A 72089-nucleotide genomic window follows, 5' to 3' on the forward strand; every position below is an offset into this window, starting at 1 on the left:
GTAATATTGGACAAAAAGCCGTAATAACGTGGCAGTACCACTAATAAAACTCCATGTGCGAACACAGCCTTACTGCAATGCTCCTCAATTTACATTGATTTGCATAATAAGCTGTGTTAAAGGGGTACTTCACCCCTAGACATCTTATCCCCTATCCAAAGGATAGGGGATAAGATGTTAGATCGCCGCGGTCCCGCTGCTGGGGACCCCGGGGATCTCCGCTGTGGCACCCTGCCATCATTACTGCGCAGAGCGAGATCGCTCTGCACGTAATGACGGGCGATACAGGGGCCGGAGCAGTGTGACGTCATGGCTCCGCCCCTCATGACATCACAGCCCGTCCCCTTAATGCAAGGCTATGGCAGGGGGCGTGATGACCGCCACGCCCCCTCCCATAGACTTGTATTGACGGGGGCGGACCGAGATGTCATGAGGGGCGGAGCTGTGACGTAACGAAGCTCCGGCCCCTGTATCGCCCGTCATTACGTGCAGAGCGATCTCGCTATGCGCAGTAATGATGACAGGGTGCCACAGCGGAGATCCCCGGGGTCCCCAGCAGCGGGACCGCGGCGATCTAACATCTTATCCCCTATCCTTTGGATAGGGGATAAGATGTCTAGGGGCGGAGTACCCCTTTAAGAGTAATGTGAACACAGCCTCAGCAATTTTTCTAGTCTGGCTGATAACAGAGAACAATGGACAACAGTTAAAACTATAAATGGAGATAAGATGTATAGACTTTAGGGTTAGTGAATTTTGAACAAGTTGATTTATGACCATGGCAAACATCTCGCCTCTCAGTGAAGATTACATATTGATATGGCAGACGATAGCAATGGCCGACACAATGATTCATGCTGCTCAATCGGCTCGGGCCTGTAGTGTATTTCCCAGAATAGCTGCTTAGTTTCTTACATAATGCTGACTTTTTTTTTTTTTGTTCTACAACAGTTCTTTAAAGGGGTACTCCAAAGGAAAAAAAAAATTCACATCAACCGGTGGCAAAAAGTTACACAGATTTGTAAATTACTTCTATGTAAAAAAAATCTTAGTCCTTCCAATACTTATCAGCTGCTGTGTACTACAGAGGAAGTTGTGTAGCTCTTTCTACAGTAAAAGCACAGTAAGGGTGTGTTCACACGTAGTAATTCAAGAGGAATTTACTCGAGTAATTCCTCTTGAATTCTCCGCTCCAAATTACTGTATTTATCGGGGTATACCACGCACCGGCCTATAACACGCACCCTCATTTTACCAAGGATATTTGGGTAAAATTTTTTTTTTACCCAAATATCCATGGTAAAATGAGGGTGCGTGTGTGCGCGTGTATACCCCGATACACCCCCAGGAAAGGCAGGGGGAGAGAGGCCGTCGCTGCCGGCTTCTCTCCCCCTGCCTTTCCTGGGGTCTAGAGCGCTGCTGCCGGCCCTTCTCTCCCCCTGGCTATCGGCGCCGCTGCCCGTTCTGTCCCCCTGACTATCGGTGCCGGCGCCCCATTGCCGGTGCAGATAGCCAGGGGGAGAGAAGCGGCGCCGACAGCCAGGTGGAGAGAAGGGGCAGCAGCACCCATTGCCGGCGCCGCTGCCCCGTTGCCTCCCCCCATCCCCGGTTGCATAATTACCTGTTGCCGGGGTAGGGTCCGCGCTGGTCAGGCCTCCGGTGTGCGTCCCCTGCATCGTTGCTATGCACGGCGCGGCGCACTGACGTCATGCGTCGCGCCGTGCAGCGCATAGCAACGTTTTTCGGCACTGGACTACCCCTTTAATATAACTTTTATTAAAGTGTCTCTTGCCGTTACTGTAAAATGTAAAAGAATCCGATGCCAGTTTGTGGGAGCAAGTAATGCGCTGTCTGTGGCCTCACCGCCATGTTCCTGGGGAATGTAACCATGATTAATTTGTGATTTGTCAACTCCCTGTAGGGCCGTATCATTCTCCAAAATAGGGAAGTATTTTTGAACTATGTGTTTGATAGCATAAAATTGTTTACTGTAACTGGTTACAAAAACTAGTGAAAGAGAAAAAGGGGGTGTAGCTCACTTAGCCAACCGACCCGAGGTTAACTGATTGGCCTTAATCCCCAAAAAAGGCCTGATTCTGGAATGTATGAATGTTTATTTGTATGTAGTAATGGAGGTTACCACATACAAAAATCAGTCCTCAAGGGACAGTGGGAGACAAAGAAATATAGAAATATAGAAAAGGAAGGAAATGAGTTGATGAATCAGTATGGTTATAACATTCATGTCCGCAATCATGTCACTGTTAACGGAGTAGTAGAACAGTAGAAGAATGTTCGTAGTACCTGCAGTCCGCAAAGTATATTCGTTACTCGCGGTCTGTAGCCGGCTTCCTCGTAGCTGATGGTCTCGGCAGTGAGGACAGCATTCGGCACTGGCACGGAGTTGCGTCCGGCCTTTGGTAGAAGCAGGTGACTAAACTTGATTGTGGTGCGGTCTTAAAGGTGCTGGTGCAGGTTGGCATGGATAGGCGTCCGGCCGAGCTGGTTCTGGATGGCGGGCAAAAGTAGATGATGCGGCTTTTGTCATCCTCGTGCTAGATCGCGCGCGATCCTAAAGTGGTCTGTGAGATAAGGTGCTGCAGCGCTGCCGAGTGCTGATAGGACAGTTTTTAAAGTGCATAAAAGTTCATAAAGTTGGTGATATTAAAAGTATAAGCAGGCTTTACGCATTTCACGACCATAGTGGCATTCCTCATTAGCCAGGAAATTTATGGTCATTTAAGGTCATAAATTTCCTGGCTACTGAAGAATGCGACTATGGTCGTGAAACGCGTAAAGCCTGCTTATACTTTTAAGTACTGGAAGGATTAAGATTTTTTTATAGAAGTAATTTACAAATATGTTTAACTTTCTTCCACCAGTTGATTTAAAAGAAAAAAGGTTTTCACCAGAGTACCCCTTTAAGGTTGAGATCATTGTTGTTAATGTTGGTGACAAAATAAAAAAAAAAACGGCTTTCAAAAAAGGATTGCTGTCAGTAAAAATAAAATTCTCTTCCCAATAAATCATAAAAATATTAGCGAATGATGGTGAATATTTAGCACCCATTGAGGCTCCCCTGATCTGAAGGAAAAAATTGCCGTTGAACATAAAGTAATTATTCAGTGGCCATAATGATACATTCCTTCAGATCCGGGGAGTAATTGCTGTGGGCATTGAGATGATGGGTAAGTGCTAGCAATCCTTGTTGTCTTGGCATGGAGGGATACAAAGCAGTAACATCACAAGTAGCCCAGGAATAATTTTCTGACCATTCCATTCTGTCAATTATTTCCAATACTTTAGTATCTTTCAGAAAAGAGGGGGTTATTAAAGTCAATGGTTGTAAGTGAGAATCTACCCAGTCTCCCAATCTTTCCCCAAGATACCCTATGCCGGCCACAATGGGTCGGAGAAGAGGTGGAAATATCCCTTTGTGTAACTCGGGGAGAGAGTGGAAGACTGGTATGATAGGATACTCCACATATAAATACTCCTTTAATTTAGCATCCAATACCCCCATGGCAAATCCTTTGAGGGCAGACTGGCATGACTTGGTGGGATTAGATGAAAGTTTTTTTTATAAGTGGAGGTAGTGCTGGGTGGTGTACCGGTTAATACCGAATCCTGGTATGTTTTTCTGTACGATGTGAATTTTTCCTATACTGCAATACTGGTTGCCCCCCCTCGAATTAATGAATTATCAGCTGCAGATGAGTTGCAGCGGCGGCGCTTTAAATTAATGAGATGCGGGGCACGGTGCTTTAAATTTATTAGATGCGGGCCGCCGATGCTTTAAATGAATGAGATGTGGGCCGTTGGCGCTTTAAATGAATGAGATGCGGGCCGCCACCGCTTTAAAGAAATGAGATGTGAGCCTAAGGCTGGGTTCACACCACGTTTTTCGCCTAGAAAACGTATACAACCGTATGACACCAAATTAAAACGTATACGGTTTTTCCCCGTATACGGTTCCAAAACGTATGTACGGTTCTATTCGTTTGCATCCGTTTTTGCCAACGGTTTTGGTACTTTGTTGGAATTAGTTTTCCAGCAAATTAATAAAGTTACTATTGTTCTATTGAAATTCCAAAGGATGTGGGAGTGGGATGTCTGGGATGAATTCTACAAAGATCTGCGCATGTGTCAACTCCAAAAACGTTTTAGAAAAACCGTGTACAACCGTATTCTGAAATCCTGTGTACGATTCTCATAGACAACAATGTTAAAAGAACCGCATACGGTTCGCATACGGTTTTCCAACCGGAGGCAAAAACGTGGTCGACAGCGTTTTTGCCTACGGTTGAAAAATCGGCAAAACCGTATCCAAGGCAAAACGGATGCAGCCGTACACAACATTTGGAATATGGTTTACAATGTATTCTCTATGCATAAGGTTTTGGATACAGTTGTATACGTTTTTTTGCGGAAAACCGTATACGGTTATCGTATTTGAAAAACGTGGTATGAACCCAGCCTAAGGCAGGTGTTCTGGAAACCAGTGGATAGAATCCTGGATTAGGAATACGGAAAGGCAGATTTTCTACCTGAAATTCAGTAGACTCAAAACTGAGTGTATGCAGTAATAAAGGCCCAGATTTATCACAGAATGTCTACGGTAGAGATATTTCCCCACGTTTATTTGGGTGGTGGGTTTGACCTGCGTCCATCTTATTTATCAAGAAGGTGCAGCAGGATGATGTATTTTGCGCAGCTCTGCTGTGGTGGGAAACGCTCTACCACATACACTTTATCTAGACGCTTGTCAGGGAGGGAAGTAGACACTTTCCCGGGTCCTGAATTCGGCAGGTTTGGTGTTTTTACTTTCACAGAGCTGCCGGAACATTTTTACTTGCATTTTAGATGCTACAATCAAATTTGATTGTGGTGTCTAAGGGGTTAAAGCCGGGAATCACTGTGATCGGTAATGTCTGGTATTAGAGATGGGTCCTGGTGGCAGATAGCAGCCAGGACCACCCAGCTATGACCCGCGCTCAGATCCTGAACACGTGCCATAGAAGGGGATTGGGACGCTGTCATCCACAAGGGGTTAAAGGTTGAATTGTGGAAGGTAGACATTGTTCTCACGCCTACTGGTAGGTAGTCCCGCTTTGCGCCTAAAAAAGTTACCTTTGCACACAAAATAGCGACTTTTGACAAAAGTCGCAAATGATAAATACGGGACCACTGCAGGGTCAAAAAGAAAAAGTTCTACGGGTAGGAAAAAAGAGTAAAACTGTCTATATCAAAAGACGCATAAAAGTCGCTAAATCTTCTGCTTGCATCTGTACTGCGCCAAAACATAGACAAAATAAATGCTCTAACAGCAATGATAAATCTCCTCCATAGTGTTGTATAGGTCAAAGAAGTCCGTACACATAGCATGTTCAGAAATACAATCAGTGCTCCTATTAAAGGGGTACTCCGCTTCTCAGCGTTTGGAAGAAACTGTTCCGAACACTGGAGCCAACGCCGGGAGCTCGTGATGTTATAGCCCCACCCCCTCAATGCAAGTCTATGGGAGGGGGCATGACAGCCGTCACGCCCCCTCCCATAGACTTGCATTGAGAGGGCGGGCTATGACATCACCAGCTCCCGGCATCGGCTCAGCGTTCGGAACAGTTTGTTCCAAACGCTGAGCAGCGGAGTACCCCTTTAATCCCATCACCTCTAGGAATATCACACAAGATGAAGTGTCTCTGTACATTGAGGCTTCTAGCCCAGCGATTGACGTCCAAAATGGTAGAGAACAGATCAAAATTGCATGATGGTAAGAAATTAAGTCCTCGACTAAGTAACGACTGCTGTGCAGATGAAATGATGTCACTTGACAAGTTGATAACGCAGAGACTTACTTGGCCGGTGGGAGAGATCTCCGGTTGTAACGTTTGTCTTCGATGCTTTCGGCCAGTTCTCCTGCCCCGTCCTTTGGGTGATGAGTAGTGCTGGGATTCCTTCTAATTACTTGAGCAGGTGTGGACGTAGCTTGATTTAATTCAGCATCTGCTCTCGTTGCTTGTTACATCGGAAAAACTCGTTCTGTGTTTTTCTGATTTGCGTTTGTGGGATTTGCGCTTCTTCTGTTGCGATTTCTGTTTCGTTTTGAGAATTGAACGAGGAGTAGCAGGTGAATGATTTAGTGTTGTCCGAGTATAAATAATGTCCTTTTGAGGGTACGTTCAGATGAGCGGATTTGCAGCGTATTTTACGCTGTGGATCCGCCGCTGAAGGACCTCTACATGCTGGCTTTACATGTGCCTGCTCGGAGCTGCAATACTCCGCTACGAGCAGACACACTGAAACGATGTGCGAGTCGCGTTGTACTCCCACACATCGCGGCCGCTCCCCCTGCTCAATGAGCTGCCGCGATGTGCGAGTATACTGCACATGCACGCGGCGACTCGCACATCGCAGTGTATCTGCTCGTAGCCACGTGTTGCCGCTCCAAGAAGGTACATGTAAAGAGAGCATATATTAGATCCTTCAGCGGCAGATCCGCAACGAAATACGCTGCGAAATTCCGCTCGTCTGAATGTACCCTCATAGAAGAGTCATGTTTGAATTTGCCTTTTTTTATAATCCATAATGGCATTTTCAAGTCCAATTATTTTTTATTTTATTTTTAATTTTTAAGAGTTGTATACTCCGGTTTAAATTCTAACGGTTTTAACTGATTCTCAATTTCCTTTATTTTTGTGTCTAGTGTAGAAAGTTCCAATTCCTCTTCCTCTACAATATATCCGATTAATTTTTTTTTGGAACATTCAGACAAAGCTTTGTCCAACTTTTCCTCAAATCGTGCTGAGAAAACTCTAACAGGACGTTTCTTTAGGCGAAGACATCTAGGCACCATTTCTTTCGATAGAAAGGTGGAAAGAGTGGTGTAGTCCCACCACAAAGGCATCTCCTGTGTCTGAATGGTTTCCAATCGTCTCATGAATGTGATGAGTTCTTGTGAAGGTGCAGGATTCTCATGGACTACACAGCTTTCAAACACCATACGTGCCTGGTCTTTCCTGTCCAGGTCTTGCGGTAATTGTGTCACCATCCCCCGTCGCACCTTCATAGTCCAATACATTTGTATCCATTTTTTAACGATCCTTACTGTATATTCCTGGTATCGAGATGGAGTCTGTCTCTCGCTGTAGACGTAGAAGTAAACACAATCTGTAGACAGCTCTCTTTCTCGTACCGCCACCACACACGCTCGGACTGGTCGGCAGCGCCTATGGACTGGATACAGCAAAGCAAATATGGATGTCCAGCACTCGGTGCAGTAAAACCAGGTACTTTATTGGAGGATCATCAGATATCCTCGTCTAGAAACTACTTTAATTTGTGATTTGACAACTCCCTGTAGGGCCGTATCATTCTCCGAAATAGGTAAGTATTTTTGAACTATGTGTTCGATAGCATAAAATTGTTTCCTGTAACTGGTCATTTAGATCTATCAACGGTGGAATCAGATTGTAATCGTTTTTTATTGCGATCAGTGATTAAAGTCTCCCTTTTTAGACTTTTGACTCTACTATAAGCTGAATTAAAGGGGTACTCCGGTGAAAACCTTTTTTCTTTTAAATCAACTGGTGGTAGAAAGCTAAACATTTTTGTAAATTACTTCTATTAAAAAATCTTAATCCTTCCAGTACTTATTAGCTGCTGAATGCTACAGAGGAAATTCCTTTCTTTTTGGAACACTGATGACATCACGAGCACAGTGCTCTCTGCTGACATCTCTGTCCATTTTATCAACCATGCATAGCAGATGTATGCTAAGGGCAGCATGGTGGCTCAGTGGTTAGCACTGCTGCCTTGCTGGGGACTTGGGTTCAAATCTCACTAAGGACAACAATAAATAAAGCATTGTTATTATTATAATAACATAAGCAGAGAGAACTGTGCTCGTGATGTCATCAGAGAGCATTCCAAAAAGAAAAGAATTTCCTCTGTAGTATTCAGCAGCTAATAAGTACAGGAAGGATTAAGATTTTTTAATAGAAGTAATTTACAAATATGTTTACCTTTCTGCCACCAGTTGATTTAAAAGAAAAAAGTTTTTCACCGGAGTACCCCTTTAAGACTATGTCCATTATAGCCCCTTGGTCTCAACCTACCATAAAGGATTTTAGACCCTTTTTTTCAAAAATGTCATCACTAGAACAATTTCTCCTCAAGCGAACCCACTGTCCATAAGGAATGTTTTGCATAACATGTTTAGGATGACATGAGCGCTTGTAGGATGGTATTGCCGGCTGATTCCTTTCTGTAGGGTTGTACAATAACTCTATTGCTCTCAGTATTTCCATCCCTATTTAGGGGAGGTGCACATAACTTAACATCCAGAAAAAGGAATGCTACTTTTAGAAAACTGTACAGTGAATTTAAAGGGGTATTCCGGGCAAAAACATTTTATTTTATAAAATATTTTGGTAGATATATAGACGATCTGGAGGGATTCCATTTTTATTTTTTATTTTGTCACATTAACAACAATGATCTCAACCTTAAAGGGGTATTCCGGGCAAAAACATTTTATCCCCTATGCAAAGGATAGGGGATAAGATGTCTGATCGTGGGGGGCCCGCTGCTGAGACCCTCTGCGATCTCCCTGCAGCACCCGCATTCTATGTGGGTGCTGAATCTCCAGTTTCGGAAACCTTCGGGTTTCCAGGACTGGGGACATGACGTCACGCCATGCCCCCTCCATTCATGTCACGTCCCCAGTCCTGGAAACCCGGAGGTTTCCGAAACTGGAGATTCAGCCCCCGCATAGAATGTGGGTGCTGCAGGGAGATCGCGCGGGGGGTGTCTCAGCAGCGCCCCCCCCCCCCCCCCCCCCGCGATGAGACCTCGTATCCCCTATCCTTTGGATAGGGGATAAAATGTTTTTGCCCGGAATACCCCTTTAAATTCACTGTAAAGTTTTCTAAAAGTAGCATTCCTTTTTCTGGATGTTAAGTTATGTGCACCTCCCCTAAATAGGGATGGAAATACTGAGAGCAATAGAGTTATTGTACAACCCTACAGAAAGGAATCAGCCGGCAATACCATCCTACAAGCGCGCTCATGTCATCCTAAACATGTTGTGCAAAACATTCCTTATGGAGAGTGGGTTCGCTTGAGGAGAAATTGTTCTAGTGATGACATTTTTGAAAAAAGGGTCTAAAATCCTTTATGATAGGTTGAGACCAATGGACATAGTCTTAATTCAGCTTATAGTAGAGCCAAAAAGTCTAAAAAGGGAGACATTAATCACTGACCGCAATAAAAAACGATTACAATCTGATTCCACCGTTGATAGATCTAAATGACCAGTTACAATACAGTAAACGATTTTATGCTATCGAACACATAGTTCAAAAATACTTCCCTATTTTGGAGAATGATACGGCCCTACAGGGAGTTGTCAAATCACAAATTAAAGTACAGTGATCCCTCAACTTACAATGGCCTCAACATACAATCGTTTCAACATACAATGGTCTTTTCTGGACATACAACATACAATGCTATGGAATCTGCGAAACATGTCAATGGCTGGAAGAACTGACCAATCAGAATGGATATTCACTGGTAAAACCCCTGTATTCCTGAAGTGCATGCAATGACTGGTGTCTGGTAGCGCCCCCTACAGTACAGGAAGGTATTACATGTTCAGTACTATTTTTAACCTGTGCCACGGTTAGCTGCTCCTTTGGACACCAGGTAAGGGCGACTCCATTTTACTTTATTTGGACATTGCGCGTACTGTACTGGACCCTGAAGAAGCTCCTGTCCTCTACATAGACCAGTGTTTCCTAACGTGGGTGCCTCCAGCTGTTGCAAAACTACAACTTCCAGCATGCCCGGACAGCCGAAGGCTGTCCGGGCATGCTGGGAGTTGTAATTTTGCAACAGCTGGAGGCACCCACGTTAAGAAACCCCAAATAAGACAGTAATTTACAGCTCCCAGCAGATCTTTCTTACTTTTATATGTAAGGACTTGTTTTATCTGTATTAGTTATCTACTTATTTATCTTTTAATCCTCACTTTTTCCTATTTTTGGATGACATTTTGGGGCTTCAGAACCAATTACCAGGTTTCCATAGAGTTATGGTCTCAACATACAATGGTTTCAACATACAATGGTCGTCCTGGAACCGATTAATATTGTAACTTGAGGGACCACTGTAGTTTCTAGACGAGGATATCTGATGATCCTCCAATAAAGTACCTGGCTTTACTGCACCAAGCGCTGGACATCCATTTCTGCTTTGCTGTATCCGGTCCGGAGGTGCTGCCGGCCAGTCCGAGCGCGTGTGGTGGCGGTACGACAAAGAGAGCTGTTGGCTTTCATAAAGGGTAAAACTTATAAAACTTAACAGGATAAAAACAGGGTACAACAAATAATAACCACTTCTCCTCCATACATATATGTACATGTATGTATATATATATATATATATATATATATATATATATATTTTTTTTTTTTTTTTTTTCTACATATGTAGTGCAGATATTGAATTATTTAGCTTGTACTGTATCCTATACTTCACAATTTTGATGGAAATCAGCAGGGCAAGCTCTGTACGTATAGGCCATTGGGGCCAGCAAGGGGAATCCTGGGAGAGTTCAGCTCTGAATTCTGCAGAATCGGTAATGCAGCCCTGGACTATAATACAGATGGTAACTCGGCATCGATAAATTTGATGTTTTTCGCAAAATTATCCCGGATATGGAAACAGTGGGTAACAAAAATTGAAATAGGATTTTCCATGTGTATAATATCGGGTGGACTTGCCCTTTAAATGTAACGCACCAAATGTACCGAATGGAGAAAGTGAGACAAAAGACGAAATAGCTGCTTGAATGGATTGAGCAGAAGAATGAAGGATCTCTCCAGACTATAGTCCATTACATAATGGGCAGGGGATGATAAAAGCCTCGCTAGAATGGCGCTGACAGCATCACACTGGATCAGCCTGTCTTTCTGCAGGCGTGTGTCATAGAAATATCATAATAACCATAATAGAAGATAATAAAATATCTACCTCGTGATTCATGGAGAATAGATAGATTAGAAGTCCATTGTATCCAGAGAATAATCAGTAAAGTCTCCTGTCAAGGCCAGGCTGGGGTCCATGATTCAATGTGGGAGGTTTAAAGAGTTTCTCCCCAGCCAGGGTGCCTCCAGCTGTTTCAAAACAACGACGTCCAACATGCCCGGACAGCCTTTGGCTGTCTGGGCCTGCTGGGAGTTGTAGTTCTGCAACAGCCGGAGGCACCCTGGATGGGAAACACTGCCCTACACAGTTCTGTTTGCTGAGTCCATCGGGTGTATCTGGTATTGTGATGATAAGGACTGTGTTGCAATACCGAGAACGGCTAAGTGGAGCTGTTTCTAGTCTCATATAATCTTTCGCCTGGAGTGCTGGGAGTTTTCATTTTGCAACAGCTGGGGCACCCCAGTTGGGAAATACCCTTCTATGGCAATGGTCTCCAACTTGTTGGACCTCCCTATCTTGGAAAACTACAACTCCCAGCATTCCCGGACTGCTGTTGAATTTCTAGGCATGCTGGGAGTTGTAGTTTTGCAACAGCTGGAGGCACCTCTGGTTGGGAAACACCATTCAAAGGCAATGGTCTTCAAATTGTGGACCTCCATCTGTTGCAAAGCTACAAATCCCAGCATGCCCGGACAGCCGTATGAGTTGTCATTTTGCAACAGCTGGAGGCACCCTGGCTGGGAAACACTGCCCTACACAGTTCTATTTGCTGAGTCCATCGGCTGTATCTGGTATTGTGATGATAAGGGCTGTGTGGCAATACCGAGAACGGCCAAGGGCAACACAGTGGCGCTGTTTCTAGTCTCATATAATCTTTTGCCTGGAGTGCTGGGAGTTTTAATTTTGCAACAGCTGGAGGCATGTCAATGGTCTCCCGATCTTGGAAAACTACAACTCCCAGCATTCCCGGACAGCTGTTGACTGTCTGGACATGCTGGGAGTTGTAGTTTTGCAACAGCTGGAGGCATTGGTTGGAAAACATTAATCCATGGCAACGGCCTTCAATTTGTGGACTTCTAGCTGTTGCAAAACTACAACTGCCAGCATGCCCGGACAGCCGAAGGCTGTCCGGGCATGCTGGCAGTTGTAGTTTTGCAACAGCTGGAGGCACCCTGGTTGGGAAACACGCTTCAAATGCAATGGTTTTAAATTGTGGTTGGGAAACACTTCTCTACACAGTTCTGTTTGCTGAGTCCATCGGCTGTATCTGTTATTGTGAGGATAAGGGCTGTATTGCAATACAATGGCGCTGTTACGGAGTATGGGGGAAAATAAATCAACCCCTTTTTCTAGTCTCATACAACCTTTTTGACTTCTGATCGGATATTTCAATAGCTCTGACACTTGGTATCACCATTTTAAGAAATCGACATTGTTTCCTTTTGCGGAAGCAGAACTAGATGATCAGACTTAGCCCGGGTTCACACCATGTTGTTACAATACAGTTCCCGTATCAGGCTTTTGATTATGGATTCCTCAAAACCGGACTAAACTGTATTAAAACGTGTGTACAAATTTGAATCCGTATACGGTTTGAAAAAATGATGTCCGGTTGCATCCGTTTTTTTTAATTAAAAAAAAATGTATACGTTTTGAACTTTTCACTCCATTCTGAATAAAGTTTCACTTGTTTGATTGAAATTCCAAGAAAAAAACTGCAAAGTCAAAAACCGTGTGGTGAAAACCGGATGGAACCGTACGCACATACAGTTCTGTACGGTTCCCATTGACTCTGATGTAAAAAAAAAAACGTAAACGTTTCTATACGGTTTTTCACCCGGACCAAAAACCTTGGGTAGGGAAAACTGACAAAACCTTACAGGATGCAAAATAGAGATGAGCGAACTTACAGTAAATTCGATTCGTCACGAACATCTCGACTCGGCGGTTGCTGACTTTTCCTGCATAAATTAGTTTAGCTTTCCGGTGCTCCGGTGGGCTGGAAAAGGTGGATACAGTCCTAGGAAAGAGTCTCCTAGGACTGTATCCACCTTTTCCAGCCCACCGGAGCCCCTGAAAGCTGAACTAATTTATGCAGGAAAAGCCATCAACTGCCGAGCCGAGAAGTTTGTGACGAATCGAATTTACTGTAAGTTCGCTCATCTCTAATGCAAAACGGACACAACCTGATGCATCTTTGGCATACGGTTTTCAATGGAGAGTCATTGCATACGGTTTTCAAATTGAAAAGGTATACGGAACTGTATTGCAAAAACGTGGTGTGAACCCAGCCTTAGGCTTCTTTGACATTGCCGTCACGTCCCTGCTGAAAGAGGTCATGAAAAAATAGACAAAATAACTGAACATAACGGATGATTATTTTATTTTTATTTTAAAACTAAAGGACATGTTCCATCTGTTATTTTATGTCCGTTATTTTATTTCCATGTTCTGAGCATGTGCAGTAGAAATAACGGATCATAACGGACGTTAAAATAACGGGCACTAACGGGTGTCAATTGTGAACATCCGTCACCCATAGACTTCAATGTAAAAAATGTTACGTCCGTTATTCCACCGTTATTTTTGACGGGACAAAAAAATTAGTGCATACACCGTCTTTTGTGCCATCAAAAATAATGTCCGTTAGTCATAACAGGACATAACTGGTGCTGCGGGATGGTCAAAAAATCCTATTGACATGAATGGGATTTTTTGACGGCTGTATTAGGGACTTTCAGATTGGAGTTCATGACGGGAGTTTTTGCAGGGTGGCAACAGTAGCGTGAAAGGGGCTTAATTTAGTAAATATTCATATCGGGATGTATATTTTATCTTATACAGACGTGGAGGTTGGTACCTCTTTACCCGGAAATAACTGGAAACTGACAAAATTATACAACAACAAAGACGTGGTCTCAAATGGCAGGAGGTGCTCAACCCCAAATGCAGTTGTGCATTTATACTGGGGGAGCAGATCCTGCCCTTGTGACTACAAATGCCACAATGGCAACCTACACCAGATAGATGGTGTGGATGTGTAACAATTAGAATAATACAGGAATTTAGGTGCACTACTGTGGTAGATGTATACAATGACATTGGCTATCCCTCAACACTGATGTTAAAATTGAGACATTCGCCAGTGTATCCTTATATGAAGGACATACCAGAGCCCGTACACCAACGCCAAGGTTTCTCAAGTGGCACTGGACCTAACACTAACCTACCAGGGCCGGATTAACGTAGGGGCGGATGGAACGGCAGCTCCAGGCCCCTGCGTTAAAATAGGCCCAGCGGCCCGCACAAACAGAACAAACCGACCGGCGCATGCGACAATCAAGCCTCAAACTCCCGGCCCGCGGGCCATTTGCGGCCCGCGGACAGAAAGTTTGCAGTATGTGAAATTTGTATTGCCCGATGCCTGGGACATGCAGTTCCGGGCGCTGGGCAGGTAACTTCTTCAGGCATTTAACCCTGCTTCAGGCGAGCAGCGTTAAATGCCAGAAGACTTCACTTACCCTGAGTCTGATGAGGGACGTCGCGCATGTGATGTCCCTCCGCAGACCTGCGCAGGACGTCAGTGATGTCACTCATCAGGCCACCGGCGGAGAAAAGAAGCGCAGCATATGTGTGTGTGTCTGTTTGTGTGTCTGTGTGTGAATGTGTGTGTGTCTGTGTGTGTGTCTGTGTGTGTATATATATATATGTGGGGGGGGGGGGGATGCTACCTAATGTGGGGAGCCTGCTACTACCTAATGTGGGGAGCCTGCTACTACCTAATGTGGGGAACCTGCTTCTACCTAATGTGGGGAACCTGCTTCTACCTAATGTGGGGAGCCTGCTACTGCCTAATGTGGGGAGCCTGCTACTGCCTAATGCGGGGAACCTGCTACTGCCTAATGCGTGGAACCTTCTACTGCCTAATGCGGGGAACCTGCTGCTACCTAATGCGGGGAACCTGCTGCTACTTAATGTGGGGAACCTGCTACTACCTAATGTGGGGAACCTGCTACTACCTAATGTGAGGAACCTGCTACTACCTAATGTGGGGAACCTGCTACTACCTAATGTGGGGAACCTGCTACTACCTAATGTGGGGAACCTGCTACTACCTAATGTGGGGAACCTGCTACTACCTAATGTGGGGAACCTGCTACTACCTAATGTGGGGAACCTGCTACTACCTAATGTGGGGAGCCTGCTATTACCTAATGTGGGGAACCTGCTACTACCTAATGTGGGGAACCTGCTACTACCTAATGTGGGGAACCTGCTACTACCTAATGTGGGGAGCCTGCTACTACCTAATGTGAGGAACCTGCTTCTACCTAATGTGGGGAGCCTGCTATTACCTAATGTGGGGAACCTGCTACTACCTAATGTGGGGAAACCGCTACCTTCCTAATGTGGGGAAACTGCTGCCTGCCTAATGCTCCCCCCAGAAGTAGCACCCCCATCATCCATAAGCTCATGCTATTACCACAGAGGGGTAGGGGGAATGGGGTGGGGGGAGTTGTTGGTAGATGATGGTGGTGCTACTCCTGGTGGGGGTGTTGCTGGTGGATGATGAGGGGCGCATGATGGGGGCATTATATGTAAGGGGCGCATGATGGGGGCATTATATGTAAGGGGCGCATGATGGAGGCATTATATGTAAGGGGTGCATGATGGAGGCATTATATGTAAGGGGCGCATGCGACCCAGCCTCACTCAGCTGCTACCTCCAGTGGCCCCCAGATAATTTGAGTTTGAGACCCCTGCTCTTATCACCTCCATGCTGCCAGTGGCAAATCCAGGGAGCGGGGGGCAATGGGGCAATTGCCCCCTGTGATTGTTGCCCCTCCTGTACTATAGCATGGTGGAGTGGGAGCTGTCAGCGGTCCCGCTCCACCATTCCCTCACATTTCTCACACGCTGCTGCATTCTTGCAGTGTGAGCCGCGGGGACGCCATCCACGGCAGGCCGGCGCAATGACGTCACATTATCGCGCTGGCGCCCAGAGATCACCTCCCCACAGCTCTCAAACTGCAAGAACGGAGCAGCGTGTGAGAAATGTGACAGCTGGAGAGAGGTGCTTGGGTGCCGTATGGTACAGGGGAATTATTAAAACTTGGGGGGAGGGGGGGGGGGGGGGCGGTGTGCATGCACAGAAAAGGGCAAATTATAAGTGAGGGGTATATAACAGGGAGGCACTATATGTGAGGGGCACAGGACAGGGGGCATTATATGTGAGGGGCACAGGACAGGGGGGCATTATATGTGAGGGGCACAGGACAGGGGGCATTATATGTGAGGGACACAGGACAGGGGGGCATTATATGTGAGGGGTACAGAACAGGGGGTATTATATATGAGGGGTACATGACGGGGGCATTATATGTGATGGGCACAGGACAGAGGGTATTATATGTGATGGACACAGGACAGGGGGGCATTATTTGTGAGGGGCACATGTCAGGGGGCATTATAATGCACCTATAATGCCCCCCTGACATTTGCCCCTTACTTATAATGCCCCTCTGTCCTGTGCCCCTCACATATAATGTCCCATGTCCTGTGCCCCTCGCATATAATGCCCCCTGAGGGGGCAGGACATGGGGCATTATATGTGAATGGAACATATATATACTTTGATAAGAAAGGCCCATGACAATGTTCAGCACCAGGCCCATGATGCTCTTAATCCGGCCCTGTAACCTACCTGTGCGTAATAAGCAAAAACCAGGGGCCAGTGGGCAATTACAGCAGCATTAGGCCGACTTGCAGCCTGCTCCCAGTTACCTCCAGTGTGACTGGGCACGCCCCCACCCATAGACTTTCATTGAGGGGGCGGGGTGTGACGTCACACGAAGGCGGAGTCATGACGTTACGATCTTCAGCCCCCGTGGTCGGGATGGAACTAGCCTGAGGGCCTCCAGCGCTTCCGGAAGCCGTTACAGGTGGTTGCGGCATGGTAGATTGCGGGGGTCCCCAGCGGCGGGACCCCCCGCGATCAGACCTCTTATCCCCTATCCTTTGGATAGGGGATAAGATGTTTAGGGGCAGAGTACCCCTTTAAGGTTCACCTGTGAGGCCGGCACACACATCAGCCAACTTAGGTGGGGCTTGTAGTCTGCCTCCCTCCTCCCATTGTATGTGTGCTCAGTCACACTGGAGGTAACTGGGAGCAGGCTGCAAGTCGGCCTAATGCTGCTGTAATTGCCCACTGGCCCCTGGTTTTTGCTTATCACGCACAGGGAGGTTAGTGTTAGGTCCCGTGCCATCTGAGAAACCTTGGCGTTGGTGTGCGGGCTCTGATGTGTCCTTCATATAAATATACACTGGCGAATGTCTCAATTTTAACATCAGTGTTGAGGGATAGCCAATGTCATTGTTTACATCTACCACAGTAGTGCACCTAAATTCCTGTATTGTATTAACCCCTTAAGGACGCAGGACGTAAATGTACGTCCTGGTGAGGTGGTACTTAACGCACCAGGACGTACATTTACGTCCTATGCATAACCGCAGGCATCGGAGCGATGCCCGTGTCATGCGCGGCTGATCCCGGCTGCTGATCGCAGCCAGGGACCCGCCGGCAATGGCCGACGCCCGCGATCTCGCGAGCGTCCGCCATTAACCCCTCAGGTGCCGGGATCAATACAGATCCCGGCATCTGCGGCAGTTCGCGATTTGAATGAATGATCGGATCGCCCGCAGCGCTGCTGCGGGGATCCGATCATTCAGAACGCCGCACGGAGGTCCCCTCACCTTCCGGCTCCCGGCGTCTACTGCTCTGGTCTGTGATCGAGCAGACCAGAGCAGGAGATGACCGATAATACTGATCTGTTCTATGTCCTATACATAGAACAGATCAGTATTAGCAATCATGGTATTGCTATGAATAGTCCCCTATAGGGACTATTCAAGTGTAAAAAAAAAATGTAAAAAAATGTTAAAAAAATGTAAAAGTAAAAGTAAAAAAAAAGTGAAACATCCCCTCCCCCAATAAAAAAGTAAAACGTCCGTTTTTTCCTATTTTACCCCCAAAAAGCGTAAAAAACATTTTTTATAGACATATTTGGTATCGCCGCGTGCGTAAATGTCCGAACTATTAAAATAAAATGTTAATGATCCCGTACAGTGAACGGCGTGAACGAAAAAAAAAATAAAAGTCCAAAATTCCTACTTTTGTAATGCATTTTATAAAAAAAAAAATTATAAAAAATGAATTAAAAGTTTTTCATATGCAAATGTGGTATCAAAAAAATGTACAGATCATGGCACAAAAAATGAGCCCCCATACCGCCGCTTATACGGAAAAATAAAAAAGTTAGAGGTCATCAAAATAAAGGGATTATAAACGTACTAATTTGGTTAAAAAGTTTGTGATTTTTTTTAAGCGCAACAATAATAGAAAAGTATGTAATAATGGGTATCATTTTAATCGTATTGACCCTCAGAATAAAGAACACACGTCATTTTTACCATAAATTGTACGGCGTGAAAACGAAACCTTTCAAAATTAGCAAAATTGCGTTTTTCGTTTTAATTTCCCCACAAAAATAGTGTTTTTTGGTTGCGCCATACATTTTATGATATAATGAGTGATGTCATTACAAAGGACAACTGGTCGCGCAAAAAAAAAGCCCTCATACTAGTCTGGCGATGAAAATATAAAAGAGTTATGATTTTTAGAAGGCGAGGAGGAAAAAATGAAAACGTAAAAATTAAATTGTCTGAGTCCTTAAGGCCAAAATGGGCTGAGTCCTTAAGGGGTTAAACTGACAAAATTACTAATGAATAAATATTTAATGAAAATTAACGGATACAAGTAATAATGAATAAGTATTTAGTAATAATTAATTAAAAAAATGAACTGATGAAAATAGACATTGCTTTTGAATTTTGGTTCAATAAATCCTTTTGACAAAACTAAATAATGAACCTGTCCTGGACAAAAATGAAGTTTCCCTGAATGTTTATAATTTGTTGGCAGTAACTGCAATCCAGCGATGATGTAAGGCTACTTTCACACTATGTGAGAGGCTCTATTACAAACGGATGTTAAGGGCTCTTTTTTTTTTTTTTCCTTTTTCACTTTGAAAGCCATTAACGTCTGTTTTTGTAACGGAGCCTAATGGGAGGCATAACGAGCACAGAGGATTCCATTCACTTAACGTTATTACGGCCGTTAATCCGCCGTAAGATAGTGGGTGAAAAAGGCGTTGCAAGCACAGATTTTTCTTCCGCTTTCTTCTAACAGCCGTCACACTGCCGGGCACAAACGGTAGTGTGACAGGAGCCTAACTCTCAATGAGACGTCTGCACTTGTCTCCAGGTATCTTGGCCCACTCCTCATAAGATCCTGCTCCAGCTGTCTCAGGTGTGAAGGTGTCTTCTCCAGACTGCAGGTATCTTGGTCCACTCTTCATAAGATCCTGCTCCAAGTGTCTCAGGTGTGAAGGTGTCTTCTCCAGACTGCAGATATCTTGGCCCACTCTTCATAAGATCCTGCTCCAAGTGTCTCAGGTGTGAAGGTGTCTTATCCTGACTGCAGGTATCTTGGCCCACTCCTCATAAGATCCTGCTCCAGCTGTCTCAGGTGTGAAGGTGTCTTCTCCAGACTGCAGGTATCTTGGCCCACTCCTCATAAGATCCTGCTCCAAGTGTCTCAGGTGTGAAGGTGTCTTATCCTGACTGCAGGTATCTTGGCCCACTCCTCATAAGATCCTGCTCCAGCTGTCTCAGGTGTGAAGGTGTCTTCTCCAGACTGCAGGTATCTTGGCCCACTCCTCATAAGATCCTGCTCCAGATGTCTCAGGTGTGAAGGTGTCTTCTCCAGACTGCAGGTATCTTGGCCCACTCCTCATAAGATCCTGCTCCAGATGTCTCAGGTGTGAAGGTGTCTTCTCCAGACTGCAGATATCTTGGCCCACTCTTCATAAGATCCTGCTCCAAGTGTCTCAGGTGTGAAGGTGTCTTATCCTGACTGCAGGTATCTTGGCCCACTCCTCATAAGATCCTGATCCAGCTGTCTCAGGTGTGAGGGTGTCTTCTCCAGACTGCAGGTATCTTGGCCCACTCCTCATAAGATCCTGCTCCAGATGTCTCAGGTGTGAAGGTGTCTTCTCCAGACTGCAGATATCTTGGCCCACTCCTCATAAGATCCTGCTCCAGCTGTCTCAGGTGTGAAGGTGTCTTCTCCAGACTGCAGGTATTTTGGCCCCCTCCTCATAAGATCCTGCTCCAGATGTCTCAGGTGTGAAGGTGTCTTCTCCAGACTGCAGATATCTTGGCCCACTCTTCATAAGATCCTGCTCCAAGTGTCTCAGGTGTGAAGGTGTCTTCTCCAGACTGCAGGTTTCAGCTCCTTCCACAGATGTTCAATAGGATTCAGATCAGGACTAATAGAAACCACGTCAGAATAGTCCAATGTTTTGCTCATTCTTGGGTATTTTAGCTGAGTGTCGGGTGTTTTTACCTTGGAGGACCCATGAACTGCAACTGAGACCAAGCTTCCTAACACTGGGCAGCACATATTACTCCAGATTGAGATTTCGTTTTACCCTGTACAGATTCAAGACGCCCTGTGCCCGATGCAGGAAAGCCGTCCTAAAGCACAACTGAGCCTCCTCCATGCTTCACAGTAGGTACATTCTTCTTTTCTTTGTAGGCCTCATTTTTGCTTATGTGAACATAAAGCTGATGTAATTTACAAAAAAGCTCAAGTTTTATTTCATCTGTCCAAACAACATTCTCCCAGAAGCTTTGTGGCTTGTCTGTTGGACAGATAAGACAAAACTGGAGGTTTTTGGCAAGTCACATCAGCTCCATGTTCACATATGCAAAAAAGAGGCCTACAAAGAAAAGCTTCTCCCCTAAAAAAAAAATTAAAACCACCTTTCTTTTCCCATTTTTCAAATAATAAAATATAAACAAAAGAAAGAAACTTAACATATTTGCTAACTTAAAAATATAACATTATTGATCCTGCACAGTAAATGGTTCAATTAAGCAATAAATACTAAACACCAGAATTGCAGATTTTTGGTCACAAAATGTAGAAAAGAAAAAAAAATGATCACAAAGCCCCTCTACTCCAAAATGTTGCTGCAAATAATTAGCCCCAAAATTTGCTAAATTGCAGTTTTTTATAAAATGCATACTTAAAGGGTTACTCCAATAAAACATTTTTTTTCATATCAACTGGTGCCAGAAAGTTATACAGATTTTGTAAAGTATGTCTGTTGAAAAACCTTAATCCTTCCAGTACTGTATTTTTCGCCCTATAGGACGCACCAGCTTATAAGACGCACCCTATTTTTAGGTGCAAAATCTAAAAAATTAAAGATTTTGAACCCAATAGTGGTCTTCAACCTGCGGACCTCCAGATGTTGCAAAACTACAACTCCCAGCATGCCCGGACAGCCAACGACTGTCCGGGCATGCTGGGAGTTATAGTTTTGCAATATCTGGAGGTCCGCAGATTGAAGACCACTGCATAGGAGGTAATACTCACGTGTCCCCGCCGCTCCGGACCCGTCACTGCTGCCCTGGATGTCGCCCTCCATCGCTGTCGCCGTGTCCCCATCGCTCCGGAACGTCTCTGCTGCCGGCCGGGTATCCTCGCTCTCCGTCGCCGTCATCACGTCGTTACGCACGCCGACGCACGTACGCGACGACGTGATGACGAGGAAGGAGAGCGCCAGCCATACAGGGGATCCCTGAACGGAGAAGACACCGAGGAGGCAGGTAAGGTCCCTCCCGGTGTCCTGTAAGCACTAACCCGGCTATTCAGTCGGGCTGTTCGGGACCACCGCGGTGAAATCGCGGCGGTCCCAAACAGCCAGACTGAACAGCCGGGTTAGTGTCACTTTCCCTTCAGACGCGGTGGTCAGCTTTGATCGCCGCGTCTGAAGCGTTAATACAGGGCATCACCGCGATCGGTGATGTCCTGCATTAGCCGCGGGTCCCGGCCGTTGATGGCTGCAGGGACCGCCGCGATAGGGGTGTATTCGCCGTATAAGACGCACCGACTTCCCCCCCCCAGTTTTGGGGAAGAAAAACTGCGTCTTATACGGCGTAAAAAATACGGTACTTATCAGCTGCTGTATGCTCCAGAGGAGGTTGTATAGTTCTTTCCAGTCTGACCACAGTGCTCTCTGCTGACACCTCTGTCCTTGTCAGGAACTGTCCAGAGCAGGAAGAAAGCCCCATAGTGAACCTCTCCTGCTCCAAACAGTACCTGACACAGACAGAGGGAGCAGCAGAGAGCACTGTGGTCAGACTGGAAAGAACGGCCAATGGCTGTCTGGACATGCTGGGAGTTGTAGTTTTGCAACAGCTTGGGGGTCACAGGTTGGACTCCTAGGATCTATAGCATCTCAGGCCTGGACAAATGCTGTAGGAGGGTCACTTCCTGTTTTTGTGAATTGTGAAAGAGCTCTATTCAGATAAACAAATAGAGAAGTTGTCCCTTGCCCTTGAATAACGAGTTAGGAAAATGGGGAATTCTGACAAATGTTAGATCCAAAATTGAGAATTTAAAGCTGTTCAGGTTATATCACAGAAAAAAATAATGGGGGAGATTTATCAAAACCTGTGCAAAGGAAAAGTTGTCCAGTTGCCCATAGCAACCAATCAGATTGCTGCTTTCATTTTTAACAAGGCCTCTGCAAAATGAAAGTAGCGATCTGATTGGTTGCCATGGGCAACTGGGCAACTTTTCCTTTGCACAGGTTTTGATAAATCTTCCCCAATGTTTTTATGTGTTACTCACTAAGTCATGTAGATTCTTTAAAGGGGTACTCCACTGGCCAGCGTTCAGAAGTAAATGTTTCGAACGCTGTTTTCGTGATGTGGGGGTTGGCCACACCCCTTGTGGCATCACAACCACACCCACTCAATGCGAGTCTATGGGAGGGGGGGGGGGGGGTGACGGCCGCCACGCCCCCTCCCATAGACTCGCATTGAAGGGGTGTGTCCGTGATGTCACGAGGGGCGTGGCCGACCCCCGCAGCGTGACTTTCTGGACTTTGTTTCTGCCTGTGCTTCAGCTGGGACAAATATGATGCTTCAGCCAGATAGGATTATGTTCTGGATGGTATAGGGACCCCTAGTGGTCTTTATTTTTATATAAGGCATGATTTCTATAGAAAGGAGATAACATTTTTTAATGAAGTATATTAGAAAGGTTAATATTTTGCCAAGATGTACAATATATAAAAAGTTTTTGATTCTGACAGTGACCATTTAAATAAATCAGTTACTATTTGCTATGGGGTTCACAGCATCAAATAATTGTTATTGATAAGTATAGGTAGGTTTTACAGCATGGCACTTATTGTACAGTATTTGGGTTATGCATACCTATGTGTAGGTACACCCTGTCCTAAAAGAAGAGCCCAATAAGAACGACTACAAAGGGAAGTTATGTACATACATAGCCGGCCCTATGAGTGCACAGTGTCAGTGAGTCACCAGGGAGGGGACAGTAGTTACAAACTCCACAACTGTGAACACAAACACCGATCACACCTATCTGTATATATATGTATATACACAGCTCCTTAAAGGGGTACTCCGGTGGAAAACAGATATATATATTTTTTTTAAATCAACTGGTGCCAGAAAGTTTAACAGATTTGTTAATTACTTCTATTTAAAAATCATTACCCTTCCAGGACTTATTAGCAGCTGTATGCTACAGAGGAAATTCTTTTCTTTTTGAATTTCTTTTTTGTCTTGTCCACAGTGCTCTCTGCTGACACCTCTATCTGTGTCAGGAACTGTCCAGAGCCGTATAGGTTTGCTATGGGGATTTTCTCCTGCTCTCGACAGTTCCTGATACGGGCATCAGGTGTCAGCAGAGAGCACTGTGGAAAAGGCAAAAAATAAATTCAAAAAGAAAAGAATTTCCTTTGTAGCGTACAGCTGCTAAAAAGTACTGGAAGGGTAAAGATCTTTTAATAGAAGTAATTTACAAATCTGTTTAACTTTCTGGCACCATTTGATTTAAAAATAAAAATGTTTTCCACCAGAGTACCCCTTTAACTGTTCCTCATAAAGTGACAGCTCTGTCGCAAACACCTTTTATAGGGCAGGTTATCTCGTGTTTTCATGATGTGTTCACTTGTATTCACCTATTACATTCACCAAGTAGCCTTTATTAAAGATGGGTCTCAAACCTAAAAGGGAATAGACTATGTGTTACTACTTAGGAGACAGCGCCACTCTTGTCCATTGATTGTGTCTGGTATTGCAGTTTGTCTTTATACTGGATTTCATAGGGGTTTGAGTGGGACAGGTCTGGGGAAAAAAAAACATACCCCAAATGAAGTTGTCTTCTACTGTGTGGTTGGGGCCCATTATTATGACAGAGCCTGGGCCCTGGAGATCTTCTCTTACTGGTTGCAATTACAAATTCATGCCAATTTTGGTGAATGTGCACACCTGTGTTTTTTAGCATTATTTTTGCTATTGCTGCAAACTCCCGGAACTGTATTTTTTTTACATGAAGTCAGCCTTAGCCGAAATCTCCCTAACAGGAGTCTTCAGAATTTAAAATGGTGCTAATATTCCCTAGCATGGGCCAAAATGAGCCTGGAGAAGAGTCCCTGCAGTCACCTGTCTCTTATTCAGGCCCAAGAGTCACTGTGAACACAACGGCACGCTTGTTCTGCTGACGAAATGACACTGCCTGTGCCGGCACTCCCTCCTCTCTGTACTACTCATCGTATCACACACCTACACTCCATGGGAAGGAGGAGCATCGCCTTAAAAACACCTGGAAGTGGAGAGAGAGCAGACGCAACGATGAGTGACTTCTCAAAGCAAGAGGGGGGAGTCGGAAGCCCAGGTAACTATGGCCTCGGAGGAGAATCCAAGGGATGCGTGGGAGAGTCCCTTGGCTCTGGAGTAGGAGAATCAAAGTTGGCCGGGAAGAGTCCATTTGACACAGAAGTTCCTGTAAGTGTTACCGAAGGAGCAAATGAGAGCAAAAAAGTGGAAATCCCAGTACAGAAACAGGGGGGAGAGAGTAACCCGATCTTGAAAGAAGGTGCAGAGACACTGAAGAAAGTGGACCAGAAAGAGAACAGGCAAAAAGTATCATATAAAAATGAGACAGCTCAGAGTGATGTCCATGTAAAGATAGAGGAGGACAAAAAGAAAGATGACAAAAATGCAAAACCTGCCGGGAAACACAAAGAGACACCTGAGAAGCTGGGAGACGCTAAACAAGTGAACATGGATGTGAAGGCAGCTGAGAAAAGGCACCAAAATGTGACTGCTCAGGAATACAAGTCAACAGCTGCAATGAAGGAACCGGAGAAGACTGAAGTGACAGCTCAGGTACAGGAGAAGCCAATAGAGACTGTCCAGGAACAGGAGAAGCCTAAAGTGACAGCCCAGGTACAGGAGAAGCCTAATGTGACAGCCCAGATACAAGAGAAGCCCATAGTGACTGTTCAGGAACAGGAGAAGCCTAAATTGACAGCGCAGGTACAAGAGAAGCCCATAGTGACTATTCAGGAACAGGAAAGGCCTAATGTGACAGCCCAGGTACAAGAGAAGCCTATAGTGACTGTTCAGGAACAGGAGAAGCCTAAAGTGACAGCACAGGTACAAGAGAAGCCCATAGTGACCGTTCAGGAACAGGAGAAGCCTAATGTGACTGCTCAGGTACAAGAGAAGTCCATAGTGACTGTTCAGGAACAGGAGAAGCCTAAAGTGACAGCCCAGGTACAAGATGAGCCCATAGTGACTGTTCAGGAACAGGAGAAGCCTAATGTGACTGCTCAGGTACAAGAAAAGTCCATAGTGACTGTTCAGGAACAGGAGAAGCCTAAAGTGACAGCAAAGGTACAAGAGAAGTCCATAGTGACTGTTCAGGAACAGGAGAAGCCTAAAGTGACAGCACAGGTACAAGAGAAGCCCATAGTGACTGTTCAGGAACAGGAGAAGCCTAAAGTGACAGCCCATGTACAAGAGAAGCCCATAGTGACTGTTCAGGAACAGGAGAAGCCTAAAGTGACAGCACAGGTACAAGAGAAGCCCATAGTGACTGTCCAGGAACAGGAAAGGCCTAATGTGACAGCCCAGGTACAAGAGAAGCCCCTAGTGACTATTCAGGAGAAGCCTACAGTGACAGCAGAACAAGAGACGACCAAAGTTACCATTCAGGAACAGGAAAAGCCTAAAGTCATGGCTCCAGAGAAACTCAAAGTGACATCTCAGGAGCAAGAAAAGCCAAATGTAACAGCTCATATACAAGAGAAGCCTAACATGACATCCCTGGAACTGGAAAAGCCCAAGGTGACATCTCAGGAACCAAAGAAGCCCAGGGTGACATTTAAGGAACAGGATAAATCTATAGTGACAACTCAGGAACAGGAGAGGCCTACAATTACATCTCCAGCACAGGTACAAGAAAATCTTAATGTGGCAACTCTGGAATTGGAAAAGACCAAAGTGACATCTCAGGAACCAAAGAAGCCCAGGGTGACATTTCAGGAACAGGATAAGTCTATAGTGTCAACTCAGGAACAGGAGATGCCTACACTTACATCTCCAGCTCAGGTACAAGAAAAGCCTAATGCGACATCCCTGGAATTGGAAAAGCCCAAAGTAACATCTCAGGAACAAGAGCAAACCAAACACACCGCTCAAGAAGTAGAGAAACCCATAACATCAGTCCAGGAACAAGAGAAGCCTCCAGTGACAGCACTCGAACAGGAAAAGCAGGAGACAACTCAGGGACCAAAACCACCCAAATTTAAAACTCCAAAACAGGAGCCACAGAGAGACACAGTGCAAGACTTGTCACATCTGCTTCCACCATTACCGAAGGAACCAGAGACGGCTGAGGGCTGGTTTGAACTATGTGAGAAGGAATGGCGTCTCAAGGAGAGGGCAATTGTCCTGCCAGAAAATGCCAAATGGGAAGAAATCTACAAAAAGAAACCCTTTGGAAGGAACCTCCTGAAAAGCCCAAATCCTGAAGGTACGATCTAGTCTTCCAATTCCTTTGTGCATGTAAGGAATACAAAGTACAGTGTTCCTCAACCTGTGGCTCTCCTTTTGGTTGTGAAGCAATGGCTGGAGAGCCACAGGTTGGAGAACACTGGTATAAAATATAGTGCGTCAGATCAAAAAGGTCCATACCTTTCCATTCCTGATTTATGCTCCTATTTTCCAATTCCAAAGGTGCAAATTTGGAACATTACTATTTACCCAAATTCTTAAAGGGTTTCTCCACCATAAGGGGATTTTAGCACTTACCTGCCAGACAGTAATGGACATGCTTAGGAATAACCCATGCTTGTCTTGGGGCTAAATGGCTGTGTTGTGAGTCCACAATTTATTTTTTTTGAAATGGCTATTTCCTGTTGGAGTTCCCTCCCTCCAACTACAAGTCCCAGGATCCCTTGTTTGTAAGTATGAGGTCATTTTTCTCCCTCCCACACATCAGCCACCTCACCCATTGCAGTACAGCTGCTGCCCTGTGGAGGATGATCCAACCCCACAACACCCAGTGGTCATTTCACCCATTGAAGCAGACAGCCTCCCTTTCAACACCTGACTAGTGATGTAATGTCTCGGCTGCACTGCAAATTGGGAAAACCTGAGACAACACTCCTTTTTTGTATGCTGCTGAAAATAAACATCGGGGCAAAGATGACATAAGAATGCCAGACCACCATCAAACACCGATACAGACACTATATTATGAACTACACAAATTTTACAGCCCCTGTAGCATAGTCAAATAAAAACAAATCCTGGAATACCCCTTTAAGAACATTTCAGCTCAGTCGTCACATAGTTGATATTGTGATGGTAGAAGCTGTCTCTTTTCCTACTTCTCTCCTGTCCTCTCAGCAGTACAAGCTCTAACCTGTATGTCCATGTATGTGTTATCTCTATAGGTTTATCCACCTCGCAGCCTCCTCCGCAGGAAGAATTCGACCCACCCCCTGAGAAGAAGCCCCTGGAGACATTAGGTCTGTGTCAGAAATGATTCTCTCTTATGCTTTAGCTCTGATCGTGTTCCTACCTGCTCAGCGTGTGATACGGTTCCTGTCATTTCCAGATCACACCCAATGTATCTCTCTCCCATCATTTCTGTGTTTTCATTTGCAGCATTCACAACGCCCTGAAATTGCTCGTATGCTTTAGAGCAGTGGTCTCCAACCTGCGGACCTCCAGATGTTGCAAAACTACAACTCCCAGCATGCCCGGACAGCCAACGGCTGTCCGGGCATGCTGGGAGTTGTAGTTTTGCAACATCTGGAGGTCCGCAGGTTGAAGACCACTGCTTTAGAGTTTTGCAGACAGACCTGATAGTTTACGGTAGAAGTGGCCTACATGATTTCTATATCTGATATATGTTAGTTCTTCCTGGGAATGAGCCACAAATTGGAGTCATATCTGATTTGGTCATCAGGTATCTACTGCACGTATCAGACAGGCTTCCTTTAGCTTCAGGTGTGCTCAAACAATAGCCTCTAGGGCTGTGAAGAATTAAAGGGGTATTCCGGTGAAATTTTTTTTTTAAATATATATATATATATATATCAACTGGCTCCGGAAAGTTAAAGGGAACCAATCATCAGATTTTACCCTATAAAACGCTTGGCAAAGCGTTATATAGGGTAAAATCTTTATTTTCACCATTCCCGGGGAGCCCCTCTCACCTACTCCCGTTCTTCGGCCGGCAGCGACGCCCCCTCCGCTTGATTGATGGGCAGCGTCATCGCTCTGCTCCGTCTGTTCAGTGAGCGGAACAATGACGCGGCCCATCAATCAAGCGGGGGGGGGGGGGGGGGGGCGTCGCTCCCGGCCTAAGAACGGGAGTAGATGAGAAGAGCTCCCCGCCCAGGTGACTACTTACGGCGGCGGTGACTAGTTTATAACTTCATATCTTCACCATCCCTGGAGGCAGGAGCGTCCCCCGGGGATGGTGAGGACAACAATTTTACCCTATACAGTGGTCCCTCAACATACGATGGTAATTCGTTCCAAACGACCCATCGTTTGTCGAATCCATTGTATGTTGAGGGATTCGTGCAATGTAAAGTATAGGAAGCTGTACTCACCTGTCCCCGCCGTTCCGGACCGCGTCCTCACCGCTCCCGCTGCTGTCCCAGGGGCTCCTGATGCTGTCCCGCTGCTCCGGAGTCTTCTTCGCGATCCTCCGGTGTCTTGCGCATCTTCTGCAGGGTCCGGGCCTCGCTTTCTGGTGACGTTATTACGCTGCTGCGCCGGCGCGGCGTGCGTAGTGACGTAATAACGATGCCGGAAAGCGAGGCCCGGACCCTGGAGAAGATGCAGAAGACGCCGGAGGATCGCGAAGTGGACCCGGAGCAGCGGGAATAGGTAAATGAACCTGCTGGGGCACATTACACTGCTATCCGACAGCAGCTTAAGCATTTTGCGCTGTCGGATAGCAGTTAATGCGATGGCCCCGACATATAAAAGCATCGTATGTCGATTTTATCATATGTCGGGGCCATCGCAGGTCGGGGGGGGTTACTGTATAACGCTTTACCAAGCATTATATAGGATAAAATCTGATGATTGGTTCCCTTTAAACAGATTTGTAAATTACCTCTATTAAAAAATCTTAATCCTACCAGTACTTATCATCTGCTGAAGTTGAGTTGTTCTTTTCTGTTTGACCACAGTGTTCTCTGCTGACACCTCTGTCTGTCTCAGGAACTGTCAGGAGCAGGAGAGGTTTGCTATGGGGATTTTCTTCTACTCTGGACAGTTCCTGAGACAGACTGAGGTGTCAGCAGAGAGCACTGTGGTCAGACAGAAAAGAACAACTCAACTTCAGCAGCTGATAAGTACTGGCAGGATTAATATTTTTTTTAATAGAAGTAATTTACAAATCTGTATAACATTCTGGAGCCAGTTGATATGAAAAACATTGTTTTTCTCCGGAATTTAAGCCTCTTATCAGTTTATGTCCCCCACCCTACTTTCCTTTAGGGGTTTCCAGATCATGTCGGTGTTGCTCTTGGATAATTCAGGTGGATAGAGTAGGGTTGTGATTCACAGCCAGGGTTCCTAATAATTCTGGGAGCATGGAAGGAATTTTCCCAAATCAGCTTAGTTTATAGGGATAGAAAACTGGTTCATACGGTGGAATGTTTGCAGAATGTCTGTCCGATAAACACCGCTCCATAGATGACAATGCACTTCCGAGCTGATTCTGTCGGCATGTCAATTCTTTCAGCGGAGGCCGATTTCCACCGGGATGTTTTCACCGTGGAAATTTCACCATGTGCATGGTGCAGCAGAATCTCATTGGAAATAATGGGACTGCTGTAACGGAATTTTCTAGCTGAATTTTTTCTGTCGTATTCTGCTCAGAAGTTCTGTCGTGTGAACATGGCCTTAGGGCAAGTGAATCAGTCATCAAATCTCAATCAAAACGTAAGGGGAGATTTATCAAAACCTGTGTAGAGGAAGAATGGTGCAGTTGCCCATAGCAACCAATCAGATTGCTTCTTTTATTTTTAAACAGGCCTATTGGAAGCCATTAGCACCCCTTCAGTAGTGACTGTTACACCTTAAATAACTGCACATCCCATGTTCCTCCAGCTGTTGGAAAGCTACAACTTCCTGCATGGTGGAGTTGTAGTTTTTCAACAGCTGGAGGCACACTGGTTGCTTAGACTGTCCCTGCCTATAGCTATAAAGTTATTATGCCCCCTAACATCTCTATTATTGGCTTTTCACCTGTCCTAATACCTGGAGATAAGCAGTGTCAGGGGGATCTGGCAGCAGCTTTATTCTCCTTGGATAATGTAACCTCTCTCAGCTGTTTTATAGAGTATCATCTGCAATTGTCACAAAGCATCGCAACCAAGATTATACAGCATGTGCACAATACAATAGGGAAACTAGACTCTTATTCTGCGCTTCTATATTCATATATGTCATTCTGTGCTTCTATATTCATATATGTCATTCTGTGCTTCTATATTCATATATATCATTCTGTGCTTCTATATTCATATATATCATTCTGTGCTTCTATATTCATATATGTCATTCTGTGCTTCTATATTCATATATATCATTCTGTGCTTCTATATTCATATATATAATTCTGTGCTTCTATATTCATATATGTCATTCTGTGCTTCTATATTCATATATATCATTCTGTGCTTCTATATTCATATATATCATTCTGTGCTTCTATATTCTTATATATCATTCTGTGCTTCTATATTCATATATGTCATTCTGTGCTTCTATATTCTTATATATCATTCTGTGCTTCTATATTCTTATATATCATTCTGTGCTTCTATATTCTTATATGTCATTCTGTGCTTCTATATTCATATATATCATTCTGTGCTTCTATATTCATATATGTCATTCTGTGCTTCTATATTCATATATATCATTCTGTGCTTCTATATTCTTATATGTCATTCTGTGCTTCTATATTCTTATATATCATTCTGTGCTTCTATATTCTTATATATCATTCTGTGCTTCTATATTCATATATGTCATTCTGTGCTTCTATATTCATATATGTCATTCTGTGCTTCTATATTCTTATATATCATTCTGTGCTTCTATATTCATATATGTCATTCTGTGCTTCTATATTCATATATGTCATTCTGTGCTTCTATATTCATATATGTCATTCTGTGCTTCTATATTCATATATATCATTCTGTGCTTCTATATTCATATATGTCATTCTGTGCTTCTATATTCTTATATGTCATTCTGTGCTTCTATATTCATATATATCATTCTGTGCTTCTATATTCATATATGTTATTCTGTGCTTCTATATTCATATATATCATTCTGTGCTTCTATATTCTTATATATCATTCTGTGCTTCTATATTCTTATATATCATTCTGTGCTTCTATATAGTTATATATCATTCTGTGCTTCTATATTCATATATATCATTCTGTGCTTCTATATTCTTATATGTCATTCTGTGCTTCTATATTCATATATATCATTCTGTGCTTCTATATTCTTATATATCATTCTGTGCTTCTATATTCTTATATATCATTCTGTGCTTCTATATAGTTATATATCATTCTGTGCTTCTATATTCATATATATCATTCTGTGCTTCTATATTCATATATATCATTCTGTGCTTCTATATTCTTATATGTCATTCTGTGCAATAATGCTCAATGCAATAATGGTAATAGCTATAAACAGGGTTAACGATACGGTCATAATGATAACGGCTATAACGATGACCACAATAATGATGACAGTAACAAAAATAACCGTGACAACGATACCACAATGACGATAAGACTAACAATAATAACATAATAATAATGCTAATAATAATAACACTACAAATGACACCAATAATAATAATAAATATAGCTGCAAGCAGCAATACAAGTGGCCAAGCTGCCCATCCGGGGTATAGCCCACGATTGCTGTGACCCCTGATGGTGGAGAAGGGGATCGTGGACATGTGTGCTTATATTCAAATTGTTCATACCATTAATTTAAGAATATTGTGCAATCCAATATGGCAGCCAAACCATGTGATCCGTGGTGGTACAGAAAGTGATTGCGAGCATGTGTGCTAATTTTTATATTGTTCTGTTTGCAGAATATTGTACAATCCAATATGGCCACCAAATCTTGTGATCACATGTGGTAGAGAGTGGGATCACGAACATGTGTGCAAATTTTCATTGTTCTTATGAATAATTAAGGAGAAAACTATGTATACAGAATATTGTGCAATCCAATATGGCGGCCAAACCATGTGATCAAATGTGGTACAGAAAGTGATCACGAACATTTGTGCTAATTTTCTCATTGTTCTGACCTGACCAGCAATTTTAGAAAAACTATGTAGAATATCGGCAATCCAATATGGCTGCAAAATCTGGTGATCAGTTGTGGTACAGAAAGTGATCATGAACATTTGTGCTAATTTTTATATTGTTCTGACCAGTAATTTCCGCGAAAACTAAGTTTGAAGAATATTGCGCAATCCAATATGGCCGCAAAATCTGGTGGTCAACTGTGGTACAGTAAGTAATCACGAACATGTGTGCTAATTTCCACATTGTTCTGACCAGTAATTACAGAGAATATGATGTATACAGAAAATTGTGCAATCCAATATGGCCACCAAATCTGGTGATCAACTGTGGTACACAAAGTGATGACGAACATGGGCACTAATTTCCGCACGGTTCGGACCAATAATTTTAAAGAAAACTATGTTTACAGAATATGGCTCAATCCAATATGGCTGCCAAATCTAGTGATCGCTAATAGCACAGAAATTGATGACGAACATGTGTGCTAATTTTCACATTGTTTTTACTAGTAATTTAAGAGAAAACTATGTATGCAGAATTTTGCGCAATCCAATATGGCTGACAAATCTGATGATCAGTTATGGTACACAAAGTAGTCACAAACCTTTGTGCTAATTTTTAAATTGTTCTTACCAGACATTTCAGAGAAAACCTCATATGCAGAATGTTGCGCAATCCAACATGGCCGCCAAATATGGTGGCCAATTGTGGTACAGAATGTGAGTAATCTACCATTGTACATAACTTTTAGATTAACAATGTACATATTACACGCATTTAACAAATCTGCATATCATTATTAATGCCAATCTAGATGTTTTTGGCGTGCGGTAGCCATATTGATTATGCAAATGAACCAGCTTTAACAACCTTGGTACAGGAGGTAACCATGGACATGTCTGCCAAATTATACGTTATTCTAACAAACGGTTACAGAGAAGAAGATGCTTGTAGAATATTGTGCAATTCAACATGGCGGCTAAACCATGTGATCAATAGACTTGTAATGAAAAATTCATAATTGTGATCACAGTGTAACCAAATGTAACCATGTTTAAATCTGTATCTATAGTGATTGTGGAAATGGAGAGGTTTCAATATTATGCAAAAACATGGCTGCCTGACCATGTGACCTATGACCTTTATGTTACAACAGATTATGCATAGTACAGGGCTCTACCCTTCGGTAAAACGTCATGAGTTTTGAAGTAACATTGAGCAATTACAGGCATATTACTAAAAGCCCCATAGAAATAATAGGAATAATTGATAATATTTACATTATTCAATATGGCTGCCGAACCATATGGTTGAATGATGTCAAACAAACATGTATGAGTCTAGGTCACAGTGTAACCATACGCGGCTACTTGTACATCTGTATCTTTAATGGTTTTAGAAAGACATGTCTTTGCATATAGCACTGAATAGTGTCAACTAAAACAAAATGGCTGCCAGCTCATGTGACCTATGACCTTTATTGTTATAAAAATCTTAAGTACAGTAGAGTACTGTACCATTGTGCAAAGAAACATAGATTTTTAATTAACTGTACATGTTACACACATAAAAAAAAATTGCACATCTATATTAATGCTATCTAAATCCTATTGGCGAGCGGCGGCCATATTGATTATGCAAGTGAACCAGCTTTAACAACTTTGGTACAGGAGGTGACCATGAACTTGTCTGCCAAATTATATGTTATTCTAACAAACGGTTTAAGAGAAGAAGGTGTTTGTAGAATTTTGTGCAATTCAATATGGCTGCCCAACCATGTGACCAAAAGTCTTATAATGAACAAATCTGACCCTGCACAACAGTGTATCCACATACAGTGATTTATATATCTGTAGCTTTAGCGGTTGTAGAGAAGAAGATTTTTTTTAATATTGTGCAAAATTTCCATAAAAAACAAGATGGCGGCCTTACCATGTGACCTATGACCTCGATATTGCATAAGATTGTGCACAGCTCATGGGTCTACCACTATGCAAAGTCTCATGTGTTTCTGAGTAACAGTGCGGCAGATATAATAAGCATTTGATGTCTGCGGCTGAATAATAATAGAAATAATAATCTGGGCAATAACAATAGTTTGCTTGGCCACCAAATAATTACCAATACTGTTGAATATAACAATAATAGCAAGAATATTAAGACCATACCATATTAAGAACATACTAGAAGTCTGCCCGAAACCGCGACCGTGGGCGTGCCTATAGAGGGCCTACTCAGATGGAGAATGATAATATAAGGGAGGGTTGGGCGGGATGTCACCAAACGCCGTGCTTGCCCTGACCTGTATGCAAGGGGCGTTAAATACTCTCAGGCCCCTCCCACAAACTCACCTTAACCGGCTTCCACTTGTGATCGAGGCTACAACTTGAACAGGCTGCCTGAGACTAATCACTACAATAACACAAAATAATGGTAATAGCTATAAACGGGGATAACGATATGGTCATAATGATAACGGCTATAACGATAACCACAATAATGATGACAGTAACAATAATAATAATAATAATAACGATACCGTAATGACAACATAATAATACTAATAATAATAGCACTATAAATGACACCAATAATAATTACCAATACTGTTGAATATAACAATAATAGCAGGAATATTAATACCATACCTACTTACAGCGGTCAGAAGTGTGCCCGAAACCGCGACCGTGGGCATGCCTATAGAGGGCCAAAAAAACTGTCTGTAATTGAGAAAACAATTATCACTAGCCTTGTCCAAACACCTGACCTTGAAGAATAGTACAGAATACCAGGAACCACACAATGCCTTGAGGTGCGTACAAATGTCCATGTAACATCTGTTCGACTGGCTGAAACTGTTGTATCTGTACGATTGATGAAACTTAACGTGATAGTTAGTAGTGAGCTACAACCTCTTGGAGGGCCTCGTCCATAAAGGGCCAAAAACCCAAACAATAACCTATGTCTCCCTACCATCACCTGCCCTTGACAATGGCTCTGACAATTGCAGTAACAATAATTACGCAGTGCTTGACCCTGCAGATGTGGCAGGCACAACAGGTATACTACCTCCTATGAGTCGTGGTATTATAGCTCTGAAAATGTGTCAGGTACAATAATCACGCAGTACATCCCCCTGCATACGTGGCAGGCACAACAAGAATACTACCTCCTATGAGTCGTGGTATTATAGCTCTGAAAATGTGTCAGGTACAATAATCATGCAGTACATCCCCCTGCATACGTGGCAGGCACAACAAGAATACTACTGCCTATGAGCCTTTATATTATTGCTCTGAAACATGACAGTAGCCAATACGCAGTGCATCTCCCTGCAGACGTGGCAGGCATAACAGCTATACTACCGCTTGTAGGTTGTGATATTATTGCTCTGAAAAGGAGTCAGTAACAATAATTGCACAGTGTATCCGCCTGTAGACGTGGCAGGCATAATAGGTATATATATATATGTGTGTGTATATATATATATATGTTTTTTTTCTTCTCTACCGCATAAGGATCGTGAATATTGTTGCTCTGAAGAGGTGTCAGTAACAACAATGCACAGTGCATCCCCCTGCAGGCCTGGCAGGCATAACGGGTATACTACCGCTTATGGGTCATGATATTATAGCTCTTAATGTGTCACTAACAATAATTTACGCGTGTGTGTAATAGTGTGTAATAGAACTTATCATTAACAATGCAATCCATCAGTAGCCCAAACTCCTAATCAATTAATCAATAGGTGCAGTTTGGATGGCACCCACTACAATGGCTGAATACACTGGTGAGCCTAACATTTAGTGCTCCATAAGGAAAGAAACTATTGTTCATTTAACAACATCATATTTCCCAGTGAGTGGCATTCCCCGCCAATATTCACACGATGTGGAGCTAGAGTCGGATCGGACACAGAGGCTAAGACGGATACGTTCCCCCTGCAGCCTGGCCTGTGGATCTGCACCAGCTCCCCACCGCATGTGCTTAAGACAGAGCCATGGAGCCATAGGACCATGGTGCCGCGACCGGCCATAAGCTTCCGACTCTGCATCGGGCAGAGGCTTCCACCCCCTGACAGATGCTAAGCGGGGCGTCCCTACCTACCGGAACCTCTCCCCCAATCTGCACCTCCTAAACTGATTCTACACCCCCCACCCCCGTAATACTTTACCACCATTAGTGAAGATCCAGGCCTCCCTCATGAAGCAGGTGGCGGCTACAAACGATGCCGTGCCCATAGTAACTAGCAGGGCTCAGGATACCGCACGGCGACTGTAGTGAGAGCGGCTGCTTGGAATTCAAAAATGGCGGGAGATTTAAATGCTGAATCTCCTCCAGACGCAACAGGCCGAACGTTCCTATCGCCAAACGCCGTGCATACCCTGACCTGTACGCAGGGGGCGTTAAATACTATCACACCCCTCCCACAAACTCCGCCTTAACAGGCTCCCACATATGTTACATAGAGGTGTGTAACTCTGTATATATATATATATATATATATATATATATTTATTTATTTATTTAATTTTTATTTATTTATTTATTTTTTACTTTTTATTCTCCCAGTCTTGTATTTCTACGTTTGTCTTTTCAGGTGACTTCAGCGGGTGGCAAATAACCGTGGAAGAAATCCCTGTGGACAGAAGCCATGTTCCTCCAGGTGTGGTGGTCTGTTATCTGCCCGAGTACAGGTGGGTGACCTCCATCACTTACCCCCAAGTACTCAATGGCCCTCATTTACCCAGCATGCCCGAACAACCTAAAGAATTCACCTAAAATAAAAGTGGAAGAAGGTCATAAACTTTTCTCACCATCTAGAAGGGGGGAGGGATGTAGAAAACTATTTTGACACGTTGAATGGATTAAAGGGGTACTCCGCTGCCCCAGCTTTTGGAACATTTTGTTCCGAATGCTTGGAGCAGGCAGCAGGGGGTCGTGATATCACTGCCACGCCCCTCGTGACATCACACCACGCCCCCTCAATGCAAGTCTATGGGAGGGGGCGTGGTGGATGCTGTCACGAGGGGCGTGACAGTAACTTCACGACCCCCGCTGTCCACTCCAAGCGTTCTTAATGAATGTCGTGTACTGCACAGAGATCTCGGGGATCCCAGCAGCAGGACCCCTGGGATAAGATGTCTAGGGACGGAGTACCCCTTTAATGTCATTCTGTGCTTGAATGGATTAATAAGCGCAAAACATATAGGTCAATTTTTTATATTTAAAAATGTGATATTTTTACAAAATTTCTTAATTTTATTAATGTAAAAATACTCTTTTTTTTCCCCCTTATTATTTTTATGTTTCCCATTCAATTTTTCCTCTTTTGTTCTTGTTAGTTATATTGTGCCGTTTTCTAAGTGGAGTTCTGAATTACAATTAGGTTACACTGTTGTGTGTTTTTTTTAATTTATTTATTTATTTTTTATAATTAATATTTTGGAGTCTTTGGCTGTCTTGTCACACAGGGAGTTGTAGTTTTGCAACAGCTGAAGGCACCCTGGTTGGGGAACACTGCTGTAGATAAAGAAAGGAACCACCTGTGTTTCAATGAATCCCAATGCTACACATCACCACCTGCTGGTCATGAGCAGTACTGCATTTTTTTAACGACCCTGCTGTGATCACTGTCCAGTGCATTTAGAGCGTTTTCAGACCCTTCCACTTTTGTCACGTTTCGCCTTTACAGCGTTGTGATAAATAAATGATTCCCTCATCATTCTGCACTCAATACCCCATAATAATAATGCAAAAAAATTAAATGCTAGAAATTTCTGTAAATTTATTAAAAAGGAAAAACTAAAATTTTGCATGAACATAAGTATTCAGACCCTTTATTATGAGACCTGAAGTTTAGCTCTGGCTCCTACCATTTCTCTTAATCATCTACAACAGTGGTCTCCAACCTGCAGACCTCCAGATGTTGCAAAACTACAACTCCCAGCATGCCCGGACAGCCGTTGGCTGTCCGGGCATGCTGGGAGTTGTAGTTTTGCAACATCTGGAGGTCCACAGGTTGAAGACCACTGATCTACAAGATGTTTCTCTACCTCTGTTGTAGTCACTTGTGGTAAATTTTATTTTACCACAAGGAGCAACATAACAAAAATGAAAATCAACTGGCTCCAGAAAGTTAAACAGATTTGTAAATTACTTCTATTAAAAAAATCTTAATCCTTTCAGTACTTATGAGCTGCTGAAGTTGAGTTGTTCTTTTCTGTTTTCTGCTCTCTGATGACATCTCGTGAACCACCCAGTTTAGAAGCAAATCCCCATAGCAAACCTTATCTACTCTGTGCAGTTCCCAAGACAAGCAGAGATGTCAGCAGAGAGCACTGTTGCCAGACAGAAAACAACAACTCAACTTCAGCAGCTGATAATTATTGAAAGGATTAAGATTTTTTAATAGAGGTAATTTACAAATCTGTTTAATTTTATGGATCCAGATGATATGAAAAAAAAAAAAGTTTTTTCCTGGAATACCCCCTTAACCTCTTAATGCTCCAGAAAGTACTAAAGATTCATGGAGGCATTAAAGGGATACACTGGTGGAAAATGTTTTTTTAAATCAACTGGTGGCAGAAAGTTAAACAGATTTGTAAATTACTTCTATTAAAAAATCTAAATCCTTCCAGTACTTATCAGCTGCTGTATGCTCCACAGGAAGTCGTTTTTTTAATTATTTTTTTCTTTTATGTCTGACCACAGTGCTCTCTGCTGACACCTCTGTCCATGTCAGGAACTGTCCAGAGCAGGAGAGGTTTCCTATGGGGATTTGTTCCTTCTCTGGAAAGTTCCTGACATGGACAGAGGTGTCAGCAGAGAGCACTGTGGTCAGAGAGAAAAGAAATTCAAAAAGAAAATAACTTTCTCTGGAGCATACAGCAGCTGATAAGTACTGGAAGGATTAAGATTTTTAAATAGAGGTAATTCAAATCTGTTTAAAGGGGTACTCCGCTGCTCAGTGTTTGGCACAAACTGTTCCAAACGCTGGAGCCGGGAGCTTGTGACATTAAAACCCCGCCCCCTCATGATGCCACGCCCCACCTCCTCAATGCAAGTCTATGTTGAGGGGGCGTGACGGCTGCACAAGAGGCAAGGTGTAATAGTAGACAGTACACTGCAATATTTTTGTATTGCGTGGCATTGTAGAAACAATTGAATGTTCAAGCTCCCAAGTAAAGAGAACTAAAGTATTTCAAAATACTCAAAAATGTATTAAAAGCAAAATGATTAATGAAAAATTAAAAACCTTAATAATAAGAATAAAAAAAACAAACAAAGAACTTTTACCTATTTTTCAAATAAAAAACATAACAAAAAAAAACAAACAAAAAAAACAAACAAACATACCTGGAAAGGTCTGAACTATTAAAATATAAAGGTATTTATCTTGCACAGTGAAAGCTGCTAAATCAGACAGTAAACTTAACTCCCCCCAATAAAAATGGTGCAATTGTTTTTTTTTTCTCCTTCCCCCCACAAGTATTTATTTATTTTTTGGTTTTTAAAAAGGTAAAAAATCTGGGTGCGCTGTAGATTTTTTATGTCTAAAAAAAAAGGGATATGTCACCTATTTTAGCTGTGATTTTTTTCCATGGTGGTGCTTTGGGTCCGAAAAAAAAAAAAGAATAGACAGAAAAAAGGGTACACATTTTATGGCTATAAAATAAATATGTGTTAATAGGCTTAGTGGCCACTGTAAAAACTACAAATAAAAATTGTGACATAGAAAATTTAGAAACTTTTTAAAATCAGTGAAGTCTAGAGTCTTCCTTTGATATGCGACGTACAAAGTATAGTATTACCTACAGTACAGTATGGCACATTCTATGCAGAGGCGTAACTTTTAGCTTCTGGGCCCCAACGCAAGATCTGCAACAGGGCCCCATTTTTTTACCATCCGTCCCCAAGACATCTTATCCCCTATCCAAAGGATAGGGCATAAGATGTCTGATCGCTGGGGTCCCGCGCTGGAGGCTCTTAGTGTTATGCCTCCGACCATGGGGACGGGGTATCGTGATGTCCCGACTCCACCCCTGTATGACGTCACACCCCGCCCCCTCAATTCAAGTCTATGGGAGGGGGCGTGATGCCCCCTCCCATAGACTTGCATTGAGGGGGCGGGGTGTGACGTCACACGGGGGCAGAGTCTGGACGTCACGATACCCCGTCCCCATGGTCGGGAGGCATAACACTAAGAGCCTCCAGCGCTTCCTGCAGTGCTTACAGGTGGGTGCTGCATGCTAGATTGCGGGGGTCCCCAGCGTCGCGACCCTCGCGATCAGATATCTTATCCCCTATCCTTTGGACAGGGGATAAGATGTCTTGGGGCCAGAGTACCCCTTTAATAAAGGCATAATCTGGGTCTCTTATAGGGCAGATGTGCCTTGGGGCCTCCTTCCTCATCGGGGCCCCGGTGTGACTGTTACCTCTATAGTTACACCCCTGATTCTATGGAGGCTATGGATTTGTCATAATACACATATAGAAGAATCCGATCCTGCTATTCTTCATGACAAAAGATCCTTGTAGTTGACAACATTATGGAAACATATGGCAGTACCCAGCATGACATGCCCGGGTATAACGTGTGCTTGGTATTTGCAGTTGGTGTGTGAAGGAGCAGCTGTTGGATCTGAGCTCTGAAGGTCTTTGGCCCGAGTTGCTGGATTCCTATCAGCCGGATATCTATGTCCTGGACTGGTGAGTATTTGGGGACATTAGAGGTAAATGTGGAAGTAAATCGTCTAAGGTCTGGACAGATTTGTTATGTTCGGATGGTAGCAGATAGGCCTTATGGGAACCATCACCATGGACCAAGGTTCACTGTCTCGTGTCAAATGTTTGTTATACAGGTATGAAGACAGCAAACTCCACAAATGTATCTACGAGCTTCATGTCAAGCTGCTGGCGGAGGATAAGACAACCATTTTAGCTCAACTAGACCTGACCCCAGAAAATGACATGAGTGGGGAACCGAAAGGATGGAACATGGTGAGTAAAAAGGGATGAGGCCAGGGCTCCAGTCCTTCAGGAACGCATGGGAACTCAGTTCCTGCACTTTTTTCAAAGCAGGAACACTATTCCCATTAGCAGGAGTCCAGCAAGACCAGTCCTTAAAGGGGTATTCCAGGCCAAACTTTTTTTTGATATATCAACTGGCTCCAGAAAGTTAAACAGATTTGTAAATTACTTCTATTAAAAAATATTAATCCTTCCAATAGTTATTAGCTTCTGAAGTTGAGTTGTTGTTTTCTGTCTATCTGCTCAATGATGATGTCACGTCCTGGGTGCAGTTCCTATGGGGATATTCTCCCATCATGCACAGCTCCCGGGACTTGACATCATCATTGAGTAGTTAGACAGAAAACTTCAGAAGCTAATAACTATTGGAAGGATTAAGATTTTTTAATAGAAGTCATTTACAAATCTGTTTAACTTTCCGGAGCCAGTTGATATATATATATATATATATATATATATATATAAAAAAGTTTTTGCCTGGAATACCCCTTTAACCCCTTAACGACGCAGGACGTATATTTACTTCCTGCGCCGGCTCCCACGATATGAAGCGGGATCGCGCCGCGATCCCGCATCATATCGCGTCGGTCCCGGCGCTAATCAACGGCCGGGACCCGCGGCTAATACCACACATCGCCGATCGCGGCGATGTGCGGTATTAACCCTTTAGAAGCGGCGGTCAAAGCTGACCACCGCTTCTAAAGTGAAAGTGAAAGTGACCCGGCTGCTCAGTCGGGCTGTTCGGGACCGCCGCGGTGAAATCGCGGCGTCCCGAACAGCTGATCGGACACCGGGAGGGCTCTTACCTGCCTCCCCGGTGTCCGATCGACGAATGACTGCTCCGTGCCTGAGATCCAGGCAGGAGCAGTCAAGCGCCGATAATGCTGATCACAGGCGTGTTAATACACGCCAGTGATCAGCATAGGAGATCAGTGTGTGCAGTGTTATAGGTCCCTATGGGACCTATAACACTGCAAAAAAAATGTAAAAAAAAAGTGTTGATAAAGGTCATTTAACCCCTTCCCTAATAAAAGTTTGAATCACCCCCTTTTCCCATAAAAAAAATAAAACAGTGTAAAAAAATAAATAAATAAACATATGTGGTATCGCCGCGTGCGTAAATGTCCGAACTATAAAAATATATCATTAATTAAGCCGTACGGTCAATGGCGTACGCGCAAAAAAATTCCAAAGTCCAAAAAAGCGTATTTTGGTCACTTTTTATACCATTAAAAAATGAATAAAAAGTGATCAAAAAGTCAGATCAAAACAAAAATCATACCGATAAAAACTTCAGATCACGGCGCAAAAAATGAGTCCTCATACCACCCTGTACGTAGAAAAATAAAAAAGTTATAGGGGTCAGAAGATGACATTTTTAAATGTATACATTTTCCTGCATGTAGTTATGATTTTTTCCAGAAGTGCGACAAAATCAAACCTATATAAGTAGGGGATCATTTTAACCGTATGGACCTACAGAATAATGATAAGGTGTAATTTTTACCGAAATATGCACTGCGTAGAAACGAAAGCCCCCAAAAGTTACAAAATGGCGTTTTTTTTTCGATTTTGTCGCACAATGATTTTTTTTTCCGTTTCGCCGTGCATTTTTGGGTAAAATGACTAATGTCACTGCAAAGTAGAATTGGCGACGCAAAAAATAAGCCATAATATGGATTTTTAGGTGGAAAATTGAAAGGGTTATGATTTTTAAAAGGTAAGGAGGAAAAAACGAAAGTGCAAAAACGGAAAAACCCTGAGTCCTTAAGGGGTTAAGTTCCCACACTTTTTTTTTATTCCAGGATTTGACCCTTGGTTTAGGCCACAAAATGTCCCGTCTCAGACAATATATGCAATAAATGTCTTATAGGGGACTGGGTCAGGGGCCCCTGTAGTCCCAAAAGACATTTTAACCCCTTAAGGACACATGACGTACTGGAACGTCATGTGTCCACTCCCGATCTATAACGTGGGGCCACGGCATGGCCCCGCGTCATAGCGGGTTGGACCTCCTCGCTGCCTCCTCGCTGTCCGATCGCCGAATGACTGCTCAGTGCCTGAGATCCAGGCATGAGCAGTCATGCGGCAGAATCAATGATAAAGATCAGTGTGTGCAGTGTTATAGGTCCCTATGGGATAACAATGATCAGTGTGTGCAGTGTTATAGGCCCCTATGGGACCTATAACACTGCAAAAAAAAAGTGAACAAAAAAAGTGAATGAATATCATTTAACCCCTTCCCTAATAAAAGTTTGAATCAACCCCCTTTTCCCATGAAAAAAAAAAACACAGTGTAAATAAAAATAAAAATAAACATATATGGTATCACCGCGTGCGGAAATGTCCGAATTATAAAAATATATCGTTAATTAAACCGCACGATCACGCCATTCACCGTACGGTATCATTAACCCCTTAAGGACGCAGGACGTAAATGTACGTCCTGGTGAGGTGGTACTTAACGCACCAGGACGTACATTTACGTCCTAAGCATAACCGCGGGCATCGGAGCGATGCCCGTGTCATGCGCGGCTGATCCCGGCTGCTGATCGCAGCCAGGGACCCGCCGGCAATGGCCGACGCCCGCGATCTCGCGGACGTCCGCCATTAACCCCTCAGGTGCCGGGATCAATACAGATCCCGGCATCTGCGGCAGTTCGCCATTTAAATGAACGATCGGATCGCCCGCAGCGCTGCTGCGGGGATCCGATCATTCATAACGCCGCACGGAGGTCCCCTCTCCTTCCTCCGTGCGGCTCCCGGCGTCTCCTGCTCTGGTCTGTGATCGAGCAGACCAGAACAGAAGATAGCCGATAACACTGATCTGTTCTATGTCCTATACATAGAACAGATCAGTATTAGCAATCATGGTATTGCTATGAATAGTCCCCTATGGGGACTATTCAAGTGTAAAAAAAAATGTAAAAAAATGTAAAAGTAAAAGTAAAAAAAAAGTGAAAAATCCCCTCCCCCAATAAAAAAGTAAAACGTCCGTTTTTTCCTATTTTACCCCCAAAAAGCGTAATTTTTTTTTTTATGGACATATTTGGTATCACCGCGTGCGTAAATGTCCGAACTATTAAAATAAAATGTTAATGATCCCGTACGGTGAATGGCGTGAACGAAAAAAAATAAAAAAAGTCCAAAATTCCTACTTTTTTAATACATTTTATTAAAAAAAAATTATAAAAAATGTATTAAAAGTTTTTTATATGCAAATGTGGTATCAAAAAAAACTACAGATCATGGCGCAAAAAATGAGCCCCCATACCGCCACTTATACTGAAAAATAAAAAAGTTAGAGGTCATCAAAATAAAGGGATTATAAACGTACTAATTTGGTTAAAAAGTTTGTGATTTTTTTTAAGCGCAACAATAATATAAAAGTATATAATAATGGGTATCATTTTAATCGTATTGACCCTCAGAATAAAGAACACACGTCACTTTTACCATAAATTGTACGGCGTGAAAACGAAACCTTCCAAAATTAGCAAAATTGCGTTTTTCGTTTTAATTTCACCACAAAAATAGTGTTTTTTGGTTGCGCCATACATTTTATGATATAATGAGTGATGTCATTACAAAGGACAACTGGTCGCGCAAAAAACAAGCCCTCATACTAGTCTGTGGATGAAAATATAAAAGAGTTATGATTTTTAGAAGGCGAGGAGGAAAAAATGAAAACGTAAAAATTAAATTGGCTGAGTCCTTAAGGGGTTAAAGGGGTACTCCGGTGGAAAACTTTTTTTTTTTTTTTTTTTTTTTTTTAAATCAACTGGTGCCAGAAAGTTAAACAGATTTGTAAATTACTTCTATAAAAAAATCTTAATCCTTCCAGTACTTATTAGCTGCTGAATACTACAGAGGAAATTATTTTCTTTTTGGAACATGGTGCTCTCTGCTGACACCTCTGTCCATTTTAGGAACTTTCCAGAGCAGCATATGTTTGCTATGGGGATTTTCTCCTACTCTGGACAGTTCCTAAAATGGACAGAGATGTCAGCAGAGACCACTGTGTTCCAAAAAGAAAATCATTTCCTCTGTAGTATTCAGCAGCTAATAAGTACTGGAAGGATTAAGATTTTTTTTATAGAAGTAATTTACAAATCACTTTAACTTTCTGGCACCAGTTGATTTAAAAAAAAAAAAAAAAAAAGGTTTTCCACCAGAGTACCCCTTTAACATTATATTTTAATAGTTCGGATATTTAAGCATGCGGTGATACCAAATATGTTTATTTAAAAAAAATGTTTATTTTTTTTTGTACACTTTTTGGGGGTAAAATGGGAATAAGGGACAATTTACATTTTTATTGGGGAGGGGATTTTTATTTTTTAAAACCTTTTTTTAAATACTTTTTTTTTTTACTTTTATTTTTACACTTTAATAGTCCCCATAGGGGACTCTCTATAGCAATCACTTGATTGCTAATACTGTTCAGTGCCATGCATAGGGAATAGCACTGATCAGTATTATTGGTGATCTTCTGCTCTGGTCTGCTCGATCTCAGACCAGAGCAGAAGACATCTGGAGACCCCTGCAGACGGCCGGAGGCAGGTGAGGGGACCTCCGGCCACCATGCTGGATGATCGGATCCCCGCGGCAGCGCTGCGGGCGATCCGATCATCCATTTTAGTGACTGCACTGCCGCAGATGCCGTGATCTGTATTGATCACGGCATCTGAGGGGTTAATGGCGGACATCTGCGCGATCGCTGATGTTCCCCGTTACCGGCGGGTCCCTAGCTGCTGGTAGCAGCCGGTACCTGCCGCGCATTACCCGAGCTTGCGGTCATGAACAGGACGTAAATGTATGTCCTGTGAGTTAAAGGAGTAGTCCAGTGGTGACCCAGTGGTGAACAACTTATCCCCTGTCCTAAGGATAGGGGATAAATTTGAGATCGCGGGGGGTCCGACCGCTGGGGCCCCCTGCAATCTCCTGTACGGAGCCCCGACAGCCCTCGGGAAGGGGGCATGTCGACCCCCGCACGAAGCGGCGGCCGACACGCCCCCTCAATGCAACTCTATGGCAGAGCCGAAGCGCTGCCTTCGGCAATCTCCGGCTCTGCCATAGAGATGTATTGAGGGGGCGTGTCGGCCGCCGCTTCGTGCGGAGGTCGACACCCGCTATCTGGCCGGAGAGCCTGGCCCCCGTACAGAGAGATCACAGGGGGCCCCAGCGGTCGGACCCCCCGCAATCTCAAACTTATCCCCTATACTTAGGATAGGGGATAAGTTTTTCACCACTGGACTACCCCTTTAAGTACCGCCACACCAGGACGTACATTTACGTCCTGCGTCGTTAAGGGGTTAAGGCATAATTGACTGACTGGTTCTTGTTTTTGATGCATTGACCAGCCCACAGTATGGAATTATTCAAAAGGAGTGGAGAACTTTTGCCGAGGGTCTACAGATGTCATGGAATATTGGGTCTCCCCTTATAGCATCCGCTCCCACTCATAAAACCCATGGACACGAGACAACCCCTATTATAGGGACACAACTACTTTCCCAATGTCTTTAACCCTTCTATCTTTCAGGTTTCCCACATATTCAAGTCTTACGGGCCGGGTCTCCGGTACGTTCACTTCTTACACAAGAGCAAAGACCTGTCCGTCCTGGGATTCCACCGAACGCGAGTGGCGGACAGCACTTTATTCGCTCAGCTTCGAGGGTGAATTCCCCCCCCCCCCAAAAAAAGGGTGAATTCCCAAAACATCTGTAATATCCTGGACAATCCGTAAAAATAGTGAACTCTTTGAAGCTGAAGGAGCTTGTACAGATTATCGTCATGGTAACAGTGGATGCTGCTTATACAGTAGGTTCAGATCAGTATTCAGGGCTGTAGACATTATATTACTAGTAATATTAACCATTCGTCATGGTTTTCCGTAAAAAAAAAAAAAAAAATTGCTGTCTGTTTTTGTTTCTTTTTGATTTATAAATAGTCCTTAAAAGAGGAAAAAAAAAAAGAAAAGAATTAATGGTCGACAACACTGGAGTGAATCCACATATTGATGCCTCTGATTTTCTCCCCATAACTCATCTTGAACAATCTCATGTTATCTCCATTGATCTGGGTGTAAGAATTTGATCTATGGTGCTCACTGTACTCATCTATAGTATACACCAGTGTTTCCCAACCAGGGTGCCTCCAGCTGTTGCAAAACTACAACTTCCAGCATGCCCGGACAGCCGTTGGCTGTCCGGGCATGCTGGGAGTTGTAGTTTTGCAACAGCTGGAGGCACCCTGGTTGGCAGGGCTTATGCAAGGATTTTTGCCACCCTAGGCAAAAGCCAATTTTGCCTTCCCCTTACCCCGCCCATTGGCTCCGCCCCTTGACACTCCCCACCTTACTACTGGAGTGACACACTGTCACAAACCTCCTCCTCATGAGGCGGATATATGGAGGTGCGGATCGATGTCAGGATGCTGGATGGACCTGATCTGCCTGTCTGGCCTCGGAGGTGGCACTCTACTCTTCCAGTAGGCTGAAAAATGCAGATTATTATGGTATTTGGGGGGGTCGTGCGATGGTGGTGCTGGCTGGGCGGGTGCTTCAGACGCTGACTACTAACTTTCTTACAGGGGCCAGAGTGGAGCCCCACATCAATAGGGCACTCTAGGCAGCTGCCTATTTTGCCTATAGCCAGAACCGGCCCTGCTGCTTGGGAAACATTGGTATATATCAACATTATGGAAGATCATACCGGTTGAAATCTGTGACATGAAACGCAAGTAGATTCTCAAAACAAAGCAATAAATAATTCTTGATTTACATACAGTAGTCATCTTATCAGTATGTTGTGGGAAAAGAATGGGTAAAAGCAGGTGTCGACCAGAGCAATTGATCCCCTTTCCATCATAAGACAGAAAATAAAGAATAATAACCTTATAAAGTGTCATAGACAATTCGTTATTAACGCATCGTTGTCCGGTCTCCTAAGTTGTTTTCAGGTCTGTAGGTGTTCAATGGTTTTTACCGAAAGTAGTAAAAGGAACCTTCAAAGCTGCATTGCACCTTGTATAAGAAATGAACACTTGTTATTATTGGGAATTAAAGTAAGATATGAACATGTTTTGTGCGCTCTGTCTTGTTTCTGCTATGTTCATACATAAAAATGAAATGATGCCTCTTTGTTCCAGGCCCTCTCAGTAATCTTGGAGTACACAACATCCTGTTAAAGGAGTACTCTAGTGCAGAGTATTCCTGCTCCGTCCTGCCCGGGCTGCAAAATAAATGAAAATGAACCCTCACTCACCTCCCTGGGTTCCTGCGGAGCGTCACTACAGCTGATCGGTCCTCCGGTCCATCCTCTTCATACTTCCGGGTGTAACGAAACGTCACATGGCGCTCAGCCTATTGCCGGCCGAGGCAGAACATCGCGGCTGCCGGCGATAGGCTGAGCGCCATGTGACGCTTCGTTACACCCGGAAGTATGAAGGAAATGCACCGGAGGACCGAACAGCTGTAGTGACGCTCCGCGGGAACCCAGGGAGGAGAGTGAGGGTTCATTTTCATTTATTTTGCAGCCCGGGCAGAACGGAGCAGGAATACTCTGCACTAGAGTACTCCTTTAAGCTTGGTTGTATCTATCTATCTATCTCCTATCTATCTCCTATCTATCTATCTATCTATCTCCTATCTATCTATCTATCTATCTATCTCCTATCTATCTATCTATCTCATATCTATCTATCTATCTCCTATCTATCTATCTATCTATCTATCTCATATCTATCTATATATCTATCTCCTATCTATCTATCTCCTATCTATCTATCTATCTATCTATCTATCTCATATCTATCTCATATCTATCTATCTATGTCATATCTATCTATCTATCTATCTATCTCCTATCTATCTATCTATCTATCTCATATCTATCTATCTATATCATATTTATCTATCTATCTATCTATCTATCCATCTTCTCTGCAGTCATCCCACTTGTTAAGTAAATTATTCAGATAATAAAGTTTTGTTAGGACATTGTTGGATTTGTAATTCTATAACATTATCTGTAAAGATGATAAATAAGATTAGAAAACAGATTTTGGTTAATTTTTGGTTTAATCTATCTATCTATCTATCTATCTATCTATCTATCTATCTCATATCTATCTATATATCTCATATCTATCTCATATCTATCTCCTATCTATCTATCTATCTATCTATCTCATATCTATCTATATCTATCTATCTATCTATCTCCTATCTATCTATCTATCTATCTCATATCTATCTATATCTATCTATCTATCTATCTCATATCTATCTCATATCTATCTATATATCTCATATCTATCTCATATCTATCTATCTATCTATATCATATCTATCTATCTATATCATATCTATCTATCTATCTCATATCTATCTATATCTATCTATCTATATATCTCATATCTATCTATCTATCTCATATCTATCTATCTATATCATATCTATCTATCTATCTATCTATCTATCTCCTATCTATCCATCTTCTCTGCAGTCATCCCACTTGTTAAGTAAATTATTCCGATAATAAAGTTTTGTTAGGACATTGTTGGATTTGTAATTCTATAACATTATCTGTAAAGATGATAAATAAGATTAGAAAACAGAGTTTGGTTAATTTTCCTCCCAGAACCTCTTTTATCCATTTGTTGTGTCTGGTATTGCAGCTCAGTAAAATGCAGCAATACCAGATTCATACTGTAGACAAGAGTGGCGCTGTTTTCAGGAAAATAAAGCTGACTATTATTTTGGTTTAATCTTATATAACCCTATTTCGAGGCCCCTAAATGAGAAGATGACACAGTCAGCACACTCCACATCTTGTGCAGTAATCTCTCTTTCAGGCTCTGGTTCCAGTCAATAGTTGGTAATACATTAGGGAGAGAAGAGTTCAGGACGCCCGCTGCTCTGCAGACCTCCCTGCGCTGTATTGGATGTGTTAGATGTGTTCTTATAATCGATGGCTCCAAAAAACACTAACAAAATTACCAGCTGACAAACCCTCATCCGTCTAATCTAATTTACCCTCGGAAAGGGCAAAACAAAGTTACTTCATTAACTTCTCTATAAGGAACCGTGGATAGAATCTCACAAAGCATTATGGGTTAAAAAAAATCAAAGGGGAACAACATATCCTGTATCCACAGGACAGGGGATAAGTGTCTTATTGCGGGAGTCTGACCACTGGGGACCCCCCTGTGATCTCCCAAATGGGGTTTTTACAACTAAGAGCTCCGGCCCCATGGGATCTCCAGACTGGACCGGTGGGACCCCCCACGATCTCCAGAACAGACCGGTGGGACCCCCACGATCTCCAGAACGGGGCCTTTCTGCAGACAACACACGTTCAATTTATTTCTTTATTTATTTGGAGTGGCCAAAATACCCAAGTACAGCACTACGGCTATATCCTGTGGCTCCATAGAGAACGTAAGGAGGGTCTGGGTGCATGTGCTGACCCGCCGCTCTATTCCGTGGGGGAGAAACCGGTCCTATTCTCGCAGGTTAGGGGTCCCAGCCATTGAAACCTGTGTGATCAGACATTTCTCCTCTCTCCCTTTAGGATCTCCATAGACTTTAGTTAAAAGTCATCCAAATCCGTCATCTTCAGCAGGTTCAGCTGACTCTTTAAAGGGGTACTCCAGTTATGGAAAACCAATAGGTGATAAGTTGTGATCGCAGGGGGGGAGGCAGACTGGTGGGACCCCCCACGATCTCCAGAATGGGGTCTTTCTTTTATCACAGAGCACTCCGGCCCCCATCTTTCGAGATATACTGATCTCTGGAGTGATGGCCTGCTCACGAGCATAGCAATATCCTGCCTCAATCAGTAACTGGCGGAGCAGACTGTGTCACTCCCAACACCATGAATACAGAACAAAAATACCCACAGGGCAAGTAAGGGGCCCTTAACCGGAAAAAAAAATCCCCAAACCCCAGTGCCGTAGCCTGGGGTAAAAAAAAAACCTCAGTGGCAGAGTATGTGTCATGTAAACAGTTGTATACAGGGACCTCCCTGCTATAGAACGAATTAAACGGCCATGCAGTATACCGAATAAGACTCTGTCACTGGGTAATTTTAAAAGGCATCCGTAATGCCTTCCCCGACATGTTTCGCCATAATAACAGCATTATCAAGAGGCTAATGCGGCAATGGCTGCCATGGATGATTGATCAGGGAAAGGGGCCAGCACTGATGATGTAAGCAGGGGTGATTATAAATACCCCCGCCGGCCATTGCTGGTAGGCATTGCAGCATTAGCCTCTTGATAACTCCGTTATTAGGCGAAACATGTCGGGGAAGGCATGACTGATACCTTTTAAAATTACCCAGTGACAGAGTCTTATTCGGTATACTGCAGGGCTGTTTAATTCGTTCTATAGCAGGGAGGTCCCTGTATACAACTGTTTACGTGACACGCACTCTGCCACTGAGTTGGCTTTTATACATTGTTCTTTGGGGAATAATATTGATAAGGATTACCAGTAAAAGTTACATTTTAGGGGAAGCCTAATAGGTTTTTTTTTTTTTTACCCTGGGCTACGGCCCTTGCGTTTGGAGTTTTTTTTTTTTTACTCCCAAACACCAGTTGGTCTCTGAAAGTGGGGGACAAAGTGCTCCTAGGTAAGAGAAGCCTCCCGTTTTCTGGAGATCGCGTCCAGCGGTCAATCCTCCTTCGATATGGATAGGGCATGAGTTTGGCAGGAAAACCCCTTTAATATGTATAGAGGACTCCTGACTCTCCACTAATAGATGGTGTCAGGGGAAGGAAAGTTTTCAACTCCCCAACCCTTTTTCTCTGAAGGTAAAACCGCCATCAGCCGCTGCCAGACAGACCCTTTCTCTTTTAATTCGCGACGCATAAACATTTGGCCGTGCCGAACAATCATGTGTATGGGGAGATCGGGAGAAATATCTATTGAAGGTGTATGAACAACTTTAGATAGAGGTAGGTGCCAGACGAAAGAGAATATGATTAGGGGATCAGACTACACAGGGTTTGTTTGTAGTCTGTAACCATGGAGACACATCAGGTTGCTAAGGATCTGCGTACACAAACCGGTGGGATGTTTTTAATAAAGACTGTTTGCAGATGTTTCATTTTTCTGGTAGATGTATTGGAGCAGTGGTCTCAAAGTGTGGATCTCCAGAAGTTATGAACCTACAACTTAATGGTCTATGGCCTAGGTGTCCCATCTGCAGCTCTCCAGCTGTTGCAAAACTACAACTCTCAGTATGCCCAAACAGCTGTTGGCTGTCCGGGCATGCTGGGAGTTGTGGTTTTACAACATCTGGAGGTCCACAGTTTGGAGACCACTGTATTAGAACAATGAAAATAATTAGCAAAATACTAATTAAAACTATGTATTTTAATAACTGGTATTTTTGTACCCATTTAAAAAAAAAAAAATAATATCTAGAATTCCTTGCATACCAGTGAACAGCGCCAAACTGGATTTCATCATTTATGGCACAACAGCCTCGGAGTGTAGTGTGTAATGGGCACACCTGGCTCCTGGTGCCTATGAGGGTCCAAAAGCCCCTCTGCTACATAAGAAAACTTAAAGGGGTGCTCCGGGGAAGTTAAGAAAAATAAAAATGCCCCAAAGCCACCACAATGCCTGTTCTGTGTCTCCTGTAGTTAACCATGTGGTTTTGCCAGATCCTGTGGCCCCTGTTGTCTCCTAAATATTATTTTGCCTTTTTTTGCATCCCAGACTACAACTCCCAGCAGTCAGTGCCGCTATGTGTAATGGTTGCCAGCCAATTGTGCTTACTATCTGTGTGCATGCTGTGTTGTTGTAAACACACTGTACATGTCCTTTCTTTCAAATTATCCTCCCCCCCCCCAACAATAAATCATGCTATGCTCTTAATGACAACAGTCAGTGATAAGGTCTACAGCTGGAAAAGAGCAGCATTATATGCTGGCAAAATCCAGAAATCACATGGTGTTTGTCTTGCAGGAGGGTGGGGGCTAGGTTTAAGTGAGGGCTTTGCAGAAAGACAAGGAGTATCAGACAATGACGTCTTTCGCTCACTTACTGAATGTAAGTGACAGCTGAAAGAGGGAAACTGCTCTATATAGCTAATGAATGATATTTAGACAAATAAATAGGTTGGTGAGTGGGAAAGGATGGGCTATGGGTTAAGTTCGCCAGAGTACCCCTTTAAGTAAAAAAAACACAGAGGTTTGGAGTGTCCTCCAAAAATGTTACGAGCCTCCTCCGCACTCTCGCCATTCACACTCACCATGTCACATTCTGCCATTCTGTCGTTTCATAGTAAGGACAACACATCAGTACACGTTTGCAGACTTTAATGGCAGGATAAGAAGGTCTGGCCTCTTAAGAAATGATCATTTGGGAAGAGGAGCCTTTAGTCATTCCATCTTCTCAATATTTCAGGAGACCCAAGGATAGTCAGTCTTCTCTTTCTCCGTCTTAGTTACATTTGCAGTAGTAGGAAGAGATGGAATTATCCCAGTCTCCCAAGAGACCTTTCTTGACCTCCGACAGTCGTGGCTGAACCCCACTGTTAAACTTCTTAGTGTATCCATCCTTCGGTCTTTTGGACCATACAGTGAGTTCACATCGGGTGCCCACCACCAATGAGGAGATGCGGTTGTTCCACTTTAGTAGTATATAAGGCACATCTTCTCCTGGCATGACTTCCAAGGAATCTCCAGCACAGCACTCATCGTAATATGGGCTGTCATCCGAATACAGTCGGGCGCACACCCTGTTACCGTCACGGTCTTTAAGCTCGGCAGGTTGGGGGCAAAGCCCCATGGCCAGGGAAGCCAACAGTGGCAAGATGCAAACACTCAGGGTTCTCATGGTTGTATGGTCAAAGGAACCTTATCGGAGGAGGCTATATGTATCATTTCAGGGATGGAGAAGGTGGGCCTTGGCACAGAGAGGGCCTACCTGCTGTTTGCCACTCACAGACTCACACAGCTGAAGTGAAGGTCAATTCGTGATCATGCCACCTTGTAGATATGAGGACGCAGGTGTTCTGGGACTCATCATTGGGTCAAAAAAAAAATAAGGAAGTGTGCCTTATAAAAGTATATAGAATTACCTTTGTTTCTAACAATCCTGAATAATTGATTTATTACATAAAATTTTGCATTGTGCCAGAGGAAATAATCGGAGTTGTAAGAAAAGATGCCACAGAATTGTTATTTTTGTATATGTATATAGAACATACCAGTATGGGGTGCTCAATTCTGAGACATGCAGTCCATCAACAATGAAATAGTAGAATTCAAGAATGGCACTTACCCGTCTGGTAAAGAATCGGCGTGGTTTATTGTGCAACCAAAAACATACAGCAAGGCAGCTTCGTGGGAGAGGGACGCCGACATTGTTAGGATCATTTGTAATTCACAAAGATAATCACAAAAATTGGCTGTGAAAAATGATAAAATATCGAGATGGATTTTTTTTTTTTATACCCATGTGGTTCTTTTTTGTGTTGTCTTCTTTTATTTTTGGCCTGTCCTTTTTGTACCCAGTGGTGTATTTAGGTTTGTTCTGCCCTAGGCCTGACAAAATACATGCTCCCCTGTAACCTAAATGTAACTGTCCCTTTATATGAAGAATTTTTTTTTACAACAACTTTAGGGGAACCCCCATAGGGGTACCCAACTAGGACCCTCCCTATAAAATATAACTTTTTGTTTGGTGCAAATTAAAATATGGGTTGATACTTATATGAACACTTTGTAGTTAATAGATTGTCCACTAGGTGTCAGGAACACACTAGAATTTAAAACCACTGCTCCAGTCTATCTCCTTTGTATACTGTATAACTCCCATTTTGCCTATGAAGAAGGTGCACTATTATAGTAAGGCCCCTCTAGATCAGCACAATTGATGGTTGTATTGAGTATGACTGGAAAGCTGCTGATTAAAACTATCAGATAGCCAGTTTCTTTGACGTTTCGCTGGTTCCCCAGCTTTGTCAGAAAGGACTGGTGGCTAATGGCCAGCGGGCGTGCATCTCCTCCTTAAATAGACTGGTGTCTGATGTCAGCCAGTGGTGACACCGTTCCTCCTCCAATCAGAAGTTGATAACGGGGCCATGTGATTCTGATGAGATCGTGATCGCATTAGGAGACCCCGCGCATGACTCCTAGCTTATATAATTATCATCCCAAATGAATATTACTGAGGTGAGGTGTCACCATTGACTGACGTCAGACGCCAGTCTGTTTAAGGAGGAGATGCACGCTCGCTGGCCATTAGCCACCAGTCCTTTCTGATGAAGCTGGGGAACCAGCGAAACGTCAAAGGAACTGGCTAACTGGTATTTTTAATCAGAAGCTTTCCAGTCATACTCCATACAACCATCAATTGTGCTGATCTAGAGGGGCCTTACTATAATAGTGCACCTTCTTCATAAGCAAAATGGGAGTTATACAGGATCTATAGGAGATAGACTGGAGCTGTGGTTTTAAATTCTAGTGTGGTCCTGACACCTAGTGGACAATTTATTAACTACAAAGTGTTCATATAAGTATAAACTCATATTTTAATTTGCACCAAATAAAAGTTATATTTTATAGGGAGGGTCCTAGTTTAGGGTACCCCTTTGGGGGTTTCTCCTAAAGTTGTTGTAAAGTTGTTGCTACCCTGGTAGCTCCTGGGGTTTTTGTTGTTTATATGAAGAAGACACCTTTTCCTGTTTAAGACCCACCCCTTCCTCTGTAAACTCCATCTTTGGAGGGGGGTTTGGGGCTAGTCCGAGAGGTGCTACTTTGACTGTGACAGCGGCCTTGTGATTGCAGGGCAGCACTTCTCCAGGGGTGGGGCAGCCTCAATACATATAACTTAGTGAATGGTAAGAGCCTCCTCACCCTCACATAGAGGATCTGTAACAAGGTTACAAGGTAGGATCACCACCAGCTCAGCATCATCCATTGTGGATAGTCTCCGTCAGCATTAGCAAATGTTAGCTGATGTTGACAAAACATGTGTCTTCCTCCTCATTGGATGATGGAGATGGTGGTGATGCTAAACTGGGCAGGAATCCTTCGTATGTGGGTGTCCTCCCTCCTGGAGAGGTGCTGCCCTACACTTATCAGGGGATGTCACGGTGTCACTAGTACCAGATCCAGCTGCTGCCCCCTGATAATGTTCCACCCTAGGCCTGGGCCTTGTTGACCTTCTGAGTTCAAGGTGGAGTAAGCAGCTGCCAGACTCCTCTGGTGGTGGTTTATCTCCCGGGAGAACATAAGGATCACGTTTTGATAGTTGACATATCTTCTCCTTCCTTCCCCCAACATCTGACTTATATTCTACTGTGTATTGGGGCCTTTTTTTCTTCCAAATGTCAGGAAACTAAATACATTTTCAAAACAGAAACATCCACAAAATGTACAGTCTCATTTTCACTCTCAAACAACCAATGAAATATACTAAAAGTAACAAAATTTTAATATTATAAATATATAAAAATATAAATACACAGCGACACATTGGTGAGGAACATATCATGGCTCTGCCATTAACCCCACAAATAAATTATTATAGTAATAAATATTAAATTATTACATTATAAAAGTAACTGAGCAAAAAACATTGTGTCCATTTATAGAGAACCCGGACGGTCCACTCTTCATGTGTCTTTGTTCATTGATTCTCTTTGGTATTTTTGCATATAATCCAGACTTTCTAAGGATGGTCAGATGATCATGGTAGACATGGAGGATGATGACTGGATGATGATAAAAAGCTTTGGGACAATCCTCCATAGGGCAGTATTCAATATCCATATTGGGGTGTAACAACTGCATTTCAGTTTCTTTCTTCATGTACAGCTCAGGGAGAAGTGTTTAGTTGGCCAACTTTTTTATTTTATTGTTTTTCTTCTCCCTTTTTCCTTTATGTTTCTTTGCAGCAGGTTCTTTGGCCTTGACATGACGATCCGCCTTCTTTATGCCTTTTGCTTATGAAGTTTCCCCATGAACCAGGTGCCCTACATCCTGAACTAAAATCCAGACCAGGTTCTGAAGAACATCATTTTCCAGACACTCGCTGGTCACCTGAATATATTGGAAAAATAAATAATTTGTCAACAAGATCTTAGACAATTCTAATTAGAAACTTTCCGGTTGTGTCAAAGTCATCTTGGCCATCTATCGGTCTACCTGTATTACAGTGAGGTTCGCGGACATATTAAAAGGGATGTTACGCCGAGCGCTCCGGGTTCCCGCTCCTCCCCGGAGCGCTCGCTTCACCTCCTCCGCTGCAGCGCCCCGGTCACGTCCTCTGACCCGGGGCGCTGCGATCCTGCTGCTAGCCGGGATGCGATTCGCGATGCGGGTAGCGCCCGCTCGCGATGCGCACCCCGGCTCTCCTACCTGACTCGCTCCCCGTCTGTTCTGTCCCGGCGCGCGCGGCCCCGCTCCCTAGGGCGCGCGCGCGCCGGGTCTCTGCGATTTAAAGGGCCACTGCGCCGCTGATTGGCGCAGTGGTTCCAATTAGAGTTATCACCTGTGCACTCCCTATATTACCTCACTTCCCTTGCACTCCCTTGCCGGATCTTGTTGCCTTAGTGCCAGTGAAAGCGTTCCTTGTGTGTCCCTTGCCAGTGTTTCCAGACCTTCTGCCGTTGCCCCTGACTACGATCCTTGCTGCCTGCCCCGACCTTCTGCTACGTCCGACCTTGCTTCTGCCTACTCCCTTGTACCGCGCCTATCTTCAGCAGCCAGAGAGGTGAGCCGTTGCTAGTGGATACGACCTGGTCACTACCGCCGCAGCAAGACCATCCCGCTTTGCGGCGGGCTCTGGTGAAAACCAGTAGTGGCTTAGAACCGGTCCACTAGCACGGTCCACGCCAATCCCTCTCTGGCACAGAGGGTCCACTACCTGCCAGCCGGCATCGTGACAGTAGATCCGGCCATGGATCCCGCTGAAGTTCCTCTGCCAGTTGTCGCTGACCTCACCACGGTGGTCGCCCAGCAGTCACAACAGATTGCGCAACAAGGCCAACAGCTGTCTCAACTGACCGTTATGCTACAACAGTTGCTACCACAGCTTCAGCAGTCATCTCCTCCGCCAGCTCCTGCACCTCCTCCGCAGCGAGTGGCCGCTCCTGGGATACGCTTATCCTTGCCGGATAAGTTTGATGGGGACTCTAAGTTTTGCCGTGGCTTCCTTTCCCAATGTTCCCTGCATCTGGAGATGATGTCGGACCTGTTTCCCACTGAAAGGTCTAAGGTGGCTTTCGTAGTCAGTCTTCTGTCCGGAAAAGCCCTGTCATGGGCCACACCGCTCTGGGACCGCAATGACCCCGTCACTGCCTCAGTACACTCCTTCTTCTCGGAAATCCGAAGTGTCTTTGAGGAACCTGCCCGAGCCTCTTCTGCTGAGACTGCCCTGTTGAACCTGGTCCAGGGTAATTCTTCCGTTGGCGAGTATGCCGTACAATTCCGTACACTTGCTTCAGAATTGTCCTGGAATAATGAGGCCCTCTGCGCGACCTTCAAAAAAGGCCTATCCAGCAACATTAAAGATGTTCTGGCCGCACGAGAAATTCCTGCTAATCTACATGAACTTATTCACCTAGCCACTCGCATTGACATGCGTTTTTCTGAAAGGCGTCAGGAACTCCGCCAAGATATGGACTCTGTTCGCACGAGGCGTTTCGTCTCCTCGGCTCCTCTCTCCTCTGGTCCCCTGCAATCTGTTCCTGTGCCTCCCGCCGTGGAGGCTATGCAGGTCGACCGGTCTCGCCTGACACCTCAAGAGAGGACACGACGCCGTATGGAGAACCTCTGCCTGTACTGTGCTAGTACCGAACACTTCCTGAGGGATTGTCCTATCCGTCCTCCCCGCCTGGAAAGACGTACGCTGACTCCGCACAAAGGTGAGACAGTCCTTGATGTCTACTCTGCTTCTCCACGTCTTACTGTGCCTGTGCGGATGTCTGCTTCTGCCTTCTCCTTCTCTACAGTGGCCTTCTTGGACTCTGGTTCTGCAGGAAATTTTATTTTGGCCTCTCTCGTCAACAGGTTCAACATCCCTGTGACCAGTCTCGCCAGACCCCTCTACATCAATTGTGTAAATAATGAAAGATTGGACTGTACCATACGTTTCCGCACGGAGCCCCTTCTTATGAGCATCGGATCTCATCATGAGAGGATTGAACTTTTGGTCCTCCCCAATTGCACCTCGGAGATTCTCCTTGGACTTCCCTGGCTTCAACTTCATTCCCCAACCCTGGATTGGTCCACTGGGGAGATCAAGAGTTGGGGGTCCTCTTGTTCCAAGAACTGTCTAAAACCGGTTCCCAGTAACCCTTGCCGTAACTCTGTGGTTCCTCCAGTAACCGGTCTCCCCAAGGCCTATATGGACTTCGCGGATGTTTTCTGCAAAAAACAAGCTGAGACTCTACCTCCTCACAGGCCTTATGATTGCCCTATCGACCTCCTCCCGGGTACTACTCCACCCCGGGGCAGAATTTATCCTCTCTCTGCCCCAGAGACTCTTGCCATGTCCGAATACGTCCAGGAGAATCTAAAAAGGGGCTTTATCCGTAAATCCTCCTCTCCTGCCGGAGCCGGATTTTTCTTTGTCTCCAAAAAAGATGGCTCCCTACGTCCTTGCATTGACTACCGCGGTCTTAATAAAATCACGGTTAAGAACCGCTACCCCTTACCCCTCATCTCTGAACTCTTTGATCGCCTCCAAGGTGCCCACATCTTCACTAAATTGGACTTAAGAGGCGCCTATAACCTCATCCGCATCAGAGAGGGGGACGAGTGGAAAACGGCATTTAACACCAGAGATGGACACTTTGAGTATCTGGTCATGCCCTTTGGACTGTGCAATGCCCCTGCCGTCTTCCAAGACTTTGTCAATGAAATTTTTCGTGATCTATTATACTCCTGTGTTGTGGTATATCTGGACGATATCCTAATTTTTTCTGCCAATCTAGAGGAACACCGCCGGCATGTCCGTATGGTTCTTCAGAGACTTCGTGACAACCAACTCTATGCCAAAATTGAGAAATGTCTGTTTGAATGCCAATCTCTTCCTTTTCTAGGATATTTGGTCTCTGGCCAGGGACTACAGATGGATCCAGACAAACTCTCTGCCGTCTTAAATTGGCCACGCCCCTCCGGACTCCGTGCTATCCAACGCTTTTTGGGGTTCGCCAATTATTACAGGCAATTTATTCCACATTTTTCTACCATTGTGGCTCCTATCGTGGCTTTAACCAAGAAAAATGCTGATCCCAAGTCCTGGCCTCCTCAAGCAGAAGACTCCTTTAAACAACTCAAGTCTGCCTTTTCTTCGGCTCCCGTGCTCTCCAGACCTGACCCTTCCAAACCCTTCCTATTGGAGGTTGATGCCTCCTCAGTAGGAGCTGGAGCTGTTCTTCTACAAAAAAATCCTTCCGGGCATGCTGTCACTTGTGGTTTTTTCTCTAGGACCTTCTCTCCAGCGGAGAGGAACTACTCCATCGGGGATCGAGAACTTCTAGCCATTAAATTAGCACTTGAGGAATGGAGGCATCTGCTGGAGGGATCAAGATTTCCTGTTATTATCTACACCGACCACAAGAACCTCTCCTACCTCCAGTCGGCCCAACGGCTGAATCCTCGCCAGGCCCGGTGGTCTCTGTTCTTTGCCCGATTTAATTTTGAGATTCACTTTCGTCCTGCCGATAAGAACATTAGAGCCGATGCTCTCTCTCGTTCCTCGGATGCCTCAGAAGTTGATCTCCCTCCGCAACACATCATTCCACCTGACTGCCTGATCTCCACTTCTCCTGCCTCCATCAGACAGACTCCTCCAGGAAAGACCTTTGTTTCTCCACGCCAACGCCTCGGAATCCTCAAATGGGGTCACTCCTCCCATCTCGCAGGTCATGCGGGCATCAAGAAATCTGTGCAACTCATCTCCCGCTTCTATTGGTGGCCAACTCTGGAGACGGATGTTGGGGACTTTGTGCGAGCCTGCACTATCTGTGCCCGGGATAAGACTCCTCGCCAGAAGCCCGCTGGTTTTCTTCATCCTCTGCCTGTCCCCGAACAGCCTTGGTCTCTGATTGGTATGGATTTTATTACTGATTTACCCCCTTCCCGTGGCAACACCGTTATTTGGGTGGTCGTTGATCGATTCTCCAAAATGGCACATTTCATTCCTCTTCCTGGTCTTCCTTCTGCGCCTCAGTTGGCTAAACAATTTTTTGTACACATTTTTCGTCTTCACGGGTTGCCTACGCAGATTGTCTCGGATAGAGGGGTCCAATTCGTGTCTAAATTCTGGAGAGCTCTCTGTAAACAACTCAAGATTAAATTAAATTTTTCCTCTGCATATCATCCCCAGTCCAATGGACAAGTAGAAAGAATTAACCAGATCCTGGGTGATTATTTGCGACATTTTGTTTCCTCCCGCCAGGATGACTGGGCAGATCTCCTTCCATGGGCCGAATTCTCGTATAACTTCAGGGTCTCTGAATCTTCCTCCAAATCCCCATTTTTCGTGGTGTACGGCCGTCACCCTCTTCCCCCCCTCCCTACCCCCTTGCCCTCTGGTCTGCCCGCTGTGGATGAAATTTCTCGTGACCTTTCCATTATATGGAGAGAGACCCAAAATTCTCTCTTACAGGCTTCTTCACGCATGAAGAGGTTCGCGGATAAGAAAAGAAGAGCTCCCCCCGTTTTTTCCCCTGGAGACAAGGTATGGCTCTCCGCTAAATATGTCCGCTTCCGTGTCCCTAGCTACAAGTTGGGACCACGCTATCTTGGTCCTTTCAAAATTCTGTGTCAAATTAATCCTGTCTCTTATAAACTTCTTCTTCCTCCTTCTCTTCGTATCCCTAATGCCTTTCACGTCTCTCTTCTCAAACCACTCATCCTCAACCGTTTTTCTCCCAAATCTGTTCCTCCCACTCCTGTTTCCGGCTCCTCGGACGTCTTCTCGGTCAAGGAGATTTTGGCTGCCAAAAAGGTCAGAGGAAAAAATTTTTTTTTAGTAGACTGGGAGGGTTGTGGTCCTGAAGAGAGATCCTGGGAACCTGAGGACAACATCCTTGACAAAAGTCTGCTCCTCAGGTTCTCAGGCTCCAAGAAGAGGGGGAGACCCAAGGGGGGGGGTACTGTTACGCCGAGCGCTCCGGGTTCCCGCTCCTCCCCGGAGCGCTCGCTTCACCTCCTCCGCTGCAGCGCCCCGGTCACGTCCTCTGACCCGGGGCGCTGCGATCCTGCTGCTAGCCGGGATGCGATTCGCGATGCGGGTAGCGCCCGCTCGCGATGCGCACCCCGGCTCTCCTACCTGACTCGCTCCCCGTCTGTTCTGTCCCGGCGCGCGCGGCCCCGCTCCCTAGGGCGCGCGCGCGCCGGGTCTCTGCGATTTAAAGGGCCACTGCGCCGCTGATTGGCGCAGTGGTTCCAATTAGAGTTATCACCTGTGCACTCCCTATATTACCTCACTTCCCTTGCACTCCCTTGCCGGATCTTGTTGCCTTAGTGCCAGTGAAAGCGTTCCTTGTGTGTCCCTTGCCAGTGTTTCCAGACCTTCTGCCGTTGCCCCTGACTACGATCCTTGCTGCCTGCCCCGACCTTCTGCTACGTCCGACCTTGCTTCTGCCTACTCCCTTGTACCGCGCCTATCTTCAGCAGCCAGAGAGGTGAGCCGTTGCTAGTGGATACGACCTGGTCACTACCGCCGCAGCAAGACCATCCCGCTTTGCGGCGGGCTCTGGTGAAAACCAGTAGTGGCTTAGAACCGGTCCACTAGCACGGTCCACGCCAATCCCTCTCTGGCACAGAGGGTCCACTACCTGCCAGCCGGCATCGTGACAAGGGATTTAAGCTTTGACCCCTAGCGGTAACTCTCGGTTGGATCCTGTTTTGAAAGTGATGACCATGGTAGCCAATTGTTGTGGTGACATCATGGACAAGACATAGGGCATTGTATATATTGGCCAGCGCAGTCACATAAATGCATCACAAAGTTATAATACTGTGTCATTTGTTTCTATTAACTGTGTGTGTCGCTTTGTCCCATTTTCCCCCAGAAGTATAAGTCTTTTTATTTTACTCTTGTCTCTGACCTTTCCCACTATTTTATGCGGACAAATACAATATGTCATAAGTCACATGGTCTCCAGGGGGCGTGTCTATACTGCAGTGGATAGGCTGATTGCAGGGTGGAAGGGAGTTACTGAAGTAATGCTATCCATGTTGTGGATAGTGGATAAGGTTTTACAAACTGGAATTCCCCTAAGGGTCTATTCACATGTACAGTATTCTACGCAGATTTGATGCACAGATTTGATGCGCAGGATTTCAATCTGTGTTCACTCAGTTTACATGGAAATCTGCCGCAGAAAATCCTGCGCATCAAATCTGCGCAGAATACTGTACGTGTAAACAGACCCTTAGGGTGTATTCACAGGGTAGCGCATCTTCAGCGTATTTGATGCTGGAAAGGCGCTGCTGGTACACACAGGGTTACGTCAGAGCAAGTTCTCTGCTGCTGCTGCCGCCGTAGCTCTGTGTGTCCGCTCGTGAATGCCAGCGGGAAATCCGCGAACACACAGAGCTATGGCAGAGAACTTGCTATGACGTAACCCTGTGTGTGCCAGCAGTGCATTTGCGGCGTCAAGTACGCTGCAGATGCGCTACCGTGTGAATACACCCTTGACAGACCTTTTTACAAGTATTGTCTAAAGTGAGGAACCCCTAAAATTTTAATTATTGGAGACTTTACACCAAGATCATTATTTTTTGTGTGTATATTTACCGTTTTCCTGTACTGCTTGAGATGGCGCTGACACTTTTTCAGTTTGGGGGATTGCACTTTTTCCTGGAACAGAATGCAGATTATACATTATAACTTTCTTCAGAAGCCTTGTCACAGGTGGTATAGTCACGGGTAAAATGTAGGCAGTACTAGTCAATCTATTGCTTCATGAGGCATTGAGGCCAGTGGTGGCAGTACCTGACAGATGCATTACTTATCTATAAAGCAGTTTTTAGGATATTGTTAAATTACAACATTGTAAAACTGTAAAAATAAAACTGAGTTTGTGGCTAAAACTGACTTTCTAGCTGTCCAAACACATTGGTAAACTGTTGCCCAAACCCATAGATCTACTGTGTATGGGGATGTTCACACTCTATCCACGTTAAGGGAAAGCAGAATCGGAAGGCTGCATTTCAATAGGCCCAATAACTATAAAGCTGGCCATAAACATAGTATAGTATAGTGGTCAACCAAATGCTGGTTCGGCTGACAAACATCTCTCCCGATTCCCTCATGTACATTTGACTGAACATGCATGTGTTCTAAAAAGAGGAAGAAGAGAAAGCCACTGCTGGACTCCTCAGGGGCCGGCTTATCTCCATCAGAACTATAGGACTGGGCAGTTAAAATCCAACATGGCAGATCCTTCTCTTCCCAACATCTATTATTGGAGTAGAGTCAAGAGTCTTTTATACACTTTAGATGGTCTTCTGGTCCTACCAAAATGAAAAGTTTCGGCCAACATTTATATGATATATATATATATATGTGTGTGTGTGTGTGTGTTAAACTATTGCATATATATGGACATTTTTTAGGCTCCTGTAGGGTCAGTAGGGGGGCCCAGAAAAGCCAGCTGACTAACATCTGACACCAGAGAATGTCTATGGAGAAGCAAGTTAACACTAGGCACAGAGGCTCCAAACCACTGGTCGCTAGGTTCTTGAGCCCTAATTTATATCACATAGGAACTAAGAACCAATTCCCTAAAAACCCCAAACTAGCCACAAACACAATGGCAATTCTCAGTCTTTACTGCTTATCTCAGGTCGCTTGTCCTACCACTGTCTCCTGTACTATGGCTGAACATACATGTGTTCTAAATAGAGAGGGAGGAGAAAGTCATAGCTAGACTCCTCAGGGGCCGGCTTATCTCTGTGAGAACAATAGAACTGGGCAGTTGAAATCCAACATGCCCGATCTCTCCCAAACATCTATTGTTGGAGAAGACTCAAGAGTCTTTCATACTCCTTAGATGGTCGTCATTGCCTTCATATAGGAGATCTAGAATGTTTTGGCACTTACACAATTCATCAAGTCTGTCTGGAGAATGGAGAAAGCTTCCAGATTTCGTGCCACAAGTTGGGTCTTATTCAGATTTCCTGTCGTATTCATATTTTCCAGGACTTTGAGAATTAGGGACAGTCTTTCCAATGTGAGCATCAGTCTTGCTTTCCCCTGCGGAGATAGTTGGAGGAGTTAAGAACAGAATAAGGAGCGTTTAGCATTGACATGACTCCATGCATAGTATGCATCAGTGTTTCCCAACCTGCGTGCTGCCAACTGTTGCAAAACTACAACTTCCAGCATGCCCAGACAGCCGAAGGCTGTCCGGGGAAGCTGGAAGTTGTAGTTTTGCAACAGCTGGAGGCACAATAGATGGAAACACTAACCCAAGGAACAAAATCCAGCTTTCATAAAACAATGAAAATAATTCTTTATTCCACCCAAAAAGCAGCATATAGGGCAGAAATACCGACGTGTTTCGGGTCTGTGTGACACTTAGTCATGGCATGATTAAGGATCAAACAGATCAGAAAAACGTCGGCATTCCTGTCCTATATGTTGCTTGTTGGATGGAACAAAAAGTTTGATTTACTGCACCGTGAGAGCTGGATTTTGTTGGGAATTCTTGATTGATGTCCGTGCCTCTAATAGCCTGTCATCCATGGCTTCTAAGGACATTTAGTAACAAAAAGTGGGAAAAACAAAGTATAAGCTCCTTACCTTGATGTCACAGTTGGGAACGTTTGTCAGGAGAAGTCCTTGGTTGCATGAAGGTTTGATTTTCTGTAGATAAAGGGTTAATAGAGGGAGATTAGTAAAGAGACGCTTGTGCACGTGGTATTCATATGTTTTTAAAGCGTAACTCCGATGTAAGTTTGGCGGTAGGATGCCTGTTTAAAGGGGTACTCCAGTGGAAAACTTTTTTTTTTTTTTTAAATCAACTGATGCCATAAAGTTAAACAGATTTGTAAATTACTTCTATTAAAAAATCTTAATCCTTCCAGTACTTATTAGTGGCTGTATACTACAGAGGAAATTCTTTTCTTTTTGGAACACAGTGCTCTCTGCTGAATCACGACCCCAGTGCTCTCTGCTGACTTTTCTGTCCATTTTAGGAACTGTCCAGAGCAGCATATGTTTGCTATGGGGATTTTCTCCTACTCTGGACAATTCTTAAAATGGACAGATATGTCAGCATTGAGCACTGTGCTCAGAGAGCTCTGTGTTCCAAATAGAAAAGCATTTCCTCTGTAGTATACAGCTGCTAATAAGTACTGGAAGGATTAAGATTTGTTAATAGAAGTAATTTACACATCTGTTTAACATTCTGGCACAAGTTGGTTTAAAAAAACCGGAGTACCCCTTTAAATCTCTTGGCAACTTCGTAGCTCGAGACCTGCAAGAGACTAAAGTGATCAGGATACGGACTTCCTGGCAGTCCTATAGACTTGCATGGGACTTCTGGAAAAAGTTGCCTAGAGATTTAAACAGGTATCCTGCCGTCGGACCTACATCAGAGTTACATTTTATAGTTACTTAGATTAAAAGGGCTATCCAGAGCAAATTTCTTTAAAAAAACAGCACCACCCCTGTCCGCAGGTTGAGTGTGGTATTGCAGCTTTGTTCCATTAAAGTGAATGGAGCCAAGATGTAATACCACACACAACAAAGGACAGGGGTGGTGCCATTTTTAAAAGAAATTAGCTCTGTTTTTCTATTCTTGGTCACTGTTGAGAATCGTCGGAGTTATCTGAGCCAGTCATATAAAAAAAATTAAAAATCATTCCTATTGTGGCAGAATTAATCCCTGTCCTACCCATGATAGAGTTGGCAAGATGGGTTGGTCATTAAAACTGAATATTTTAGATTTTTTTATTTATTTATTTTTTAATAGCTCTTTTATGGCAATGAATACTGGGAAGGGGTTGTTGAGATGGGTTCCTCCTGACCCTTTTTAGATTAAATAGCTGAGCATCAGAGAAGATGTTACATGGCTTCTGCTACTGCAAAACGATGACATCAAATGGGACTTACAAGTATAAGCCCATGACATCATAATGACATCATATGGACCTTGCAAGTATAAGTCCATGACATCATAGTGACATCATATGGGACTTACAAGTATAAGCCCATGACATCATAGTGACATCATATGGACCTTGCAAGTATAAGTCCATGACATCATAGTGACATCATATGGACCTTACAAGTATAAGTCCATGACATCATAGTGACATCATATGGACCTTGCAAGTATAAGTCCATGACATCATAGTGACATCATATGGACCTTACAAGTATAAGTCCATGACATCATAGTGACATCATATGTGACTTACAAGTATAAGTCCATGACATCATAGTGACATCATATGGACCTTGCAAGTATAAGTCCATGACATGATAGTGACATCATATGGGACTTACAAGTATAAGTCCATGACATCATAGTGACATCATATGGGACTTACAAGTATAATCCCATGACATCATAGTGACATCATATGGACCTTGCAAGTATAAGTCCATGACATCATAGTGACATCATATGGACCTTACAAGTATAAGTCCATGACATCATAGTGAAATCATATGTGACTTACAAGTATAAGTCCATGACATCATAGTGACATCATATGGACCTTGCAAGTATAAGTCCATGACATCATAGTGACATCATATGGGACTTACAAGTATAAGTCCATGACATCATAGTGACATCATATGGGACTTACAAGTATAAGTCCATGACATCATAGTGACATCATATGTGACTTACAAGTATAAGTCCATGACATCATAGTGACATCATATGGGACTTACAAGTATAAGTCCATGACATCATAGTGACATCATATGTGACTTACAAGTATAAGTCCATGACATCATAGTGACATCATATGGACCTTACAAGTATAAGTCCATGACATCATTGTGACATCATATGGACCTTACAAGTATAAGTCCATGACATCATAGTGACATCATATGGGACTTGCAAGTATAAGTCCATGACATCATAGTGACATCATATGGACCTTACAAGTATAAGTCCATGACATCATAGTGACATCATATGGACCTTACAAGTATAAGTCCATGACATCATAGTGACATCATATGGACCTTGCAAGTATAAGTCCATGACATCATAGTGACATCATATGTGACTTACAAGTATAAGTCCATGACATCATAGTGACATCATATGAACCTTACAAGTATAAGTCCATGACTTTTCACCTTCCTCTCATCTCTACTCACCGGTTGGATCTGGAGCTTCGATGCCGCGTCCATCATGTCTGGTCGCACCATTTTATATTTGGATATATGGCATCGCTTTTGTAGCGGATGACCCTCGGCTGGGTGCTGCAGGTATGCGAAACACAGAAGAACCACGATTTTGATAACGGCAGCCATACCTGCAAAAGAGGAGAAGACCAAAATTATCCAAAAAATCATGTTACTGTGGAGGACATGACAGTAATACAGACAGTGGAGGCCTCTTACCTGAACGGTGATTCTCCATGGTGGATCTGGTATAGGAAGCTCCATGTTTCTTCCTTTATATCCCACGTTCCCATATTCACTTTCATGATGTCTTCCCATAATATTTTGGTGAGGTAACTTAAAGGAGAATGCTAACTGAATTCTTTGGGAAATCCTCTACAGGTTTCACTTTCCTTTGTAGCTGAGGTGGTGACGTAACTGGTGTGTGAGTCCTGGCCTCCGCCTGTCACAGAGCTCCTCCTCGTGTTACAAGGTCTTCATATCTCTCCGGTGGCACTGCACATGTTTGCTCGCTGTTACAGGTTACAATCCATGGAAGAACGCAGCACCACGGCCGCAGTTGGTGGGGTAGTAGTGTGGTGACAACAGTGATTGGTGCAGCAGGAAGTTGCCTACCTTGCTTGTAGTAGCCATGAGCCTCTGGTGGTGGCCACTGCTCAACAGTGCGTAGGGACTCTATCTACGGAATATAGAAAATAGAACCTTAAGGCTTTGTTCACACGGTGGAATTTCTGAGCGGAATCTGGCAGGAAAAAAAATCTTATTGTTTTTATAGGGATTCTGCTGCACCATGCACACGGCATAACTTTTCTGCCTGCAGAAATTCCAATTCTGGCCTCAGCAGAAAGAATTGTTATGTCAATTGTTTCTGCAGAATCTGCTGGGAAAAGCATTGCCGTCTATGGAGACGTCACATTTTGAGCAGTTCTAACGCAAGCACAGTCCGAACCCAGAACAATCTATGTTGGGACTCTCACTTTATGTCACCCCTGCCCCTATGTAAAAGTCATTGTAGAAAGTGTACAGTTAAAGACGTTAATAGATACAGGATCGCAAGTATCCACTATAACTAAAGATGTTTTTTACTAAGTACTGGAATGCTAATTTGTTGTGTGAACCTGACGATGTTGATTTCAGGGTAGTAACAGGGAACGGGAAACCAATACCCAGGCATGGATATTGGGAGCCAACCATCCAATTGGGGTAGCACATACTTAGGGGACAGGGAGTGATTGTAACTGATGTGTCTGACAAGGGGTCTGCAGAATTCATATTGGGGATGAATATCATGAAACATTGTTTTGCTGACATTGTAGATTCTTTGCATGCCTCTCTCCCCTACATGTCCCCTTCAGGCCAGCGAGCCATGCCGCACCACTTAAAGGTTCTCCAAGTGGAGCAGAAGTTTGCCAACTGGCAAGGTGAAGTTTGCAAGTGTGAATTCAAGACATCAGGTCGGTGACCTTGCAACCCAACACAGAGGTCTGGGAGCTGTCCTGTCCCAAGTTCAGCAGGGGCAAGAGCGGCTGATAGCCTGCCAGTCATAATCTGTGAGGAGCAGAGACGAATGATGCCAATTACAGCTCCTTCAAGCTGGAACTTCTTGCCCTCGTATGGGCTGTGACTGAGAAGTTCAAGGATTACTTAGCTGCCATGCCATTCACTGTCTACACAGATAATAACCCGTTGGCCCACCTGAACACTGCCAAACTGGGTGCCATTGAGCAGCATGGGGCTTCAAGATTGTCCAATTACGATTTCACCATCAAGTACAGAAGCGGCAATTCGAATGTCAACACCGATGTACTATCTCCAATGGCCCCCTGGTGAAGAGTCACCTGTCGAAGATGAGTGGGAAGACGTGGAGATGCCCCATTCTACCAGAGGTTTGTGAGTCAGAATACTGCGACCACCCTTGAAGAAGGTGAACCCAGGTCCGAGAAGGTCCAGGAAGACCTATACACCTGGAAGACTCTGCAGGAGGAAAGCCGAGTCATGGGGGATCTGTTTGTCTACCTTCTGTTGAAAAAGGTACCAACTCGTTTACGCCAAGCCCAGAGCGACTATGAGTTGAAGCATATGTGGTGATTGAGGAAGCGACTGTTTGTACACAAGGGACTGTTGTACCGAAACTCTTTGGATCTGGTGTCAGGTGACCGACTTCATGAGATCCTGGTTCCCCGAAGAGACACGGCGATGGTCCTCGATGCATACCATGATCAGTTGGGATCACTTTGGAGTCCACAAGACCGAAGCTACTGTCAGGTAAAGATTCTACTGGATTGGGATGCGGAAAAACATTGAGAAATGGTGAAGTGAGTGTGCCATCTGCAACGTCCCCAAGAACGGGAGCAAGGATGCCAGAGCACCCCTCCATTCCATCCAGACTGAAAGGCCTAACCAGTTGATCACGCTAGACCATGTCAAGTTGTCTCCTACCCGGTCTGGGTACACTTATGCTCTCACCATGGTGGATCACTACTCCAAGTGGCTTGTCGTTGTACTAGTTAAAGACCTCACAGCCAAAACTACGGCCCAGATGTTCTACTCCCATTGGGTGCAAATCCTGGGGTGTCCGGAATCTGTCCTAACGGACCGAGGAACAGCCTTCGAGGCTCAACTCTTCCAGGAGCTGTGTCAATGCCTGCAAGAAACTCCGGACGACTGCTAATCACCCTCAAGGGAACGGCTCTGTGAGCACATTAATCAAGTCTTCATCCACATGCTGCGAGCAGCGTCTGTGTCCAAACACGAAGAGTGTCCCCGGTTGTTACCCAAACTGTTAGAAATCTATAATAACACTGTCCACTGTTCTACTGTATACACTCCGTTCTACCTGATGATGGGTC

The 72089-nt window shown here is 44.1% G+C and overlaps 2 protein-coding genes across 2 annotated transcripts; one reads left to right on the forward strand and one right to left on the reverse strand.

The window, feature by feature from the left end:
• The first annotated feature begins 24327 nt into the window (after positions 1–24327).
• On the forward strand, positions 24328–48060 carry LOC130291121 (neurofilament heavy polypeptide-like). Its single transcript, XM_056539559.1, has 6 exons — positions 24328–26977; positions 27903–27977; positions 37441–37537; positions 41457–41552; positions 41705–41843; positions 47419–48060. Exons 1-6 carry the CDS (start codon positions 24664–24666, stop codon positions 47554–47556), a joined length of 2859 nt encoding a protein of 952 aa, XP_056395534.1. The 5' UTR covers positions 24328–24663; the 3' UTR covers positions 47557–48060.
• A 6140-nt stretch (positions 48061–54200) lies between these two features.
• Positions 54201–54729, reverse strand: SYCN (syncollin). Its single transcript, XM_056540518.1, has one exon. It carries the CDS (start codon positions 54727–54729, stop codon positions 54334–54336), a length of 396 nt encoding a protein of 131 aa, XP_056396493.1. The 3' UTR covers positions 54201–54333.
• Positions 54730–72089: the final 17360 nt, after the last annotated feature.

Source organism: Hyla sarda, chromosome 9 (genome assembly GCF_029499605.1).
Source record: "Hyla sarda isolate aHylSar1 chromosome 9, aHylSar1.hap1, whole genome shotgun sequence".
Classification (NCBI taxonomy): domain Eukaryota; kingdom Metazoa; phylum Chordata; class Amphibia; order Anura; family Hylidae; genus Hyla; species Hyla sarda.

Excerpts from the sequence above, each read along its gene's own strand:
- LOC130291121 (XM_056539559.1), top strand. The coding sequence starts at position 24,664 with ATGACACTGCCTGTGCCGGCACTCCCTCCTCTCTGTACTACTCATCGT. Across the intron at positions 27,978-37,440 it reads GAAGCCCCTGGAGACATTAG|GTGACTTCAGCGGGTGGCAA; the intron begins GTCTGTGTCAGA and ends TTGTCTTTTCAG. Across the intron at positions 41,553-41,704 it reads GATATCTATGTCCTGGACTG|GTATGAAGACAGCAAACTCC; the intron begins GTGAGTATTTGG and ends TTTGTTATACAG.
- SYCN (XM_056540518.1), bottom strand. The coding sequence starts at position 54,729 with ATGAGAACCCTGAGTGTTTGCATCTTGCCACTGTTGGCTTCCCTGGCC.